The 72,089-nt window shown below is 36.7% G+C and overlaps 5 protein-coding genes and 2 pseudogenes across 11 annotated transcripts; 3 read left to right on the plus strand and 4 right to left on the minus strand.

The window, feature by feature from the left end:
* The first annotated feature begins 3,256 nt into the window (after positions 1 to 3,256).
* On the plus strand, positions 3,257 to 20,204 carry LOC135683145 (uncharacterized). The gene is made up of 2 exons (XM_065198321.2): positions 3,257 to 3,752; positions 4,220 to 20,204. Exons 1-2 carry the CDS (start codon positions 3,520 to 3,522, stop codon positions 4,875 to 4,877), a joined length of 891 nt encoding a protein of 296 aa, XP_065054393.2. The 5' UTR covers positions 3,257 to 3,519; the 3' UTR covers positions 4,878 to 20,204.
* Positions 18,592 to 19,026, plus strand: LOC148957803 (uncharacterized). The gene has a single exon (XM_089114284.1). The coding sequence runs from the start codon at positions 18,592 to 18,594 to the stop codon at positions 19,024 to 19,026; it is 435 nt and encodes a 144-aa protein (XP_088970410.1).
* On the minus strand, positions 19,607 to 37,537 carry LOC135687136 (uncharacterized). Of its 7 annotated transcripts, none has more exons than XM_089114464.1 (6): positions 36,911 to 37,048; positions 36,552 to 36,680; positions 34,116 to 34,816; positions 33,203 to 33,330; positions 32,993 to 33,076; positions 19,607 to 32,668 (listed from the first exon to the last, which is right to left on the minus strand). In XM_089114464.1, exons 3-6 carry the CDS (start codon positions 34,134 to 34,136, stop codon positions 32,566 to 32,568), a joined length of 336 nt encoding a protein of 111 aa, XP_088970590.1. In that variant the 5' UTR covers positions 34,137 to 34,816; positions 36,552 to 36,680; positions 36,911 to 37,048; the 3' UTR covers positions 19,607 to 32,565. The 7 variants fall into 7 exon arrangements, 2 of the variants coding, with proteins under 2 accessions (XP_088970590.1, XP_088970589.1); XM_089114463.1 differs by having other exon boundaries at positions 33,559 to 34,816; XR_016145055.1 differs by lacking the exon at positions 33,203 to 33,330 and having other exon boundaries at positions 33,559 to 34,816.
* A 1,754-nt stretch (positions 37,538 to 39,291) lies between these two features.
* Positions 39,292 to 40,551, minus strand: LOC135687671 (uncharacterized). Its single transcript, XM_065204279.2, has one exon. It carries the CDS (start codon positions 40,402 to 40,404, stop codon positions 39,292 to 39,294), a length of 1,113 nt encoding a protein of 370 aa, XP_065060351.2. The 5' UTR covers positions 40,405 to 40,551.
* Positions 40,552 to 40,687: 136 nt separating this feature from the next.
* On the minus strand, positions 40,688 to 46,978 carry LOC148957804 (uncharacterized; annotated as a pseudogene).
* Positions 46,979 to 57,087: 10,109 nt separating this feature from the next.
* Positions 57,088 to 57,843, plus strand: LOC148957805 (uncharacterized). Its single transcript, XM_089114458.1, has one exon. It carries the CDS (start codon positions 57,088 to 57,090, stop codon positions 57,841 to 57,843), a length of 756 nt encoding a protein of 251 aa, XP_088970584.1.
* A 1,250-nt stretch (positions 57,844 to 59,093) lies between these two features.
* LOC148957806 (uncharacterized) lies at positions 59,094 to 65,519 on the minus strand (annotated as a pseudogene).
* Between the last annotated feature and the right edge of the window lie 6,570 nt (positions 65,520 to 72,089).

Here is a 72,089-nt window from a genome sequence, read left to right on the forward strand (position 1 = left end):
TCCTCCCAAGTTTTGATAAAGCTGCTTCTTGCGAAGGGTTCCATGGTCTTTCCGAAATCTGTAAGTTTTGATGTAAAACCATCGTTGTACTGCATTATATTGGAAATCAAAGATTTACTGTCTTTCATGCGAGAAAATTTGTAGCATATTGATGCTGTGATCCCTCCTGCTCTGTGCATCATCCAAGCTGGATTTGGAAATTGCTTCTCTGTCAATTTTTAAGGTTATCAAAAGCCCTTTGAAAGTTATTTTCCCGATATAAATTAAATTGTTTCCTGGCATGCTGATCCAGAGTAAAATCATCCATGTTGACAGCAGTAGGATCAAAAAGAAAAGTCTCAGGGATAACACTTGGGTCATTCTCAATATCAGGATCAGTGTTAGTTCCATCCCTTTCTTGAGCAGCTGTGTTCTCTCTTTTGTTTTCTTCAACAGTTGTAAACTCATGTATGGGCAAACTTGTAAAAACAGCAGCCTTGGGAAAAATATTGTATAGTTCTGAAAATTTTTCACTAGGAATGGCCCTTTCTCCAAATGTCGGATCTTCACAACTGAAATTTGTACTGCTCCTAATTTTTGCAAGGGATTTTGGCAATGTTCTTTTCTGGCCTTGAAAAATCAATGGCAGATGCAGGGGCAGGTGTGACATGTTTTCTGGCTGCATTCTAAGAGCATAACAGACTTGTAGATGCAGTTTTCTTATTGAGGTTGTAGTGTACTGCAGCCTCGAGCTTGAACAAGAATGCAGCCAAATGGCTACATGCAGACCCTAAGCCACCCAAATTTCTTGTTTAAACACACCCATACTGTAAACAAAGTGGTCTTCTATCCTTGGCGTTGGCTTGACAGGACCTAAATGAGAAAGCAAAGTTTTAGACAATTGAGAATAATGCTTGAAGCTTTCAAATACTTAAAAAAGTATTTTCTCTCAATTATCGAAATACAAGTGATAATGGAAAGCTTTGGTTCAGCCTTTGTTGTTGCTGTCAATGAAATCTAGCTTGTCATGTTAAATATCCATGTCAAACATATCATGGTTTTAAGCTGATTACTTGAGTTTGCTTGGGTTTTTGACCACCTGATCTTTTCATACAAATGACATGTTCTGTTTGAGAAATAATTTTATATAATTTTCCTATAGATAAATGCATCCAGGACAATCAGATTGAGGTTAAAAGGCAAAATTTTCCATGTTGTCTTCATATTATTAAAGTAGCAAGGGGAAAAGAGGCTGGCTATTCCCAACCCTATTCATACAAAAAATATCATACAGATTCAACTTACAGTAGAAACCCGTGTAGAAGACGTAAGCTTCTAGAGACTTGCTCAGAGTGTCGATAAAGTACTCAGTCACATCTTTCTTAGACAAATCTGGTAATAATGCGATGTTGTTGCTCCAGCCACTAGTCATTGCAAAAGGATCTGGGAGCTGTTCACCAGTTTCAAGACGTAACTTTGATTTATAGTGATTTCTGTCCTCTGGCTCGAGGCTCATTAAATAAACAGAATCCATGTTTTGATAAAATTTGCACTAGACTGAAGCTAACGGGAAAACACAGTTCTTTATATTTTTCCATCGTGTTCTTTCGGAACCTTATTCTGACGTTTTTGCTCTGAGGAGTGTCAGACGAAAAAGCTTTTAGTATGTCGTAAAATGTTTGCTTTTTTCAAAGCCATTTTCAAATTCTGTACCGCAAAAAAATTGTTCACAGTTCTTTATATAGGCCTAACATTGACGCATTCAAAACAACATCAGCTGTAAGGATTTTGGTTCCACAGCCGCAGAAAAATATGGTAACATTTCATATACAGATGCAAGATGAAGTTTGCAGTCAACAGTGCATTCTGCCTTTAACGACATTCTTAGAATATCAATCATTCACGTGTATTGAATTCTTAGATGCGATGTTTGAAAGGACTTTCAATGAATTGGTTTCTTGGACAAGTTTTGTCTTTATGTCATCAAAGATTTTTTCATGGCAAGCCGTTTCTGTTGTGTTTTCCTTCGCAATTACACTCTCATATAAAGCCTTGTTCAAACGCTCTCGACTTTCACTCGACTACTCTCGATTTTTGTTGAGCGTTGTCGAGCAGTGTTGAGTGTAGTCGAGCGGGGGGTGTTCAAACGCGCTCGACTTTTCACTCGATTTCCGTTTGATTATAAAATCCCTCCTGCTGCAAGATGCTGTGAAAGCATACTGACAACTTGGCGCTTCGATGAGTCCATTTCTTCGTGAGTCCATTTTTCCCTTTCGACTCAGTCTTTGGTTATTTCTTCCGGATTTCGCAAGAGGCTTTCGTTTTTTGTTTTGATTTGTTCAACAGCTGGAAGAAGACTGTTTTTGCGCTCTCGTCAAGATCCTCCAGCCTGTCATCGCCATTTTCACTGTCACTTTCTCCTAAACCGAATTCTTGAGAAGGCAAAAAAAGAATGCTGCAAACTGTGAATGATTCGTCCTTTATTTCGATTGCAACAATAAGAACTTCGCTGTTTTGTGTTTTGGCGGGCAAAATCAGAAAATCAGAAGAACGCATGCGCACGCTCAACTTTGTTGAGCAACGTGTTCAAACGCTCTCGACAACGCTGAACAACACCTTGAACAATAGGAATGTTGTGTGACTCCGCTCAACTTTTTTAAACGTGTTCAAACTTCGCTCGACTGCTCTCGACTGCTCTCAACTTTGCTTGACTGCTCTCAATAAGGTGTTCAAACGCTCTCGACTTTTACTCTCGACAAAAATCTAGAGTCAAGTGAAAAGTCGAGAGCGTTTGAGCGGGGCTTAAGTTAACAAATTCCTTTGAATCCAGGGAAAACTTGTCGAGGTCGGTTTTCTTTGTAGATATTTCCTTATATGGGTAGATTTCTGATGATGCACTGGAGGTCCCTACTACCTGCATTTCATCTGAACCGCAATTTAGATCCTTGATTGTTTCAGCTTCAACTTGCTTGTTCTGTTCTTCTGAAATGAATGGGCTAATGCCAAATATTTTGAAATGATGACTGCATACAGTGCTCAATCCATAAAGAAATGCCTTCCTACTGCTCTTGAATAAGCTTTACGTGTGGCTGAGCGTGTTTGCACTGTAAACAACTTCTAAAGCTTCTTGTAATCCTGGACCTCCTATCAACTATTTGATATAACCAAGGAAGCTCATTTGCACATGAAATGCACCCAGTGGAAGAATCATGTGTTTTAAAGCACTTAGACCTAGGTTAAACGTCGCTCTTCTCATGCGCCGAACCTATTACTTGAATAAGGCGCATGAGAAGAGCGACGTTTAACTCGATTGAATTCGACTGATTTGATTAAGTGCAGCAGAATTGAGTTGGAGCGGCTGATCCTGTCGCATTATGCGGCTCTGGAGCGACTTCAAATTTAACGCTGCTCTTTTCATGCGCCGAACCCAATGCATAAATTACAAATATTGTAAAATAATTTATTTTCCGCTTAAACGAGGCAGTGCATGCACAGGAATGATTTTTTGTCACTTGGCGCCAATTACAAGGCAGGAATAAAATGGCATCGTGTATTCCCAAAACCGACTTCTGTTCCAAGTGTACGAAAGAGACCAAATATGTTTGCATGAATTGCAGAATTCCTATTTGTAACGTGTGCAGTTATGCAGAAGAGAATGAAGAGACTCCAGGATGGTCGTCCGGGAGAAGCGTTGGATATTGCGGCGAATGTTCCAAAGAAGAAGGTGCAGAGAACGAAATACCGGACAAAAGGGCCACGAAAACATCACCCAGGTTTGTGGTTTATGTGTAAATAATACACACTTGCTGACAATTTTGAATAAAGCAGTGTTAAAAAACATTTTGAAGAAAGCCAGAGACGTATCCAAGAATAATTTCCAGTAAAATTATTTTAAAAGGAAATGTGGCTTCAGTTCTTTGGAGTAATAAGAATATTCAAGCTCAGGATCATCCAATTTTTGAGAAAATCGTAAGGATATTGCTTGGATTTAGCTGACAAATCCATTTAAGAGTGTCATTCCTGTCTGAAACCATACCAGGTTTGAAATAACAAGCAATAATTTAAGAATATAATAAGACCTAACAAGGATATTTCTTAAGAATATCAAGCCTGAACAAATTGAAGGTATTCTTATACCAATAAATGAGTTTATATCAGTGCCACGAAAAATAAAATTAGACTAACAGTATATACTGGCATCAAGAATTTTTTAATGATAATTTATCTTCTTTCACTTCAGGATAAATACCGCAACCCTTCAATATGAAAGTGATAATGAGAGTCTGGCAAGTGGAGATGAAGATGAAATGCTTAATATCTTCAAAGGCAAAAAAAGCAAAAGGAAGAAGAAGCCAGGTAGAAAAGCACAATGGCCAGAAAGTCTATTGAATGATCTGATAGACATTATTGCAAATGATGATTACTTTAAGAAAAAACTCATTTTTACAAACACAAGAAATCAAAAGAATGGGGAAATACACCAAAAAGTTCTAACAGAGTTAAAGAGCCGGTCATCGATACGAAATGAAGAATGCCCTTACACAGCTATACAACTAAGGACAAAATTCAAGAAGTCTGTGGCTGAATGCAAAAAGGCAGCTTTGTTGATAAAGATTGGAAGTCGAATTAAACGCTTCCAGGATGATCATGGGTATGGCACGTGGTTCAACCAATTGTTTGCTTTAGTAAAGACAAGAGAATCTTGTCAACCAGAGCAAGCAATTGAACCCTCTGCCATTGCTCAATCTGATGCACAATCACCTATACCTTGTGGTGCATCACCAGCTACATCATCAGACTCACAAGAGTTATTTGTGCCGGTGCCAGCCAAAAGAAGAAAAACAAGAAAAGAAGGCCAATTCCATGATCTGATGGAAATGATGAATAAACTTGTTTAAAAAGATCCAATGAGTGATTTTTTGGCCTTTGCTAGAGAAGAAGCAAAGAAATCCAGACAGCACGAACTGAAACTTGTCCAACTTTTGATGAAGGCACAAAACCCACCACAGCAAGCTAACTATGCTAACATTCAGGGTCAACAACTTATGGACAACTTTTCTTCCTATTATCAATTTTAAAGTTAACATAGTAAAATCATTAGACATATACAAATAATGATCATTTCTGAACATTAACAAGAATAACATAATTAGAAATATTTAAAAGCCTTTAGTGATTATATATCATAATAAAGTTTCAACAAAATTTATAAAAGTTTGGAATATTCAGTACAGGTTTGGCAAGACATACATTTTTGCTATAAAGCCCCTCATATACGAATTTGATCTTGTCAACAATCAGACTGCTGTACAGCTCCCTATATGCCGGACTTGTAGTTACAGTTTCTTTATTACTATATGAATGTTCTTTTTATAATTTTCCTTTTCTATTTATCAATTGGTTTGGTTTTGACATGCAGCGTCTTAATACTGTTTTACTAAGATATTTATATTTCGGGATTGCCTAAACAGTGAGTTTTGCTGGGGTTAGCATAATGAATAATAGGTTTAATGCTTCTGATCAAATTATTGGCACAACTTTGCTTCAATAAAAATGATTCAGATAAAACAGTTTAGAAGTAGAAACATGGGAAAAAAGATATCAATAATTTCTAGCATCCATCTGGCATAATAATTTGGTTAGTCTATTGCATAGGTGTAGTAGTTTTGTTTGTTAAAAAAGTTGTTTGTTGTTTGGTTTATCAATAAAGTGTTAATTAGCACTTAATGTTTCGTTGAAATTAAGGGTCTGTAGTTCTTTCTGCAGTTTTCTAGTGATTGTTGTTCTGATTTTATCTGCTTCATTCCTTCTTGGGTCAACAGTCTTGTGAGAAGCTTTCATTAGCAAAACATTGCGTAGTGTTGCTCTGTCTCGCTTTTGTTGTGTTGAAGGATCAACAGACAAATCAAGCTTTGATGGAATAGTATCATTCTTTTCAATACAGAGGTTGTGGAGTACCATGCAAGAAAGTGTTGCCATTTTTGTCTGATAGAGATTTCCCTCTGATTTTTTCAACAACAATCACCAACGCCCCTTCAACTGCCCATATGCTCCTTCAACCAACATTCTGGCACGACTCGGTTGGTAGTTGAAATATCTCTGTTCTTTGCTCAGGACAGCATTGGTGTAAGGCTTCATTAAGAATGTTTCAAATGGAAAAGCTGAATCGCCAAGTATTATTGGTGGAATGTGAACATCTTCTTCACACTGGGCAAAATTTTGCAGAACTTTTCCTTCTTTAATTGAAGACCACAGAGAAGTTGACTGTAAAATTATTGAATCATGTGAATTTCCTGGAAATCTACAGCTTCCCCAAACAAATCGATACCTGGCATCTACCATAGACATAAGAACAATTGAATAAAAGTTTTTGAAATTATGATACTCTTTGGAAGATTCTTGTCCACCAGGGGGGCATTTAATGGGAATATGGCAGCAATCTACTGCACACCAACTGAAGGGAAACTGCCAGATTTCCTCCATGTCCAACATTTTGTTATTAAAATCTTCTTCAGATACTGGCATGTGCGCACTGACACATTTCTTCCATAAACAGGAAACAATGGCTTCATTTACATCATGAACGATGGTTGACACTGTGCAAGGAGCAAGCCCGGCCATTTCTGCAATTGTATAAAAGTAATCGCCTCTCCCAAGGCGATATAAACATAGGCCAAGACGAAGCTCAGGTGGAATTGGTTCTTCGCACAATGTATCTCTTTCAAGCTTGTGGCGGATGCTTTCAAGGACGAAGTTAAAAGTTTCCCTTGATACTCTAAAAATTTCTTGAAGCGGTCGTCGTCATAATTATCCCATAACAATTCCCACCATCCTTCGTTTCTCTTGAGCCTCCTGCATGATCGGGTAACTATCCTTCTTTGGTTGTGTTGGGCAAACGCGAGTGTGGCTGCGAGGCAATAAGCAATTATCATCGATTGATGTTTAAGTAATAATGCTACGCCATATTGAAGCATTTTACGACGTCTTCGATTTGCAGAAATCGTTTTTTTCAACACCAGAGCTCTGCTTATATTCCTGCCTGCCATTATTACCCGCCAAAAACCGAAACTAGACACAGTTGCTGTTGTTGTGCTTCATTGGTCACTCGTTGCTAAGATGTTTGGAGCGACGTTTAACTCCGTGCCGCTCCACAGTCGCTCTTCAGTCGCATCCACCTGTATTGGGTTCAGCATATGAGAAGAGTGACGTTTAACCTAGGCCTTACTTCTGGCAAAACATCTATTATCAAATTATTAAACTTTTTGAACAGCACAACGATCTGACGTCACATTCTTGATACTTTTTATAATTTTGTTGACTCAATCAATAATCCCTTTAGCAACAAGAGCAGAATTTTCAAACATTAAACAAAAATCACCAACAACATCTTGCAAAACTTTTATCTGTGTAGCAGAATCTCCATTTGCAATTGCCTTCAGGCCATTTATTAAACATACTCCATCATCTTTGAAAATATCATACGTTACAAATGATCTGCCTTTCTTTGAAGTTCCATCAGAATGCAAAGACCTGTTTTATGTGCTCCAGTTTTCTTTCAATTCGTCAAAAACATGAAGCTGTGCCAGTGCCCTTGCCCCATGAGCACTTACTTAGAAAATGTGGACTTTGGGAAATTATGGACATTGACTCCAACATTTTTCAAACATTTCCTAATAAAATCTTCAACGTTATTCGTGCTAACACCTAAACAAAGCAGATCTTCATACAGCATACGAATCTCATCAACATATTTTCCATTTTCAAATAAACAAATCTCTTCACCTTTCAAAAAAACATTTAATCTTTTCTCGATTTCCAACTTCTCATTCTCTAATTCAGTTATTCTTTCTTTCAAATCATCAATTTTGAATTAAATATATTGGTGCTATTCTCAACAGATTTCTTTTCTTAATTCTGTTTTGTAATGAGATTTCCTTTGTGCACACAATTGTTCATGGAAGGCTTTGTCTAGGTTTTCTATCTCCTGGTTTTTCTCTGCTAGCTCTCCATTTCTCTCAAGTAACTCTGAGGATAAATCTGCAATCACCTCTTCTTTCTCCTCTTTTTATTTATTCTCCTCTGTTTAGGATTTATCCTTTAAGATGGATAAATCCTAAACAATAATTCACTTCTGGCGAATTCTTTTTATCTTTCGATTAACATTTTTTGCATTTAATGCACCAACAAGATCTTTTAACTCCTCCTCCCTAGCCTTCAAATCCTTCCTAGGCTTGACAGCATCATTGAAATCCATCTTAAATTTCACAGCATTGCCTTCTGCAAGTATTCTTCCATCTTTCTCCTCGTTAAATCTATCAATTAACAAACCTATTCTAACCTCACTTTCATCTGACCTGTCTAACAAAATTGTAATCATATTTGTTTTCTCTTTAACATGAATGTGCTGAGAATCTGATACATCTGAAACTAACTCATGCTTTCTTTTCTCATATCTATTAGCTGGGTTAATAAAAAAATCATTAAGAAAAATTTATACATCTGGCATTTGTTTGTGCTTCTTTAGGTCAGTAACTCTTTCCTTGACTTTTAAAACTGTTGTGCGAAGACTTTCCTGAAAAAAATATTTCATTGTCATCACAACAAAATAAAGAAACCCAGTCTTTAAAGTTAATCCAAGAGGCATTCAGTTTAACCTTGGCGTCAAGTAACAATAAAATTTTCTGGTTGGGTATTGGAGATTTTTTTAAATCATTCGGCAAAGCAACATTTCCCTTGCAAAAAGAGTCTAAAAAATTCAAGCTGATCCCCCTGCTTTTCAAAACATAGCAATCAGAGGTTTTGCCTGCATCTGCAATCTTAGAAAGGGTCTCATATATTTTGGAAAAATTATTCATATCTTTCGCAAAAAAACTGAAAATAGACCTTTTAAGATCACTTGGTTTTTTTATTACCTTATCATCCATCTCAACATTAACATTAAAAAGGGTAGAGCAGACTTCAAGAATGTCTGACTGCAGCCTACCGAAGGATTCCAAAGACAAGAAAATTTGGCTCAGTAAACCATAGCTTATTCCAGACTTCATCAGATTCCATCTAGAGGGGACTTTCCTTCGCTAATAAATAAATTCAGCTATTCATTGGTCATGGATATCAGCTGATAGTCAGCCATCTTGCTGTTTGCCATTAGGAATTTTTTTGATCCTGCAAAAAGAGAGAGGCGTGGGTCAGGATTGTGTGGCGTAACTTGAGCCTAAAAAAGCTTTGTACGAAAATTGAAATTTGACAAATGAGAGTCAAGATAACAAGGCAAGATAAAAGTTCAATAATCAACAGAAATAGGATAAGGTTTAACTGGTTACCTACTTTTTTCGTAAATCAACTTTATCAACGAATTATGAAATGACATCTGAAATTTGTCAAATTGCATATTGCTTGAATGCCAAATTCAGGATTTTGCATTTGCCGGATTTTTGAAATGCAATTCATAAATTCCAGATTTCGATAACTGATTTTTGTCATAGATATCATCCTATATATTAGTGGGGCGTGTTTTTCAATAACTAATGAGAGTAGATATGACCACTTGTTGACTGCCTCATTAAAGCTTTACTTGAAATGACGATACTGTCCCAATCAGTCTGACCTAGATCTGACAGGATATTGTCACTGTTGAGACTTTTCATTTTTCTAGTGGATATGGTTTTATGCTGACGTTTTGTTAAGCCCATAAATTTTCTAGTTAAATAAACAAGATAGTGATCGCTTAAAGTAGTACTGAAGACGGCAGATGCAATCACGTTTCAGGCTTGTTGTGGCCTTAAGGGTGATAAGTGTGATGAAGTTAGCGTCACTCTTGTAGGCTCACCCATCATTTGCATAAGACTGAACAAATCATAGATCTCAGCGAAAGGTGCAGTATTATTGAGCACGCTACCATATTCATCAGCTACCTTCGACAAGAAGTCACAGTTGGTATCACCCATGATAATCATTTCTTTGTTTTCCCAATCGAAATGTTCTAAATTTCCTTCCAATTCTCAATAAGGCCAAATGGAGGTTGGTACCAGGCGAATATAAGAAAGGGCCTGGCTCTTATAGGTTCAAATTTCTATGCAAACCAATTCGAGAGACTTGTTGGGTATGACCTTTCGTCTATTGTGTTTTAACAAATTGCTCACATACACAGCAACTCCACCCCCACTCCTGTTTCTGTTCTCTCTGTGTAGTGTAGCCCTAAATCACGAGCAAATTATCAGTGATTTCATTGTCAAGCTTAGTTCGCTCACTGCTAGGATGTGGATTCCTTTATCATTAACTAAGCACTTTATTTTATCTAGATGTAATTGTAAACTATTAACATTTAAAGAAGCAAGCACTATTCCTTTGTTGCAACCAAGACGCTGCACCTCAACAAGGATTATCCTAGTATCTTTAGGTGAGGAGCTCCTTGAGTCATCTTCTTGTTTTTGTCAATGTTTAAAAGATCTAAGTTTCTCTATAATATTTAATGCCAGCTGCTTGTTACTGTTAGATCTTCTGCTATGGCAATTATAGACTTTGTTGCAGAAACAAAGCCAAGGATGAAGGACGGTTTTCAGCAAGTATCTTGTTGTCGCTTGCTTTTAGTGACAAAAGTTACTCACAGACCTTCCTGACCTGATTCTGCACAGTGCCGAGGTTTGATTTACTGATGGGGGACTTACACCCTTTCATCATTGGATGCCTGGAGTTCAGCAAATCAAATAGCCTATCAATGTTTCTTATGAACTGGACTGTAGCACCACACTTTTTGAAATCCACAGCCATCATATCATCCTTCAAAAACTCTGATACATCTGCTACTGAAGAACGTAATGTTTGGGCTGCCAACTTGACTCTCTTTTCATTCTTTTGCCAGTTAGTACGCACTGTTGTGAGCTTGTTTGCAATTGAAAATCCCTGGTCATCTTGTAGCTTGCACAATTTTTCAATATATGCCCAAGAGATTGTTTCCCCCCTGAGCATTGTAGAGGTTTCCCATATCCCCAAGAGCATTTCTAGCCAGCTTTATCATGTGACATGCATCCAGTGTGACATACACAAAATAATCTCTTGTGGGGTGTTTAAACCTGACTACCATTTCATCATACTTTGTGGAAAACTTGTACCAAAGGCCTTTTAAAGAAGCAAAATTGGTATAAGTGCCATCACATGTAATTGACCATATTCTTAGTTCATGATCAGCAGCTAGAGACCAGCAAGTTTTTATCATTGAAACCTGTGTTTCTGCATTGCATTTATCTATTAAAAAGTAGCCAACAGGGCATTTCCAATGATTCTTATGACCAGTCAGCATAAAAACCAATGCTTCAGATGCTGCCAATTCTGTATTTCCATGGTCCCCCACCTTTTCGCGGAGCAAATAGTTTCAAAGCTGCAGTGAATGAGGAAAAAGTCTTGGCCCCCTACTTTTGCTAGCCTTAGCCCCTTTTTCAAATTTGTGGCATAGGCCCTGCTAACCCCTTCAAATTAATTCATTGTTTCCGAGAAAAGGATTGCAATAGTTTAATTTATTTTTCAGAAATATTTTGTTTTATTAACATGGGTGAAGAAAATTTACGAAAATGCAATAAGAGAGTTGTAACCTAATAATTACCTTTATATATCATCTTGTAGTAGCCTTACTTTCATGTAACACGCTTCCTGATCTTAGCAAGACGCTGGATTCTGCCATGTTGTTGTTTTAGTTAGTACACATTACCCACACAGCTTTTTTCATCTCCCGTGTCTACCTACTTTATCAGATGTTTTACAAAGAAGACTGGAAAAGTCCAGACTGTACCTGCGATGGGTTATTGCCAATTACAAATGCTGTCTCACTTAACTATTCAAGAGATGCTCGTCAGGTTGGGGAAAACTATAAAAATCACTTTAACTCAGAAGCGGGCACTGTTGATTGGCAGAGAGACAGAATAACTAGAACAGCAGATCCATTTGACATTTTATTAAAGCTATTTCTTTTAATACAACGATTGTAAAATTTATTTTATCCTCAAATTCATACTTAAGCAACAATTGCTGAATTTCTATTTTGGTTTGTCTGATTTTCTTGGAGGGAGGTTCCTTAAAATTGGAACAATACTGTTTGCGAAACTCTGGTCAGCTTCAACTTCAACTCTATTTTCTCCTTTTAGTGCTTTGTATAGAAGTTTATCGGGATGCTCATCATCTGAAATTAATAATTTTCTTTGAGGTAGTGTTCTGGCTTTCCTTTTTCGTTTCCCTGGTTTAGTGCTCAGGGATTCCAGGCTTGATGCAGGACATTGGGCCAAAGGGATAGGACTAACAGGCGCTGCCAAGCCTTTTCCCCGAATTTCCTGCGTAGGGGCACTTTCCTGAGGCAAGTTGCTGATTGTGGGCCGATTGGATACTTTATCTCTAAGAAATTGTAACTGGTGAAAAAGCTTACATTCAGGCAGTGAGCTAGCGGCAGCACCAGATCGTGTCATCAAGTCTCTCTTTTTCAAGCATTTGGAAAGGTTTTGTCTTCTCCAAATCTTCAACTAGAAAGAAAAAACAGGGTAAGATAAAAAGTATATGCATTTTTACTTTTAGACCATACATGCCAACTGATAAAGATTTTCAAAACCTATCAGACCCTGGAATCTCATAATAGCTTATTTGTCTAAAGATCATTTGTATGTTCTTGTAATTTTTTCCCAATTAAGCGAAAAACAGAATGTTAATGAAAAACGAATCAAGAATGAATCTATTTTTTGTGCTCTTATGAATTCAAAACGATTCAAGGGCGAGGGGGGCTTAAACTGAAAGTTAACACCCAACATTCCTCCCATACATTTTGGCAATTTCCTCCTAAGCTTTCTGTCTCATCTTGGTATCTTTGAAACCCCTGCAGCCAATGTCCCATATGCATTTGTACGACCATACATCTTCAACAAACATTTCATCAAAACTTCTGTCAGCATCTTCAATTTCCTCAGTAACATTAGCTAACATCTGAATTTTCATCATCGACCAATGTCAAGGCCTCTGTTTCGGCAGAAGCTGCCCTTGGTCGCCAGTTAACCTGCTTTGACTTAGCATGTTGGTAAGGAATGCCATTAGATCTTCGCTAGAATAAGAAATGTTGGAAGCCATACTAGAAAATTTTGTTGTTTACAAATAAGATCATACGGCTGTAGCACCATTTTTCTAGTTGCTCTTAATTGTTTGGATTGACTCATTCTGACATTTAATCCTGATTTCCAAATGATCGTTATAGATCGCTGAGGATCTCAGAAAAAACAAATGTGATTCTCTAAAGAGAAAAAAGACGATGGATTTTTGTTTGATGATGATGAAAATGAGGAGGATATTATGAAGCAAGACAAGAAAGCTGGCAAGAAAATAATGAAGAAGTATTGGGCCAATTCTAAAGGCAAGGTTCAAATGACTGACATGAACAATACACTGATAAATACAGCAAAGTCTCTTTCAGATAAGTTACAGAGGAGAACAACTAGAAATTCAAAAGATATGCTGGAGGATGATGGTGAAGAGAGCCTATTTTGCAAGAGCCTCATTCCCAGAAGATAAAGATTAAAATTGGATGGTAGAGGGGAAAGAACTATCTGTCACACTGCACGGTTGTATTTTGTGACACTAAATACAGGTGAGTTTGGCAGGTAGAAATTCAAAAATTCGTAGTGAACAAATTATAAGAAGGGTTTTACAAAAATATCAAATGAAAAATTACCCTAGAAAGAGAAAACCATTTGTTTCATTAAAAAGCAGGAAGGCACGTATCTGCTGATCTCAAGCTCTCTGAGACTTGAGTGTGATGGAATGGGAGGATATTGTTTTCTCCAATGAATGCAAATTCGGACTTGAACATGATTGTAAAATGTTAAGAGTCTGAGGTACAATAGAAGAGGCGCACAACCCAAAGTGCATTCGACAATGCAATCTCTGTAATGTTCTGGGGATGCCGAGGCCTAAGGGTGTTGGGAAACTTGTCATTTGTGACCAACGACTTGACTCTGAAAATATTTCTCCTTGCTTCAAGCAAAGATAATAGAAGTGTGACTGGATAGGAAACTCCGCTAGAACAATGGATCATGTTATGGTTCATTGATATTCTTGGTGGGGAGACGAGTTAGAGTAAGTCCGTAAGGTATAGGTGGCCCCCCGTGAAAGGGGTAGGTGCACATGCGTACTTTGCATTTCACAACAGATAGGCAAAGGAGGGAACTTATGGAAAAAATAAACAACATAGACAGCATTGTTCTAGCAGGTTTAATGCGCGTGCGTACCTACTCCTCGTAGCTAATTGGTTCTGACAAACCACTTACGCTTTTGTTCTAAACAATGGAGCCGCGATCTCGTCTCCCCAACAAATTCAGTGAAAGACAAGAGTGATACATTTGCCTAGGCATAACTGACAAAATAATCAATGAACATGCCTAAAGGCAAGGTGGCCAAAAAAATTCTGAGCAGCTTATCTTTGTCAAAACCAAGGTTAGTGGCAAAATATTTGATAAAGTATACAGCAAACATTGCAACACGCTGGTCAAGTCTTCTGAATCTTGCACTGAATTCAGAAAAATAGCCTTAAAGATACAAAGACAATTGGATTTTGAAAAACGATCTGTTAGAAAACCCAAAAGCCTTAAGTCTTCATTAACAAGGGTTGTTAAAAAGCGACTAGTTGTGGCAGTTCAGATTTTACCTCAAAAAGTAAAAAAACCACCACACAGTATTGTGCTCCTGCACATTAAAAGCCATGCATATTCGACCCTTAAAAAACAAAAACTTGTTTGGAATCATGACCAAGAGATGCTCAAGGAAAGAAAATTATTTTTATTTTTACCCTCCCCCAGTCATTACTTTGGCAGAGATTCTTCAAACAAACTGCAAAAAAAGAGCTATTTTGTTTGTTGGAATTTTTATTCAATATATATGAAATACAACATTGCATAGTAAATTACACATAGTATAACAGCTTTTCAAAAACTTGATAATTAACCAATTTATAATGAAACTTCATTATAACCAATTTATGTATATGTATTATGTGCTTTGCAATGGCAATTGTTAATGTTTTGTTTATGCTGTTTTGTGAATGATATCACAAAAAAATCACTGCTTCTTTTGTTCATTTGTGATTTAAAGTTGTTTTCGTAATGCCTTTTCTTTCTTGTCAATCTTTTTGCTCAACCTGTGCTCTTCAATCATATGTTTGGCATATGAATTAACCCTGATTTCTATATACATTAGGATGCAGTCCTTCAGTGTTGCCTCTTTTACAGGTTCTGAGGCCAAACAATTTTGGCATACTCTACTCAAATTATTCAAAATTGCATCTTGTAGACAGTTACCCAGAATTTCTTGCACATTAATCCTTGTTTTCTGGGTGGAGATGTGGTCTCGGAAAACAATCTCTGTTTTTTCTAGTATCTTTGCAAAAGATTCCTTTGTATATGTTAAACCTCCCCTAGGAAAGTCTGATTGAGCCTTCTTGCTTCGCTTTTAAGACTTCCAATCGTTCTTTTAACAAAACAGATGCGGTTTTATTTTCCTCAACGTTACGCATGTTGATGAACCACAAATATATGTCACTACCTCTCTTTCATTTCCAGATAAATTTTGTTTCACTAACACCTTGTCTTCTGTTATTGCATAGTCTAAATTTGGAGAAGGTGCATCAAAAAGGCGTTTGATTGTGGCACTATATAATTGTCAGACATTGCCTTCAATGCCTCTTTATAAACTAAACTGAAGTTGATATTTGGAAGATGACCTGCATTTGGTTTGGGGGTTGTCTGTCTTTTTCCTTTCCTTTTCATTCAACATTTTCCAAGAATCAATTGCGTGTTTTTGTCACTGCCAAATGCCACAGTCACTTGCTGTAATCAAAGCAAATAATCATAGTGTCTACTAATGTAACATTAACTAGATGATACAAGAGACAAGTGCAAGAGACAGGTTCAAGACAATTTTTGTAGCCTTTCCTATTGATGTCTTCCAGTGCAGAAAGAACTCCTCCAACATGATTACAATTGCCAAGGCCAGATATACCAGCACCATCAGGGCATTAGCAGACAGCACAGTAAACATTGCCAGAATCATAAAGAACGACCAGCACTTTGTATAAAGTAGACTTCATTAATGCCTTCATACACATATCAAAGAAAGGAAAATTGGAATCCTTTGCCATATCAATTCTCTTGAAATATCCTTCACAAAAAAAACTGGAAAGATTTGAGCTTTTTGTATCTGGTACTCTTTAACATTATTGTCTTGAATTTCCTGGTGCGGAGATACAGCTGAATGAAACTGAACGCTGCAAGATGGAAGATTCCATTTTGCATGATAGAAGACATCAAACTTGTGGGTCTTATGGGCATGCTTTTCTCACATATATTTCTTAATTCCACTGTGCCTGTTTGTGATAAGTGTATACCAATCTACATTTTGTTCAAGAATATCTTCAAATTCTCGTTTTAGACCAGCAAGCTCCATTCTATTTGATCCCCCAACTTCATTGCTCTAGAAAATATTGGTTGTTGGTTGATCTGTTGTTATCATGACACAGTATGGATTTAAACATATATATTATATTTAGATAAAACTCTAGACTATCTCAAAAACTATAAAATCTTGATGGAAACACATCATTGCATGTATTATTTGAAATATTCAAGTGAATGACAGCTGATAAAAGTGTTATTTGTAAAAAATGCCATTATTTCATTCAATACTATTTGGTGTCGCGACATTGTTAAAAGCTCATCTGTAATATCTGGACTGATATCATCTTTTTAGTATCCAGATCCATTAGAGAATAGCTCCCATATTTGGCTGTGTACCCAGGGGAATCCTTTCTGGCATCACCACCAATTGTTTTGTATCTCCTTCCGATACTTGTCAATGATGTTTTTTTGTAAAAGAGACCACTCAACATTTACAGATGGTATCAAATGCAGTGTCTGGATTCTGTTATATGTGCCTTCTGAGATACATGTTGACCACATGATCCTAAAGAACAACAATGTTTTTGCTGGCTGGCATCCAGAAAACAGGGTACTGCCAGATATTACAAAATTACCCATAGGCAAATCACCAAGCTTTGGTTGGCTGTACCAGATCTTCTCATATCCTTGAACGCAGATTGTTTTTATTTTCACAAGTGAGCCTACAAGTTTCTTTGATTTCTCCAGGAAAGGTCTAAAGCACACTGTACATAATGTGAATAACTGTAGGAGACAAGATTCAAAGACAAAATATTTCCTTTCTTTGAACTGATGCTGTGCGTTACAATTGTCTAAGGATCCACTGGACACAGACCGCCCATCTGATTAAGAGGGCCCCAAAGCAGATGAAACATCACTGTCTGAAGCGTCACTCCTGTCATCCAATATGTTATCTTGGGCAGCATACAATTGCATTTTCTCAATATCTGCAAATTTCAGGTCGGTTTGGATCTGTTTTTCAGTGCATGATGGTAGAAGATGGAAACCAACATCTTTGTCTTTTGTGTTAACAGTTACTTGTACATCTGAAAAGTCAAAAAGCAACATTAAGACATTTTATGCAAAAAAATATTTTTCCAAGCAACATTAAGACATTTTAGATATTTTCTCCACTACAGATATCTAGCTGAGGCTGAACCTATTATTAAAATGATTTTCATAGGTTTTTGAAAAAATTACAGATCAGGATTAAAATTGATAATTTGAGTAATTTTGTCAATGTTTGCATGTCGTAACTTTAAAATTGTGCTCTTGACAGGCTTTAAAATTTAAAATCTAGAAATTTGAAATTGTTTTGATTGAAATATGAGGTACATTGTAATAGTATGTGTTCATTATAATAGAGTATTTGGATGGGAGAAAATAATGGTTGAGGATGGGGGGTTGATTGCCCCTCTCCCCATTGTGTTAAAAACACTTGGGAAATGTATGTTTCGATTGACACTGAAAATACAAATGCACTGGCATCACCCGCACCTCACCTCCACCTCTCTCCCTGTTGAGATTTCTAAACAGAGTAAAGAACTGATTTTGAGACCAGTATTTTTTAACAACAATTCCTTACACATATAGATAGAAATATTGTTCTCACCTCCAACCTTCTCCGTGTATGGTAGGCGCTGCCACTGTGAATACCTCCTGTGAGACTACACTTTGTTGGACTCAGCGGGCACATTCTGTGTGGAAGAAGAAGTAATCTAACCAAGAAAGGCCACCCCACTGCACCATCTAAAAACCAGAAAAACCAAAAGATGTCTCCAAAGAGGGAGATAATTGAAAAATTTTACCTCAATTTAGATGTGGAATTTCCTTCGTCTTGGCAACCTTCGATCCTTTCTGCGTAGCGATGTACGATATATTGACAAAATTGAACTGAATGTATGGGAGACTCTGCACATTACAAATCCAGTCACTGTTTATGTTCCAAGGGAAAAGTCGAATATATGTTATGAAGTTCGTAGGTTAAAAGCAGATGACCTATTTCAGTTTCAATTTTTCATTGATGCATTAAATTGTCAGAAACAAAATGCACAAATGAAATGCACCAATCGTGTACTGTCGCAACGTGAAACAAATGGCTGTTTTTTTAACTATATGTTAGGATCAAATCAATATTTAAATGGTTGGGCCATGTTAAATAATGCAGAAGTTTGCAGAAGTCAATAAGAATTTTGTTCTTCAAGAATTCAAGAAACGGGATTCTGTTATATGCATAGTGTTTGCCAGAACAAGCTTAGAAATGGGCTTAGACTTTGAGGATGTAGAGATTGTTGTTAATTTTGGAGTTCTGCAAGGCATAGAATCGTTTGCACAACAATGTGACAGAGGTGGTCGGCTGTCTGCCCAGGCTTTTTCTTTGGTTCTGTACCATGGAGGATCAGGGCTTAATTCAACAACAAAAGAAATGAAAGAATTTTCTTTAAGTACAAAGAAATGTAGAAGATCAATCATTAATCACCATTTTAAGATTAAGTTAGACAAAGAGGATGTGTCATATAAGTCTGTCAATCCAATACCTACCAGCTGTCGATGTTGTGATGTCTGTGTGAGTGCAAGTGTAGGTGTGAATGCTTAGAATGCCTATTAGGCCCTTGGGCTAAGGAAAAGATCACAAAATCAGATGATATAGAAATTGATGATGTTTCTAAGAGCTTGAATAAGTGGTCGCCAGAAAAACTTAGTTTGCTAGAGAAGAGTCTCCAAGAATATTACATTGAAGTTTTTCAATTAGATAGTGCCTTTTCAGATATAATGGATTTTGGTCGATTATTACCGATCAAATTCTGCTGTCTTGTTCAGTTATAAACACCATTGATAATTTGCTAACAGAAAGCCATTTTCAAATTCTGTACAGACTTAGCTTTGACAGATCAGCAAAAAAATTGTTCAGACTTGGCTTTAGCAGATCTTTTTATGTTAATAGAGGAAATAAAAACTCAAACTAAGACAATTTGCGACCTTTCCTTGTTTAGATCCTGTTTGACAAGTGTTGTTGATGCTTAGAGTATTTGATGTTTCGTCAGAGTTGTTCACAATGTATAAATGGTCGTTGTAAGTTTCCTGAAATTTATACAAATTTCTTATGAAAAGGGTTTTGAAAAAAGGGTGTAGATGGTTCGATTGTAAATATTGTCTAGTAGTACAAAAATTTTGAAATATGTGTAATATAGGTACTTATTTCATTTTAGGTCAGTCTTGCGTTTATGCTTATATTTGTTCATGCTTCTCTTTGTTTAGGATATATTAGCGTGTCGCGCTTTAGTTTTTCATGTTTTCCAGTATAGTAATATTTTACATGCCCTTTTGCTCTACAAAGTTCCCCCGCGTATCCTAATATATCTAACACCTCCTACTAGTTCATTTACGTATTGCACGATAGATACCGACAATAACACCGGCAATTATTGATATTAGTTTGCATATTGTAATGCTGTTATATAAAGTAGAGTACGGAGAAACAGAGTTAGTTAGTTAGAGAGAAGCGTGGTGCTTGCGAAAGGCCACTGCTATCAAACATGTAGACACTAACTCACACACACACAAAGAACTGTCATGGATGGAAAGGCTAAGAGAGGGCTGATGGCATTCAACCCGAGTGGCTTGTGAAAGCACTCGAGGTTTCGTTTCATATATATATAATTTAATGGCGTAACAGTGCTTGTGAAAGGCTGTTTAGTACCTAAGTTTCGATATTGTGTAAAAGTACGTCTTAGCTTTGGATGGAACAAAAGGAATTGATTTTGTGTGTCAAAACGTGTCGTTTATTCGCTCGGTCAATCGCTCAAACAACGAATGGTGTCAGAAGTTTTACAAATATATATACCAGCAGCAAATTTTACATATGCCTCTAGATTTTTCAGATATGATTCTATGAAATTTTTCTCACCTGGTGGCAAAAAATACCTAAATTTCAACATTATCTGAATTTGTGTCAGGATAGTGTCCCTCAGTCATCAACATATGGTGCAAGTCAATAGAAAATTGGTAAAACACCTGGCCTCAATATTCAGCCAGGGATGGATGGCTTCTGTCTTATACATACAAGTTTTATTGAAGAATTGCTTGACTTTGTTGTCTGCTCAAAATGTAAGGCTGGCAAGCTAGTAATGAAGAAGATACTTCAAAAAAGATAGGACTAGCATTCTTCTTCACCTTCAAGTGTAGAACATGTGCCACTGGCTGCGAAATGCTCACCTCTCCACACTGTGAAGGTTCAAGAGCCTATGAGATCAACTACAGAATGCTACTTGGGCTCCTTGAAATTGGTGCAGAGAAATCTGCCTTAGAGAGTCTTTGCTCAGTTTTGAACATGCCAAAAGCAATGTCTGATGATGCTTTCAGTCATAGTGTAACTAAAATAAAAGTGCACTAGAACTGGAAGCATCATTTAGCATGAAAAAAGCAGCCAAGGAAGAGCATGATGCAATTGGAATCCCAGAGGATCAAGTTGCAGAATGCAAGACCATGTTCGATGGAACATGGCGCAAACGAGGATACGCCTCCCTGCAAGGAGCAGTAGCAGTAATTTCTGCTGTCACTGGAAAGTGCCTGGATTATGAGCCCCTAAACAAGGTTTGTTTCAGCTGTTCAACATGGCAAAGAAAGTCAGTTGATCCTGAAAAAGGGCAATTGGAAGGCCAATCATCAATGCCAAATAAATTTTGGTGGCTCTGCTCCTACAATGGAATCTGAGGGGGTGAGCCGTATATTTGCCTGCTCAGTAAGAACAAGGAAGCTCCAGTATACTGGCTATATAGGGGATGGAGATTCGAAGTCATTTTCCTCTATAAAAGCCAGTAAGCCCTATGGTGAAAAAGACATTGTAAATATTGAATGTGGGCACGTTCAAAAGCTGATGGGAACTGCCCTCAGTAAGCTGAAATTGCAGAGAGGCAAAGCAAAATTAGCAGACTGCAAATCAATTGCAGGAGTTGCCAGACTTACAGCTGCAAGGATAGATAAGCTGCAGACATACAATGGGCTTGCCATACGCCACCATAAAAACAATATTGAAGCCATGAAGATTGAGCTATGGGCAGGCTTATATCACTTGGTGCCAATACAACAAGGTCATGTTACAGAAGAAACAATTCAACCACAAGAACCTGTTGCCAAGTGCCATTTTAGATGAGCTCAAACCTATCTAAAAGAAGCTGATGAAAGATGACATCATGAGTGGTTGCCTTGGCGGCTACACACAAAATAACTGTGAGGCAATAAACCACTTGATTTGGTCAAGATGTCCACAAATTTCACACTCAGGGAGAGATCATTTGGATGCTGCTGTAGCTGCTGCTGTAGTGGCATTCAATGATGGCCTTGCACGTGTTTTGTCTCATGTTGGAATCAACCCTGAGAGCCACATGCTTTTGGGACTCTCAGCAAGGGACCGTAAGCGGAAAAAGAGAGAGTGATATCAATGCTAGTATGGTGGCCAAAAAGATTAGACAATCCAGGAGGAAAAAGTATTGAGGACAGTATGTTAGATAAGGAGGGGGTTTTGTATAAGTCAGGGGCTTTTAAGGACAATTTTAAACATATTGTATGCTTCCGTTTCTTTTCACCAATTTTTAAAGCTGTTTTTCTAGGAACGACAAATCCTATGTTTTAACGATTTTGTGACACCTTTAAAAATCCAATTTTTAAAGATATCTAAGATATCTATGCCAAATTTTCACCACTTATAAACAGCACTGTGAAGATTGCAACTAACTAAGGGATTTCAGCTGTGACCTGGTGAATTGCCACAGGCGATGATCAAATTTTTACTAAATTGTCTCAACTGGACCCACTCAAATAAAATTGGCAATTATTAAAGAATAAAAAAAGGTAGCTTCATAATGGTAGTCCATTGCATAGAGTAACTATCACTTATCACTTTTTCATAATCTAAAGGAATAACAACTCATCTACTGTCCCCAGGTGCCGTCACAAAATATTCATGTATTTGTGATGTTAGACAGTAAGTATCTGATTAATTTGTCATTTTTTGTGTGTAAATCCTCATTTTATGATAAAACATGTTATATTAGCAAAATATATCATTCTGACCTTCTTTTGGTAGCTAGATATCACATAACCCTGAGAGTGACCATGACTTCAAAAGGGAGGGAAGTTGGCCCCTTTATACAGCTTTTTTGGTCATGTTTTTTGGACAGTCAGGTCATGTTTTTGATAAACAAACTGGTCACCGGATTGGATCTGTTGACCTTGGTGATCCTAATGTTAATTTCTCAGCTCTTGAAAAAACAGAGTTAGCCTCTCATGTGCTAGTTTTCTTTGTGCGTGGGCTTGCAAGAGATTAATATTAGCCTTAGCAAATTTTGCAACTAATAACAATATTTTGGAAAGCAGTTGCAATTTTAGAGTTCAGAACATGTTAAGCTAACATCATACTCAACAATGAAAGTTAGATTGGCTGCCCAGGTTCTTAGTGAAACTGTCAGCAAGGTGCTTACAGCATATTCTGAAAGTCATACTGCAGGAACAGCAAAGTTTTGTCTCCTGATAGACAAATTCTTTGACTGCACCAAGATAAAACGCACAACTGAAGGATTTTTTAAGCAGAAAAGTTTTCGAGAGCCATTTTGTTCTATTGATGCTGCAGGATTTCTGTAGCTTGAAAAGGATTTTTAGGCGACTTTGCTGAATGGAAGAGGAGCATTGATGAGAGAGATGACAATCAGTTCTCGAAAGAGGACAAATCAAAAATGTTTCTGTCTCACCAGACATACTAGGGTATCCAAATGAAAGTCTACTCCTTGATTGACGCTACAAAATTTTTGCGAAATGAAGACTTTCAGTTTTTATTGACCAAATGATTCTCATAGGATGTGCTTGAAGGGTATTTTGGACAACAAAGATCACTTGGTCATCAGAATGATAATACCATCAGGATTCAAACAGCTAACAATTCTGTTATGATAACACAAAAGGTTTGAAAAATCATAAAAGAACCTGGCATGCTGTTTCTTGTACAAAATTGAAGAAGCACAGAAATGAAAAACATTTTTGTTTTAAAAGAAAACTTACATGTATTTTTTTAATTTGATAACTTTTCTACTAACTGTACAACTACTAGAGCTACTTGAACAAGGCAGAGACATTGTTAACTTTTCCGAGAATACCCATTATCCAAATGTTTTTCCAGATGAGTCATTTTCGAAAAACAATTCAATATGGCTTAGCTTTTCTCATTTCAATACAAGGAAAAGTCTATAAAGCAAACAAAAGAAGATCCTTTTGAACAGTGGGTTTAAATGCTAGTATCAGAAAGAAAGGTGATTTTTCCAAAAAATTGTGGTATAAAGACAGTTGTTATATTTGTTTATGACTTTAAGTGTCAGAAGTATTTTGTTCATCTGATTTGCAATGATCTACTATTTGAAGGTTATCAAACCATACCTATTCATTTGAGTGAATAAATTTTATTATTTATTGCTTAAACCACTGTCAATTCATATTGTGGTTTGCAATGCTTCTGGCATTATTTCATTGACAAAATCATGTGGCTCATCAACTGATTTATCAAAATACTTTTCAACCATGTTTTTAACAAACAGTTTTAACTAGAAAACAGTATATCAATAGAACATGAAACTTTAATCTTAATTATCTAAAAGCTTTGAAATATCAGTCTAAAACATACAGAATATAAAGGTATTAAAGTCAACAATTTGTTATCTTAACTGTTCTGTTCTTTACTCTGTGACCTCTTTACTTCAGTTCTGAGTGTCTCTTTATTTCTTGTGGCTGCCTTCTTCTTGAAAACCTCTACAACTGATTTGGCAAATGAGAATGCCCTTACTTTGAAGTACAAACTAACAACTTGACAAAGTATAACTTTGGCAACATTTTGCGCCGAAAACAACTTCACATTGCTCCAGAATCAAATGAAAATTGGATAAAACAAGTTTTTCGACCTTATTTCGACCTTTTTCAATATTCAACCTTATCTCGCCTAAAACAATAGAACAATAGGCAAATTTTTTATCTTTGCCGCCTTTCCAGACCAGGGTGTTTTCAATTGACTGTGTTCAAAGAAGACTGATTTGAGGCAGTCTTACCAGAAGAACTTCATCAGCTTCATCTATTTGATCAGCATACATACATACATATATACATACATTATTTATTTTATATAGCAGGTCAGAAGTAGTCAGCATAAAGCTGATGTAGACCTGCTTGAACTAAACCTAGGATAAAAATTTAAAAGTATAATCAACCTCTTCTTTCCAGATTTTGACTTCTTTGTCAAAATTTCTGCTAATCTGGTGTGTTATTTTGAGGATAGCAGGGTAAATTGTCGACGGTCCAAAGAATGCAAAACAGTTAAATACCTATAAAGAATGGTAATATCAGTCATCCAATTTGAATACGTTCCAATTTTATAAGCTACCTTGTAATCAATCATTTGGCACTTAAGAGTACGAAACTTTGATATGTTATTTCCAATTCTTAATGACAAACAATACTTAACGCGGCTTTATATAGAAGTATGCATAACAGTTTCTGTATGGTATTCAAACGTGTATTTCTATTGTTTATCTGGATTCCGTCCATATAAAAGTTTTATTCTTCTCTTCATTGACTTTGCGTTTTCCAGAAATTCCACACAGTGTATGGTATACAAGCTGCTGTTAGTTTTGATTCTTGCAATTTGTTAACGACTTTGCATCTGAAATTAGATTGTGCTTTGGGTTTTGTGAATTTTGGCATTTCTTCCAGAACTACTCCTTGAATGTGTGTAAGAAGGGATAACTTCACCTATGGCTCCTTTATTAAAACTATTGCAGCTTTAATGTTGTCATCTCTACCTCAAAAATTGTCGGAAAACTGTTCCTAGGGAACAAATTTACTTCTGTGGTAACCTTTCAACTTAATGTGTAGAATTATAGGCAAAATATCTGTTAAACCTCGTAGAAACGTTATGTAAGACCACAACAGAGAACCTCATTATGACTTTAATAGCTATTAAAATCTTTAGCTCTATTATGACATCAAATAGGGTCAGAATGCTGTTGCTTTTCCATCAACGAAGTACCATAGCAAAGACGACTCAATTAAACCTTATGCAAATTTAGCCTTAACTAAACCTCAGAATAGACCTTATCTCTGTGTTTTCAATGAACATCGAAAAACAGAAGATTAAAAAGGAATCACTCCAAGAACACATCTTTCTCTTAAAAAAATCTGAGGCTCAGAAATATTCAGTTGAGTTGTAATCTGGAAGTTAAATAATTAGTCACAATAACAAAAAGCATACCTTTGTTTCTTTTGATATCTTTTTGGCTATATGTCTAGGCCTCAACTCTTTCTGCATAGACAACTCAGAAATCACGTTATCTTGCTGATCTGGAAACAACATTCAATTAATATCAAAAACGTTTGAATTAGATTCTGCTGAGATCCTTTGCTATCCCCGATTTAACTTTCAATAACTGAATAAGCTCTCAATCTGAGGCATGTCTTGCAAATAGAAAGTTCTTTTCCTTTGTTTACTTTATCAATTTGGCTAAGAACATCCTGAAGTGGACATTAATATAACTTTGACAAAAGTTTTAAATTTTCATTGGTTTGTTTATTGCCAGACTCAAGAGTGACACAACAGTTCATGCAAAGTAGATAAGGCAAATGCATTTTGAATTATTGTACATCATGTCTTCTTTGAAAGTGTCACAGAAAAAGACAAGAAAAATAATAACTTACTGTTGCAAAGCTAACTATAGCAACCATACGACATAGCAATCCCTAGAGAAGAACATCAATTTGGGCAAAATAGCTAGCATCGGATGGATGAGAAAGTTGTGCAAATCAGGGGGATGGATTTGAAAATTTTCGGGAAGAAAACGAGAACGAGACAAAATTGAAGTTGACAGTATGAGTCTCTGTTGTAGCGTCCGTCAAGTGAGGCAGTAGCGAAACAGAGGCTCATTGGGTGAGTCTAGAAGAAAACAAGACCCTCAAAGAAAAAGCCTTTGGTTTTAAAGCAATCCTAGGTTCAAATGACTATGTCAGGTTCTTCACTGGCATTGCAACAGTATCTGTTTTTATGGCTATTTTTATCGGTATCTTTTTAAAGGGAAAGTAAAGGGATGTTACTCTGCTTTTTCAGATGAAGATCATGTTCTCATTGTCTTCATGAAGCTGCGTCTTGGTTTGCTGAATTGAGATATAAGCCATAGATGTGTTTGTCCAGTGGCCACAGTGTCTAAAATCGTGCGCTCTTGGCTTCCTGAGTTGTCAGCAAAACTAAGGAAGTTAATAATTTGGCCAAACAAACCTGAAATTGGTCTCAATTTACCAAAATGCTTCAGATAGAAATATAGGGACTGCATCTGCATCATTGATTGCAGTGAGATATTTATTGAGAGGCCAAAAAATTTGACAGCCAGGGCACAGACATGGTCAAATTACTTATAGTAATATTAAACTTAAATATCTCATTGGAATCAGTTCTGTAGGTTAAGCTATGTTTCTGTCTGGGGCCGTAGAGTAATGGACAAAAAAATTACTGCTGATTCCGGGCTGATAGAGAATTTTTTATCTAGGCTGCAAAGGTGCATACGTCAAAATTCTAAGGTTCACAAAAGGGAATAAACAACTTCTAGCTAGCGATGTTCATCATTCTCGGCATCTTTCCAATCGAAGAATTCATGTGGAGCAGATAACTGGGCAATTAAAAAGTTTCAGATCCTGCAACAGTGAAGCTCTCAAAGATAATTATACTGAAGTTCAATGATGACATGACTCAATTTAACTCATTTTGGGGAAGTTTTGAATGCGCAGTGCACAGTAATCCTGGTTTATCATACATCAACAAGCTAAATTACCTATTCAGTCTGTTAGAGGGACCAGCATATCGAGCAGTACAGGGTTTGTCCTCACAAAAAGAAAACTACGAACACACTATCAAAATACTTAAATTGCGTTCCAAGAAGAAACATCAGATAATCAATGTGCACATGGAAAAACTACTAAAGCTCTAACACCATCCAAATGAAGGACTGGAAAATTTCAGAAAGATTTATGGCAATATCGCTGTTCACGTTCACCGATTACAGTCACTAGGAATACCTTCAGGAAATTGTGGGAACCTTTTGATTCCAATCATCATGTCTCACCTCCCACAGGAGATTATGATGCAAATCGCAAGAATGAGGGCAGAAGACTGTTGGAATATCACAGAAATTCTAGATATTGTGGAAAGAGAAATTAAAGAGAGAGAGGTCGCAAATAACATAGCTCAGTTGACTAGACGGCATGAAAAGTATGCTCCACAATCAAAGTGGCAATCCTCTACTGTGTCAGGTGGAGTTAAATGCTACTATTGTCAAGGAGACTACTTTTCCTACAAATGCGGCAATGTGACCAGTGTAAAAGAAAGGAAAAGTAGTCTTATGAAGGCAAGGATATGCTTTAATTGCTTGAATTTAGGGCATTTGCTAAAAGACTGACTTTATACCTACCCATTTAAAAGACCTCCCCAGAACCTTTACCTAAAACTTTGATTGACTTTATAAATGCCAAACCACTTGTTAGCTCCTTAGCGTGTGATTATTGTGCAGCTCAATGCATTACACTAATCAAAAATTTTATCAAATTTTGTTAATAGTTGTGCCATCCCCAAAGCTTCTCTACAAAGGGCTTGAAGACTTACATATATATTTAAGGCAGCAGCTACAGTGTGGCTTATTACTTGTGTTGCCAATTTGACTCTCATTTTAGAAAATCCATTTAGCAAAATTCCTCTTACCATCAAAATAAATGCTGAATTAGCAATGGCACCTCTTGTCTTCCCATTGCCCAAATCTTCCAAGCCTATAATGGAGTCACTCTCGCAACCATAGAATAGATTTGACTTGAGTGAAACCTTGTCCATTAAAAGAGTACAAACCTTCACTTCTTGTGATAATCTTTGCACTCTTTGCCTTAGCACATACAAAGACTTGTTGGAAAAACCCAACCCTGAAGCATAATTTGAACAAGATTAGTAAAAGTCTTCTTTGATGGCAAATTTAGCAATTGGCAAGAAACCTATAGGATTTCCCATTGATGTGATATAGACTTATAGCAAAGGACTTGAGAGAGTTGTCAAACCTTCTACCTTTCCATTTAACATAAGACAGTTCTACCTGTTTTTTCAGGAAACTCAAAAGATCTGATAAACTAATACCCTCCAAAAGTTCAGAAGCCTTTTTCTGCTTCTGTTTTTTAATTTGCTTTTTAGGCAATCTTGTTAAGCTATGCCTCATAGTCTGCAATTTACTTTGCAGCTTATTTACTTTTTCCCTCTTTGTTTTTAGTGAGGAACGAGGCTTTTTTGCGAGGTTATCTCTAGATAGGGAAGCGCCAGTTTGAATTGGCTGGGATAGCAAAGTTGACACTTGTTCATTTGCTGCCACGTCCATATCTTCATGACTGAATATATCTAAAAGGTTGAAGATAAGTTAAATTATTATCTTGGAAATAATAAATTTCATCAAAATACTTCAAAACGCATATAAAAGCCAATTAATACCATTTTGTCTATTAGTAAATCCTGTGTTTAAAGCACCAAAGTACAGGGAATAAACTAAGAACCTTTTCATTTTTTATAAATAATATTTTGTAAAGGCCTTGCAAATACTTTGTATACCATATCATTGTATAAATCTTTTATGACATGTTCAAAAGTTGCTTTAAGAATACATGTAAATACTTCAAAGGCACCACCAAAGCTCTTACCGCTTGCAGAATTTCCTTTTTATTTTACAGTTGTTTTTGCAAGTTTTTGGGTTTAACTGTAATTAGAAGCAATGTGATCATATTTATTCTGATAAAAGGATAACTTTTTCATGACAAGATACTAACAGTGAAGAAAATAGCTCAAGTTTATGTGGGTAGGTGGCAATCATACACTTCACTCCTTTTGCACATTGAAAAGAACCAAACTAAGATGATCTAGCACTCTTTTGGATCCGAAGACATTGCTAGGAAAAAGCTTCAAATGTAAAGATATGAAAATAACAACAAAATCTCAACAAGTTAGCCTTTGATATGCAACAAAATAAGATTATCTGCTCTGTTTCTAGAAAACCAAGGATTGAATCCTGGGATGAGATCTTCCCAAACAGACCTTAGGCTTGCAAGCTTTCCTTCAAAATCATGCAGACCCTCTGAGTCTGCAATACCAAGTTGCTCAACAGGTCCAGTTCTTCTTCAATATATGTCAGCCAAAATTCTTTGAATGCTTGACTGATTTGCACCTTGGGACTTCAGCTTCCTTTTATCAGACTTCTGCATTTTTACATAGAAAAGAAACCTACTAAAATACATATATTATATTTGTAATAGCTCCCCTACGAAGTGGCCCTACGGTTGAATATTAAGATAAGCCTTGGAAAGACAAGAGTGGCCCTACGGTTGAATATTGAAATTAGCCTTGGAACTAGCTGGGAGCCTCAACCCCATCTTTCTTTTTAGGCTCCCCCCTTCCTAGCGATAGTCACAAAAGTGCGAATTTAATTCGCACAGGAGTGCAAGCAATTTTTTTATCACGTGACCTGTCCTCATTTTGAAATCGAGGTTTATGGTACTCATGTCTTTCCAAGGCTAATCTTAATATTAAACCGTAGGGCCACTGGCAAGCCCGCGTAACCGGCTTCGTAGGGGAGCTAGTCTTCCTTTCATTGAAAAGTAAATTTTGCAAGCCCTTGGGTTTGCAAATAAATTTTCCTGTATACTATGACTTAAATCTTAAGATCCTACCGTAGGGCCACTGGCTTTCCATTATATCTGATTTTAATGTTTCAGTTTTCCACCAACATATTTTTCGTTTTTCTGAGGCTAACATCACTACCCCGTTAACGTGTTAAAGAGGGCCCGCACAGCGGGCTTAACTTGGGGCTATTTCAAACTGAATTGAATAAATTATTGTTGCAATGTCGAGACAAAAGTTGCTGTAAAACATTTTTCAAGCCTTTTTCTATTCGTGGTCCGGGTTATTTTCACGGCTTACCCCCTTGGTCTTATCTGTTTATTCTTATTCCAATGCTTAAGCCTTCTATAGATTTATGTATTTTATCCTCCATTAATATTTTGCAGGCTAATCTTTATTCTGAATTTTACGTTAAAGGCAGTGTGCTCAAAATATGAGAAGCGTGACAAATTAGTACAATTGATCTATAGCAAGTAAGAGATCTCCTTTTGTTACGAAATGAGAAGTCAATGAAATATAAATTTTTTTTGTTTCTGTAATCGAATGAACGTCGGCGCAATGTAATGCCTTTAAAGTTTGGCAAAAATTTACTTCTGCCTATTCTCTGTTGACACATTTTTCACGGGTTTCTCCTAGAAGTTCTTTTATTTATTCATAATTCAGTTATTCGTCATTTTAACCATGTTTTTGTAGCCCACATAGAGTCGTGGGGCTCTATATACTTTGCGTCCTCCTTGTTGCTATTAATCTGTTTAATGAAAATCTTTAACCGCAAAAAACTTTAATTATCAAAGAAATTTTTTTCAACATTCTCTCATTACTATTCAGTAATACTCGATGTAATGTCCATGCGGCAAACTTTAACCTTGCAATTCTTTTGTTGAAGAGGTTTAGCAACTCGCTAAAAGTAGAAGGTCTTTATGTGTAATGTCTTTAATAGGTAGAGATAAAACACAAAAAAAGATATCTTTTGCGATTGTTAGTTCCTGTTTTGAGAAAAATTGACATCCAATTCTAAAATAGAATTGTCTATGGATTCGTCCTGCAAGCTATTGTTCATTGTTGCATCTTGCAATATTGAGGCAATACCTCCCTCTATGATATGGAGCCTCTGGACCAGCATCTCGTTCGTTCGGTCCACGAACCTTTTCAACGATTCTAACCTCTCCTTAATGAAGGATCCATATTGTTCTAGATGAGAGAACAAATGAACAGAACAAATCAAGCTTCAGTAAAATAAGTCAAATCAATCTCCTGTTTATAAGAAATTAGCAATAAGATTAGCAATAAGATTAGCAATAAGAAATGAGTTCTTCACTGGACATTCAGGAAAACTTACATTTTATATCAATGCTATCAGCTGGTTGGCATAAAACTGAAGATGCAAAGAAAAATTTTTGAAAATTGGAAGCAACTTCAACAAAAGTCCACAATCTTTTGCAGAATGAACAAGCAAAAAGTTTCAAAATAATTTGCCACAGCATCATGAAACTGGTGTACAAAGTGTCAACCCTGTTTTATTATAAAAGGGTGCATTATAATTGAAAAGTTTATGAGCTATTGTTTGCAAGATAATGATTGTATAAATTTACCTTAATGTTAAATGAAGATGCATTTCTAAACCTTGATGTTAAATAAAGGTGTATTTGTGCACAGTACCATCGCATTACTCTACATTCCCCCCCCCCCCCACACCAAGCTCCAATTACACAGTTTCTCTCAAACGATTTAAAAATAAAGAACAAAGCAAACGATGAAGTACCTTCTTTCTTATTCGACTTTTCACTTCGCAATTTCTGGTGCTCTTTCAACCTATACACGGATTATGTGATCTGAGGGTGTTACTTTTGGATATAAATATATATAAGCAAGCAATTGAAAGAGCTTCCTGTGATTCTTCGTTCAATTTATGCAAATCAATGGCCTGCACGGGAACCGTGTTGTGTTATAAAGTACCCCACAATCGGGGTATTAGAATAACCAGGGGGTGAAGATGTTCTCCATTTTTTGTGATAGTTCGTTGAATCCGACAAAACTGTATCCAGGGAAACTCACACAGTATGTCTGACAGAATTTCAATTCCCATTGGATATTCTAACCTTATACAAGTCAAACATCGTACCAGAGTTAGACCATATTCTTACCCCCTTGAAGCTGAACTGTTACTGAAATAAATGTTTCATATTTATCGAAGGCTTAATACTCATTGGTAGATTTATTCATACAACTTTATGATATTTGGATTATTTGGAATTGGTTCTGAAAATGTTTGGAAGTGACTTATAGTAACAGTGACTTACATTACGGCCTTCTTGGCCCTGAGTAACGATAGTGAAGAGACACAAGACATAAAAAGAAACACGTTTTTTGGTTATAACTTTTTTCCTCAATTATTAAAAATAAAAACATTTTTGATCACCCCTCCTCTATTATTTTTTTATCTTTAAATTTTTGTTTTTTGTTCGCAACGGTTCCGATCCGGGTTCTGGGAGCCTTGATCCGGGCTCTGTGATCAGTGCTGAAAAATTTATAGAAATAGTTAGTTCACTGCAATGATTGATGAATAAACAATAAGAGAAAACTGTCATGAAAAATATGTCTCTATTTCCATCATAGAATTATGATAAACGTGAAAACAGCACAGGATAATGACAGGGACTATGGAAGCGCTGGGACCCTTGGGCTTGTTAAGCCCCAAAGTGTACAGTGCTCTTGATATAAAGCGTGTTGAGCCCCCAAAGTTTTCAGTGTCCATCCAAAATCAGTAATATACTTTGTCAAGATGTAAAAAGGGTTTCATTGACAAGGCGAAATCAGTCTAATATCATGTAGTATTAGTCACCTTGCCCGCGTTTTGTTTTTATTCTCCCTGGCGTTCTCCTGCCGTTTGCCCGTGACTTGGACGTGCAGTGTGGTCCTATCTGCCCTAAAAAGAAGAATAATTTATTCATATAAACTATAACTAATTTTTTTTTGAGAAATGCTTATAGTTGGAGAAAATTATCAAATGCAAAACAGAATATAACCGAGTAGAGAAGGTAACGTAAGTTACCTGATGCGTTGAATTTTGCGGTTTTGATCATCAGTGAAAATGAACACCGTATTCTTGTTAATCTGAAATCGGCGGGCTACCCTTGACTTAAATGAAGGAGCCCCTTCTTCTTTTCTCCAAATTATCATCTGAAAAATTAGAGCCAAAATGAGTTTGGCATGTTATACAGTTGACTACATTTATTCGTTAACCACATTCTAGACTACATCATATGTGCATAAAATAAACTCATTTATAAGCAGCGAAATCTTTAAGTTGTCAAGAAGAGCAAGAAGCAAATAAAATGTGATTTACAAAATATTTGTAAACAAGAATTTATTTATACATTTTATTTATACATTTATCTGTAAACATACCTTGGTGTGACCCCGATGTGTAACTTTCACAAATTTCATTATTTAATTTTTGTCTTTTTTCAAAGCAGCGTACTTCTGTTGCAGGTGCCAACTAATACTTATGTGTAGATAAACCCCCATTTTATAGGCAATTATATCTATTGAAAACACTACTCGCATTTCTTCTACTAAATAGAAAAGATAAATCCATTTTAGAATAGAAAAACATACTAAACCAGACTTCAACACAAATATTTGAAGACATCTTTTCTAAATGCTAGGAAAAATAATTTGTTTGGAAATAATGGCTGGCATTGTGACTACGACGAAAGGAGGTGACCCCCTGTAGAGGACGCTTACATAGGAATGTTATTGTGTGAAAAACAACTGTCTTGTTATCACCCTTTGCAAAGACTTTGTAAGGTAGACTCATTAAGTAATTGCCGTTTTTGGTAGGTGTAGCTATTAATTAAAAAGAGTGTGCAAAGTAATTCCCATTTGAAAATGCGAAGTAATTCACCTTTGAAACAGATAAACGTGGTTACACAATATATAAGAATACATTTTCAATAGAATACCGTAGTGCTTTTGATTACCATTAGTAGCAGGCATAGCTACTAATTAAACAGAGCATGCAAAGTGGTTCCAATCTAAAACAGCCAAACGAGATTACACAACATCTTAGAATAAATGTTCAATAGTATACGATAGTGCTATTTATTGCCATTTGTAGAAGGCGTAGCTACTAATTAAATAGAGCATGCAAAGTAATTCCAATCTAAAACAGGCAAATGAGATTACACAACATCTTAGAATAAATGTTCAATAGTATATGATATTAGTATAGTAGATAGTGCTATTTATTGAATTTCGTAGAAGGCGTAGCTACTAATTAGATATAGTAGGGGAAGTAATGCCCTATTCAAAACAAATCGTGCAGCTCTAAACGTATTGCTAGTCATTTTGTGGGCTCATTGTTGTTATTATTATTTACAGTAGACTAAGTCGAAATGAATTTCACATTTGCCCTCGTACAATAAATCCCTGTCCCTGTTCAAATATTTGCCAGAGTTACCCTTGATGTTAGTATTAGCAAGAAACGTATCATTAACGAAAATGTAATCATTTTCGTTGGGAAGGCCCTGCATCTCTGTGCCCCTTTAGTGGTGACGTGATAAAAAAACTCCACTTCTTTGGGTATTAAGTTGCCAGTCTTGCGACTGTTCTACCAGATGTGAAAGTAGCACAGTAAAGAATCTGCGAGGTAAAAAGATGATACCTGAAAAAGAATAAAAAAGATGCTTACCAGGGCAAGATCTAAATCTGAGTTGTTGAAATATTGCCGGATGCATCAGTTTAAAGCTCAAACACCACGTCAAGGGGCATCCTTTGTTTGAGTTTTCCTTTTTTGGGTGAAAACTGCAGGGTTTTATAACAGTTACAATAATGAACATTAATTGAAATTACCATTTTCAAAGTTGACTGGCTATTCAAATACAGTTTTCGTTATTTGAAACAAAGGAAACGTTTCTTACTGCAGTCATCACTGAGAAGGAAATACATGTTCCCCTAGGCAACATTGAGGAACATGTCAAAGCATATCTCTTGTACATATTTCAAGGATAATATATCAAAATTGAGTATCGACATAGAGATTAACAGGTATAAATATAAATGTAATAGAAAATGCTAACAACTAAGATATATAAAAAGATCGGAGTGGAATATTAACATCAATTATTTGCAATGAAGTTCTTAATTATTTACAGATAGAGCTAAATATAGGTAGAGTAGTTTATTCATTCAGTGATTTGTTAACGGTAGTTCAATTTCCATTTAAGTTGGCCAATGATAAATGTGGTTCAAGAAGAGATGTATTAGTTGAACATTTTATAGATCACTTGCTGTTTTTCTGAACAAAGATATATAACTAATAGGCTGATATGGTGCACCTTGATAAACAAAGCATTTCAAGCTAAAATTTGAGCTCATTTTTGGCACCATAGTGCTGCATGAGAACTGACAGTATCAACATGCAAGGTCCATGAGCTCACTGAACACCATAAGGTGCAAGATACAGTGTATCCCCTTATAACAATGTGTGTGAGCTGTTGAGGCACAGAAATGCAAACAAGACACAAACAGTAGAATTGTATGTGTACATGTAGGACCTTTGAGCTCACCAGGTGCACCAATGTACAAGAGGAATCCAGTAAAACCGTCTTGTTATCATCATCAAAAAATCAAAGAGAGCCTGGCACTTTTATTGATCAATAGGTTGATATGGTGCACCATTACAAATGAAGCATTTTAAGCTAAAAACTTGAGCTCATTTTGGGCACCAAAGTGCTGTATGAGAACTGACATTATCAACACGCAAGGTCCATGAGCTCACTGAACACCATGAGGTGCAAGTGTATCTTCCAATAACAAAATGTGAGCTGTTGTGGCACGGAAATGCAAACAAGACACAAAAAGGAGGACTGAATGTGTACATGTAGGACCTTTGAGCTCACCAGGTGCACCACTGGATAAATGGTGTGCAGCCTCAAAGAATCTAGGTATTTAAAAATGCTCCAGTTGTTATCTGGATATGACATTCTATTAAGAACCAGGTTGGATGTTGTATTCTCATATTCATTAATTTTGAATGTCACCATAATTTTATGACAAATAGCTAGTTTCCATCTATACATAAAATATAAACAATAATCTGATGACATCTGTTTAGGCCAGAACTTCACGGTAAACAATGTTACTGGTTAAGCGACCATTTGTTGTGAAAACTTTAAGCCCTGCAAATGACTGTGCTCTTGACATAGCAACATATAATTGGCCATGACTAAACACAGGTTCAGGAAGGAAAACACCAACATACCTAAGTGACTGTCCCTGTGCTTTATTTATTGTCAGACAGTATGCCAATCCGACTGGAAACTGCACTCTTGTAATGTTAATTGGAAGAGAAGAATCTTGTGATGACAAAGAAATTCTAGGGATCATAACATACTGACCTCTGTATCCAGGGGAAATGATTTCTGCACAAATGAGATGTTGTTGTAAATCACGCACTATGAGGCGGGTGCCATTGCAGAGTCCTTTTTTGGATTTAGATTTCTCAATAAGATGACAGTGGCACCAATCTAAGGAAATGATATGCTCACTTCTGACTGTGTTAATTTTATACGATTTTATATGCACATGTAACAAGATTATAAAGTTGTGAATTAAGATTAAGGAGTTAATATGAAAATGTTTTAAAGAATTAAGATATCTAGGGAAAAGATTGCCTACCAATTACAAAAACATTATTTTGTGTTGATTAATGAAACAAAAAAGAAGTGGGGTTTCAAATAAAAAAAATTCAAATTACCTTCAGTTCCAATTTGTGAAGTGGCATGCCACCTGGTGTCTGAGCATTCAAGAATTCTACTGGGTATGCTGCAGCTTCCTCTGGATCATCAGTAACAACTCGGTCTGTACTCAGATAAATTCGTGTTGGTGTTGGCAGCCTTTGAAGGACCAGCTCATTAATTTGATGTGAGAGGTCGTTCTTTGGTGTCAAACAGCAACGCTCAGACATTGTTCCTGGGTCCACCATAAGGTTAGGTTGGTCTGGCTGTAGTGGTGGGTACACAAAATCTATCAAGTCATTAAGTGAAGGGGCAATAATTTGCTGTGGTAGAGCTACTTGCTCAAGGGCATCATGTGGCTCTTGCCCATTGCCAAGCCGCAAGAGCCAATCAGCAAACTCCCTGTATGTTTCATCTTTAACTGCACGCATGTTGATTATCAGTTGAAACTGATGGAAGTGGTGCCATAATAAGGACGTCTTCAAGCTCTCCTGCACAATTCTCTCTCGACCTGCTCTGAGAACAACTGGGGGAACTTGTCTGAAATCACCACCAAGAAACATAAATTTCCCACCAAATGGCCTGTTTACTTGTGTAATATCTCTAAGGAGAATGTCTACTACTTTCAAAGAGTTAGCTGGTATCATTGATGCTTCATTCCAAATAAAAACACTAGTTTCTAAAAGCTTCTGAGCCCTTGCACTTTGACGTTTAATATTGCATGTGGAATCAGGTAATAAGGGAATAGGAATTTGAAATGTAGAATGTGCTGTGGCTCCATTGATGAGCAAAGTGCTAGCTATTCCTGAGTAAGCTACACATTTAACTTGCAAGCCTAATCCTTGAAGATTGTGAACTAAAGTATTGTAAAGAAATGTCTTACCTGTTCCAGCTGGTCCATCTACAAAGTAGCAGTTTTGTTCAGATCCTGTTTTTGTATAGCTTCCATAATTGTGTTGTGAATATGAAGCTGGTCATTGTTGAGGAGTTGTAACATTTGCTCTCCTTGTTCTCTCTCAGTGTCAATATCAATATAGCCAGCTCTGTTGCCTGGTTGGACGAAGTTTTCTGGAAGCTGTGGGAGGTCTGAAAATTCAACATCTTTGATTAATTTACCATGAACCCTCAGGTTATTATCAATATCCCACAGACAAATATACATGTGCCTGTCTTGGAATACAATGGCTAGATCATTAAGTTGATCATGTCTCACATAGTCTTCAGACATAGCTTCCTTGAATTCATTAAAGAGGTCCCTGATGTCACATGGAATTTGAAATACCATCAGTGTAGCAAACAGCTGTCTCATCTGTGAAAGCATATTCGTGATTGTGGCCTCTTCTAAGCAACGTCTGTGTTCAGCATCATCTTCTAGTAGACCCATTGCTCTTGCTGCATCCTTGAATGTGTCATACAGCTGTCCATCAATGGTTCTTATGTCTTCAAAGGATGTGACCCCTCTGCTGTGAAGCAATAGTAGTCGAAGGGCATACCTTTGTGGATCTGTAGGTTGAACTTGATAAAGCCTCCCAATAATGGACCTTGCAGTACGTTGTCTTTTTTTCCATTTCTTTGTCCTCAGATGAAAAGTGTAATGCTCTGGAACTTCAGTATAAAGATACTGTTGAGCATCTTCGTCATCTTGATTAAGTTGAAACCATGCAGTTAATGTTGTGTTTGGGTTCACATTAAGAATCCTTTCCTCGTTTCCTTCTTGGAAATAAACATTATGTTGTAGAGGAAGATGCACTGCAAGCCATATGATGATGTGACTTTTGTCATGCATTTTGTACTGCATGACCCTGAACACTGCCTGGTGTGGTCCAACATATCTTGCATTAAGATACTGGAGATTCTCATCATGGTGCAAAATGTTCTCTCTAATTTCAACATGTGCACAATCATTACCTTTGTGAATGTATTTAAAGATGTACTTGACACTTTTGACTGTGCTGCAAACTTCTACATTCATGTGGCAATTAAATTTCATGAGAAGGTGAGGATTGTAAGGAACCACCCAGGAGTCATTTACCAAATGACGACGTAGCTGTGCATGATACTGCCCTTGTCGTCAGTACTCAGGGTACCCACGAACCTCAAACATTGTTTCCTGTGCTAATGCTTTTGGAAAGTTCTTCTTGCATTCCCCATTTTGCATGCAAACACAGTGTGGATCCAGTTCACCACAAGGTCCATGGATCATGTGGTTCTTAACCACTTCATGGAAATCTGGGAATTGTTCTGGATCTGGAATCTCTGCAGATACTAACCTATCAACATCTTCTGCTGCATGTGGTTTATCAGCATCTGAGAGAAAGAGAACCATCTGTACATGTGGCAAGCCTCTTTTCTGAAACTCAATTGTATAATCATATGAAACCATGTTTCCCAAAACATTCCTTCAAAGAAGATCACATAAAAGTTCCTTGAGTTTCAGGTGAAAGACACGACTGATAACATCTGGCCTGTCATTGCCTGTTTGGTGTGGAAGGAGATTTTCTCTCACCTCAGGCCAGTTTGGATTTGCAGTCATGGTTAGGAAGATGTCAGGTTTACCATATTTTGTTACAATAGTCATTGCATTTTGGTAGTTTTGATACATATTTCGCTGACCTCCTTGGAAACTTGAAGGAAGAATGACGATTCGGCCAACATTTGCATTTTCAGCTTGAGCTCGCCTGTGTACATGATCCATGAGACCTTGATATGATTCTACCCTCATTTGTCTTTGATGGGTTCTGATGTAGTTCAGTTCATTTCCTTCAATTTTTGTGTATGCATCAACCAGATATTGCTGAAAAAGCAACTTGGAGTGGTGAATGGCTGAAAAACTATCTCGAACAGCAATCCTGTAAGCATAGAATTCATTGAGAGTGATTCGTACTCTTGGATTACGACCAGGAGCTGCTGGCTGCTGCTGATTACGTCGAAGATCAACATTCCACCCTAATTCTCCATGAAAGAACAAAAGAGGATGTGTCAGGGGATCTGCATTTGGAGATGTTGCTTTGATTTTTGTTGTATTGTAGTTGGCAGCATTGTATACTACTATATCTCTGTTAGCTGGGTCAGAGGCTGCTCCATCATCTCCAACATAAACTGCAGCTATTTCTGTTGCTGTAGGATTATGATAACGTCGATCTTGAAACGGTCGCTGTGCTATGATCATCCTCACTGGGGGTAGTGGTTGATTGTTTGCAGTTGCATTGTTGCGTTCTCTTTCAAGAACTCGTCCCATATTTTGAAACTGCCTTGCAAATGGATTAACAGCCTTGAGCTCATCCTGTAGCAGCTGCAGAACCTCAGGTTGCAGGTTTGCATTTCTTGGATCATTAATTCTTTCCTGCAATGCTTGATTTGTATCCAGTATGTATGATTGAGAATACTGTGGACGTTCACCATCAGCTGCATCTGTTGCACATGTCAAGTGGTAGGTTTGCCCATGAATGGTGACAACACGGGGTCCTCTACCAGGAAGTTGGTTGACAGTGGCATTCCAGGAAGCCATTGCCATAGCTGCATTGTATTGACGAATGTTTTCTAAAAAATGCCGTGACTATGGTGTTTCTGCACTGAACAAGTCAACAATGTTTGCTGAAGGTAGTGCAATTGGTGGCAGAGTGACTTTACCTTGAAAGCAACACTTGGTGGATACATTATGTGAATTCTGCTCACCAATGAAAAATTTGCCACGACAATGATGACATGAATTTTCCATCATACCAAGGTAATGTGGTTGTGGCAGATTGAACAAGAGCTGTGGCTGCAAATCTGGATTCTGGTGTACAACTGGTTGCTGTTGATCATGTTGTGGCTGCTGCACAATTTCAGCTTGCTCATTACCCTGTTGTGGTGGCACCTCATTTTGTGCAATTTGAAGCTGCAGTGCAGCTAATTCATTTACAGCAGCTGCAGGTAGGTTGCTGTTCATCTGGAACTTCATCAGCAGCTGGATTTGGAGGTGCATTGGGGTCACTGCACAAACTGCACAAAAAGCAGCAAGAAACAAAGCAGGATCCTTTGAAATTACGTAGCGAACAACTTACCAAACTTCATCCATTACGATAAAACTATAATTCCTTTTTCGCAGATCACTTTTCGCTCCTCATCCACGCTAGCGAAAAATGCTCATTTGAAAACTGCACAAAAAGCAGCAAGAAACAAAGCAGGATCCTTTGAAATTAATTTCTGATTTTTGAAGAAACACCGATGCATCGAACGCGAGTTCTATCCGTTTCACTATTGGCTAATCTCGTCACGTGCCCTTTGTTCCATCGTGAAATCCAGGGAATCTTCAGACCGTAAGAATAGAGAGAGAAAGAACCTTTAGAAACACGGAACAAAGACCAGGGAGAGCAATGGTGATCGAGACGATGCCTCAGAAAACGCCAAATATCTCGAGAAACAAGGCAGGAAAAAAAACATTATACCTTTATGATAGCAAATCAATTATCTAGCTTCGATTTGAGACCTTGCCGGGGAAGATCCGCTCTGCCCTTCGGGGAGAAAAAGGGGTTGAACCGCCGTGTGGTGTGGATCTTTTGTTCGGGGCTCATTTGCATATCCGCATATTAATATTAGTAGAAATGCAAGCCAAAGTAGTCCTCGCTTTTAAGCCCATGTGCTAGGGGCCTATTTAGCTATAGGCCTATCCTCGTTAGTATGGCACAATTTATCTTGGTTTGCAAAGGTCAAAAATGTAAAAATTAGGTACTGACTGTTCCCTGATATCCTGAAGAATTGTTTTCACTCTATTATTTTTGTTGGTCGCCATTTTGCGCTTTCTCCCATGTTCACTCCTGAATGCTACTAGTTCTGCTAGTTCTGTTGTTGTTTTCCTAAATATCACCGCAGCGATTGTGGCGATATTCTAAAACTACTGAACTATAATATTATCACGAAAAACCGTTACAAGATTATCACAAATTAACCAATCAAAATGCGAGATCTTGCAAAAATGGGCGTAGTGCGTTTACTCCTTTACAATTGTGACAATAGATGTGCGTTAAAAGGTTAAAACGTAAAAATATTAATTAGTCTAGTGCGAATACATCTCTTAGCAACTTAAAGAATAATAAACCAAAACATGACATCAAAATAATGTGCGCCTGCCAAGTTCCCAGACAGTTGTTCCAACTGCTCTCAAAAGGTCTTCCTGTTGAGATCAGTGGGTTGTTCTGCGGTCATTCTCTGGTCGTTCCACTAATTCTCTACTAATTCCGTGGTTGTGCTGCTAGTTCCACGGTCAGTTCCTCATACATTTGGCTAGTTCCTCGTTTCAGCAATGACGGTTTGTAATACTGAAAAAATCGTTTATCATCAGGTATGAACGTACCTGATGAATGAACGAGTTTTTGAAATGCTTATATTTTATACCAGCGTAAATAGTCCATACACATGTTAAGGGTCATGTTAAGGGATCCACGATTAGCTTTTATTTCATTAAACATACTTTTTATGGCACGGATTGGGTCCTCTGTTATTTTAATGTTTTTGGCATCCTTTTTCTTTTTCATAATATTTTCCTTTGAATTGTGACAGAAACTTGACCAAAATTGCATGCTGGTACTTTCCAAAGGGTCATCCTACGCTGTGGCTTATATCAATTCCAGAAGCTGTAATCTCCACATTTAGTTCCTTTTTTAAATGAGAGATGACAACTTCTTCGACATATTCCCTGACAGATTCGACAACATTGTGAATCCTCGCCAAGCTTTTCCTTGAATATTGTTCCAGGCAATCAAGATCAAAGCAGCATCCTTCACACGGGAATTTATTTCATTTATATGAGAGTTTAAACAATCAAGGTCTATCTCAAAATTGACTTGCCTTGATTCCAGTACCCCAAGAGAATTTTTAAGTTTTCTTATTTTCGTTTCATCAGATCAACATGATAAATTATTGCCTTTTGATTTTCTAGAATTGATTCTTGGCCCACCTTTAAGCATTGTAGAACTTCATGAATGGCAGAAAGCTCAGATGCGAAATTGGATGATGAAGAGCCTTTCTTTCCCACTTTTGAGGTATCGATTGATACAGGCATAGGAATTGAAGCATCGGTTGACTTGAACGAACTGCTGCTTTTGTTGTGGGACCAGGATTGTGTTCAACATTCACCAGATAAAATGAAGCACTAAACCAAGAAAGAAGCGGAAGAAGGCACAGATTTGCACTTCGCCAAAATCTTGCTGCGCAATTTGGACGCTTTAAATTTGACCGATTGCTTTTTCCCTTCACACAGTGACTTGACGACAGCATAAGAACAACGAGCATTCTAATCAATACCCAGGAACTAATATGTGACAGAAAAACGATAAAGAAAAGGTACGCAAGCCAAAAACATCAGAGTTCCTTTAAACACGACCATCTTGTGTGTTTGGCAGAAATAACAGCTGAATTAATTCGTAGACACACAAGTATATTAGCTCAAGTTACATTTATCAAAATATCATTGTCATGTTTTTTTTATCTTTTTGTAGTTACTGATTAGAACTCATTTGTATAATCGTATATACATCATAAATACATATACATGTTTTTCTCTGTGCTACACACCTATGTTCCACCCAATTCACAACAATATTAGTCTTTAATAAGTTAAATGATATTTAGAAACAGAAACCAAATTATAACACAAAGAATAAAAAGAGAGGCATCATAAAATTCATCATATTTTGAGTACGACTAACTACAGATCTAAAAAAATTTTCTTTCATATTTAAATTTCAGTTAGAAAAGTAAAATGCATAGCAAAAAAACAAGGTTACATTTAAGGCTAACAAGGCTGAAAAGTGAAATTATCCCAAGCTTGACTTCAAGCATTCTATTTTTTATGTGCAATAGTTTGTAACAAAACAATCATGTTTTGAATGATTCAATATGGTATGGTTTGCTCTACACATCATTCAAGTTGGCGAGTTTCCCTCTCCAGTTTCCTGAGTATGACCAATAAGATAATAAACAGTAGCAAGAGGTTGAAACCAGATTATGATCAAATATAATTTGAAAGATTAACTAGGAACACGGCAATTGGAAATTTTTTTCTTTAATATGATAATCGAGACAAAATTTCAATATCAAGATTTAATAACTAATGACATAAAGCACAGAGAAAGAAGGTGTTTGGGTTTTTTATGACAGTCACTACAAAACTAGTCCCTTTTTGTTTTCCGTGTAATATTTACACAAGGATAGTGGAATTTTTTTATATTACAGAAAATGTTTCCACAGCTGATCATGTTTCCAAAGTCTGGTTCCTTACAAGTGCAGTACATTCTTCTATCATTTCCAGTACCACCCATTTTCCTTGTCAAAATTTCAGGCAGAAAGAACAGGCAGTTGAAAATAACACTTGTTACAATTTTTCTACAAAACCTTCTTTCTGTTTTACTATACTCTTCATTCCCTCCTTTTTCTTGCTACAAAAAAACATAAAGGTAGCCATAACTGATTATAGCCAATTCCATCTAAAGCCGTATTTGGTAATAGTACTTATGACCAATTTTAATATTTAGTTTATCATCCAACTGAAAATCATTGTCTTCTCTCCAGTCATCAAAACAATCTCTGTATTTCTATGGACATTTTATTTGCAAAGTTCCTTGACCGTGACAAGAACAAGATATTAATCCATCAGGGGATGCACCTAAAAATGGAACAGTAGCATCAACAATCAATCCACATTGTTTAACATGAAAGTCTGAATGCATGAGACCCAATACTTATTGGCCCTCCTTCACAACGGGTAGTAAAGTCCCCAAGCAAGCTAAAGAAAAATGCTTTTCCTTTTGTATTGTTCTCAGAAAGTTTTATCAAGAGTCTTCATAAGTTATGGCATTTTAATTTTGGAAGACAAAGATCTTGCACTTTATTAGATTACTGAAGCATGTTTACAAGAACACCTGAAAGAGTAACATTTGATAAATACTTAATGAAGAGCTTTCAAAATAGTGTTGAAGTCCTTCTTTTGCAAATGGTAGACTCTGGCAGTGGTTGTAATTGGTACATCTACAAGACGAAAGGTACATCTACAAGATTCACCCTCCAAAGAATACTGCCCTTCAAAACCAGGACCGATACTTGTGCACTTATACAAAACTGCTCTCCCCTCAGTTGGTTTAAAGTAATGGAAGCTACGAGTGCCAGGAATAGTTTTCATTAGCTTGTATTGACTCTTTAAACTATCAGGCAAGGTTGACATATCTTTCGATAAGATATCAATAAATCTTACTGCTTTAAAGTTTCTGCGCACAAAATTTTAAAAAGACTCAAAAGTAATTATTTGGTCATTGAAGGCTTGCATGAGCCACAACACTTTTCACAGTGCCCCCCAACAACATCACAAAGAGATTTGCCACGACACAATGACCAGTCTGCATCCAAACCAAAATCCTCTTTGTGGAAAATGAGATCAGCAAAATTTTTATAGTTTTTATATTGGTAAGCACAGCAAATCTGGAAAGTAACATATTGCAATACTTGACAACATTGTAAGTAAATTTTCCCTTAAGTATTTTGTCACCAAAATTTGAATGGCATAAACCAAAAGGGTATCATGTCCAACCTGATCTGATATCACACAAATGGTTAGTATGTTGAGGCTCTCATTTTTAAAATAGTATAAAACAAATGGATTAAGTGTGCACTGCTCGTTATTTCAGTGGAAAGGTTGAATCTCATCTTGAATAATGTATTTATAGTTCTCGGCAAAATCAATCGATGCAATGCAAGTGTCATCTGTTAAATTTTCTTTACATTGCTGAAGATAAGCTGATTGATATTTTGCTATGAAGAGTGTGCTGTTAAACGATCAATATATTGGCTAGCTTGTATAATATACTCGCTGGAAGGGTAATTCCATGTCAACTCATCCAGGCAGTGAAACCATGATATCTTGGATTGTTTTGATTTTCACACCATAGTGAAATATGATCAAGTTACACTACTTCCCCAAATTTCAAAAGCATAACTTGAATACTATTCAAGCTATCATAGTTTAAAGATTTTGCTTATCTCAGCAATTTTCAAATTAAAAAAGGCGTCACTGTTCAAGCCGTCACTCTCTAAATGCGTATATCTCCTGTATTATAGACGACCTGTAGCTTAAATGAGTAACTAACCATTTCTGAGGCTGTCGATTACATAAATCAAGTCAATTTTATCAGTAGGGGTAGAGGAAAGATGTTAGAAAGGTGTTTATTAATTTGCATGGTAAAGCTCACCCCCTGTTTTTGATTGCAAGTTTGGTGATATCTGAAGAAATGGTGATATCTGAAGAAAAGACAGAATCCAGAAATGAAAACCTCTCCAAACATAATATCCAGACCCTGCTTCAACAGAGAAAGAGGATTTTGAACTGTCATCTACAGAAAGATTAGCTTTTTTGCAACTTGAAAGAAAACATTATTTGCTCTGGATACAGAGAGAAAATCCAATTCTTGACTTTAGCCCCTAAATCATGGCGAAGAGCAAAGGTTGCAGAGTTTTTTGGAGTTTCTGAGTACCTTGTTAGAACTGCAAGATCTGTAAAAAAGGAGAAAGGAATACTTGCCATTCCCGCATCAAAGAACAATTTCCTGACGAAACAGAGGAACTTGAAAGGTCATTCTTTGAAGATGATGAATACTCACGATTGCTTCCAGGAAAGAAGGATTATGTAAGCATTGCCAAAAATGAACAAAAGCAAAAAAGACTCTTGCTATCCAATCTGAATGAATTGTATGTGGCTTTCAAAGAAAGAACCCAGCAATCCCAGCAATCAAAATTGGGCTTTCTAAATTTTGCAGTTTGAGACCTAAGTGGTGTGTCACAGTTGGATCATCAGGTGCACACTCGGTTTGTGTTTGCACTTATCATCAGAATGCTATGCTTTTAGTTGCTGCTATTGGAGGGGAATTAACTTACAAGGATCTGATGAAAATTGTGGTCTGTAATGTTGACAGCAAAGAATGCATGGTAAATAGTTGCAAGGACTGCCCTGGAGTTTTAGCACTACAAACCCTTGTTGAAGAAAAGTTGGCAGAACTTGAAGTTTATGAAGTGAAACTTAGTCAATGGCAAAGCACTGACAGACCAACCATAATAAAATAGTCAACAGATTCTGCTTTTTACACAGAGATGCTAGTCAACACAGGATGCTATTGATATCCTCTTATGTCATTCATTTATTGCAAAGAGCCAAGAGCAAGCTCTTAAAAAGAAAAAAATAGAGCTGGCTGACAATGAGTGTATAGTATTGATTGACTTTGCAGAGAAGTATCAATTTATTGTGCAGAAAGAGGTGCAAAGCTTTCAACGGAAGAACCTACAATGTACTTCTCACCCTGTTGCAATCTACTTTATGGGTGGTGACGGCACACAAAAGGAATCCTCTCTCTGCATACTCTCAGATGACATGAAACATGATACATGTTTTGTTCATGAGGTGCAGCGATTGACTACAGAGTTTATTAAGGAGAACCATCCATTGGTCACTTTTGTCCACTATTATTCGGATAGATGTGCAAAGCAGTACAAGAACTTGTGCTTTCACCATGATGACTTTCTGTTATCAGCTGACAGGACTTTTCTCGCTACTAGTCACGGAAAGCCTCCATGCGATGGTATTGGAGGGACAGTCAAGCGCCTTACTGCAAGAGCCAGTTTGCAAAGGCCTATTCCTGACTAAATCTAAAGCCTAGATTCAATGTCCAGCTTCTGCTCTTCCAACACCAAGTCCATTTCCTTTCATAAAGTGACAAAAATGCAAATGGTACCCATCAGAGAGCAGCTTGAGAAGATATATAAGGAGGGCTCCACCATACCTGGCACTCGTAGCTACCATTTTTATGAGCCAGTGCCAAATAGAGATATGGCTGTCAGGTATGAGCGTGTCAGTGAAGATAATGAGTACTGTGGGGAGTATGCATTCAAAGACATGCCAGTTCTAGAGGTTTTCCAACCAATGCAATTCGTTGCTTGCACATATGATAGGTTCTAGTGTATTGACCTAATAGAGGACATTGACGAATAGCTGAAAGATGCTAGAATAAGGTTCATGCATCCACATGGACCTACAACAACAGTGCATTGGCCAACTAAAGATGATGTCTGTTGGGTTCCTTTTTCAGAGATTTTATGTAGTTTACAAGCACCAACTACATATTCTGGTCGTATGTACATTCTAAATGCAACAGATACTGAAAGAATAAATAAATTACCAGGACAACAGCCAAATAAAAATATTGAGTAAAATTTTCAACTTGCAACAAATTTACGCATATATTTCGTATTCATCAATGCGGCCATCTATCTTGTAAACAAGCTTAATACCTAAAATGGCTTCAGACTTCAATGGGACATAACTTTGTCTCATCTATACATCAAAATAAAGGATAACCTTTACACTTTGCAAAAAAATTGAAACTTAACCTTCATAGTGACCTGGCTACACGCCAAAACTTGCAATCAAAAACAGGGCGTGAGCTTTACCGTGCCAATTAGTAAACACTTTTGTAACATCTTTCCCTACCCCCACTGATAAAATTGACTTGATTTATGGAATCAACAGCCTCAGAAATGGTTAGATACTCATTTTAAGCTACAGGTCGTCTTTAATACAGGAGATATACGCATTTAGAGAGTGGCGGCTTAAACGGCCACGCCTTTTTTAATTCGAAAATTGCTGAGATAAGCAAAATCTTCATACTATGATAACTTGAAAAGTATTCAAATTATGCATTTGATATTTGTGGAAGTAGTGTAACTTGATCATATTTAACTATGGTGTGAAAATCAAAGCAATCTAAGATAACATGGTTTCAAATTGTAAAATCTCTAGATGATTTGACATAGAATAACCCGGGAGTATTGGTACATGTCAGGCGTTGGTCGATCCATGCTTTGCCCCTGTTGAAAGGAAAAGGTATCTTTCTCAATATTTGTTCACATCTGCACAGCTTACATTTACCGCTTGTTTCGTTGAATACTATTTATAAGGTTACTTTCCAATGAAGTGCTTGAGCAAGAAGAATGGCATTTTGATGCCGAGCACACAACTTGGGACGCAAAGCACACAACTTTGAAAATCCACTCTTGATATCTGGAAAAAGAAATTTAGACTCTGTATAAAAATATGCCAAATTGCACAAGAGAATACGTATTTGGGCATGTTGTTTGTTGCCTAAGCTAACAAAATCTTCCTTTTTTGGCATCATCCTCGAAACTTCATTATTCTCATAAAATTATTTTACTTATTCCACTTTTGTTTCTGGCTGTGGTTTGCAGTGATTTCTTTCCGATTCTCTAAGAATTCCCTTTTTTCAATTAAGGGGCTTTAGTAACACCGAAAAAGTCAGCAACTTGTTTCTGTGACCAAGAATCTGGTGGTAATGTTAAGATCTTCACCTTTTCATGTTTACTTGACACAGAAAGTCTTTTATCAAGACATGGAGGTGATCTAATTCTGCTGACTTTGCTCTGCTTGAACGACAGTGGGAGCAGTCTTATCTGAAATCTTGTGTAGCTCCACACTGATGACTTTAGCAGCATGATCCACATTGATGCCCTTTGCCCTTTCTAATTTCTCTTTAGCTTTAGCAATTTGTCGTTGTTAATAATAAGGACAATAATTTTCACTGAAAGCTATAAAATTTGTACAAAATGACACATCAATTACAACTGGAAGAGACCTTGACAAAACAGCAGCAGATATTTTACTGGAAAACTAAGCATTCCTACTCTTGTTTTCTTGCATTTTTTCCTTTGCCATTTCTCTGGAATTGCCAATCGTTCAGGAAGACCATTTTCGGACTTTTTTACTGCCATGAAAGCTTCTTTTTCCAGTCTTTTCAGTGATGTATTCACTTTTTGGAGCACAGCATAGTCACTCACATCATAGAGAATTGATGCGATGTTTTTGCATGACTCTCAAACACTCTTCTGCAAGAGAGCATAATTTTTTTGTTGATACCACTAAAATTTGTTCATTCTCGCGTTTGTCTTCACGTATCTTTGTAACATTCTCATCAAAAGATTAATCATCGTTGTTTTCCATCTGTTCATGGTTGTGACAGGCACTACTGGTTTCATCTTTGCTCGTTGTACCAACGTTGCTGGCTTTAGTCTTTTCCTTCTTGTCTCCTACAAGGCTTGCACCCAATCTATCATCACCTAATTTGTCATTTGGGATGTCAAGAACCTTGTTAAGCTGGAGAATGGTTGTGTTAACAATCACTGCTGAAAACTGTTCCAAGAGTTTCTCTTATTCTCCACAGTTTTATTGTTAAATAAGAAGGCAGGTGATTCTCTTGTGGAACATCATCAAGTGACTGCAACTGGAGAATTTCCATTGCAGAAGCTATTATTCTGCATTCCACTTCCACGAGGAAGAACTGTTTGCATGCAGCATACCTTGACCTGACATTTGATCCTACATTTCTCCTGTTTACCAAAACAGAGAGTATGCAGTGATCTTATGCAGCAGATCCACTATAAGAAAAGTCCAAGCATTGAAAAATAAAATGACTATGATTAGAAAACTTATGCTATTAAAATTAAAAAATTGAACATTCAATTTTCATTTTTTAACAATAAACAAAACCTGTTTTTAAAAAAATCATTTAGTCATCTACAGGAAAGAAATTTATTTTTTTTAAAAAAACATTTAATAAAAAACAAAAGCTGTTTCTATTGGCTAGGAAATATACCTTGTTTGGGATCAAATATGCCAATTAAATTACACAAAACACATGACCAATTATCCAAAAAAAACATTTTATTTTTGTTCACATAAAAACATCACTGAGAAAAATTATGATATAGTTTCATCAAAACGACATGAGTCAAGATTTTCTCTAGAGAAAAGGCAGAACTGTAACCAAATTTTAAAATATGTTAACACAAATTAAGATGATAATTTTTAAAATGTAAATTATTTTAACCTGAAATTTCATTGCTGCACGCAGATCTCCTATCTCAAATGGAGACCTTCTAAATGTTCTTCCTTGGTGAAACCATTAGAAAGCTCCAGTAGGCAATTCACTCCCCTCTCAACAGACAGTTGGTCTCCAACTACTCCTTGCTCTGCAAATAATTTTTCGTTTTCCATTTCATTTTTAGGCACAAATTCGTGTAACATATGCAACACTTTCTGGATCCCATCTGAATCATTTTCGTTTTCATAGATGCAACCATGAAAAGTCCAAATGTGAAGTTAGAGTCAAATCAATACTTGTTTTTAAAGATGTGTCTACAAATGTATAATAAAAAATCGTTACAAAAAGACTTTTCATAGACCATAAGAAGTTGAATCAAAAACAGACAATGTGAATCTTAATTCATATTGTTTATCTGGATATGCATATGAGTATAACTGAGACATTTGTGTCCTAACCTCAGCATAAGAAGGGCAATATGTGCACATAACATATCTTTTTATAGGAATTAATTCATTGTGACATTGCAAATTCTGTTGAGTATCCATTCCTATCATAGGAATGGTATCTCATGAAGGGCTTGTGTCCATAATTAAGACTTTCCTCATTCTACATTTATTCCGTATCCTGACACATTTCAAAGCTTTGCCCTTGGTGAATAGCTCTGTACAGTGATCAACAATTTTATCTTTTATTAACAGAATGTGTTTCTCTTTAACATCCAAACAAATTGGTATGCATAACAGAAAGGCTGCTTATTTGACAGTATACATCACCGTTTGTGTAGGCTTGTTTGTAAGATCTGTGTATCTATGTTGTATGTGTTTCTTCGATGTTGATGGAAGAAATTGGAGACATGGAATGTTTTTTGAGCAAAGCCGTGCCACAAGATAGACATAATCGTCTTGTTGGGCATTATCCTCTATCTTGTCTGGTAGGAATTTCCCATATTCCAGTTCATTGAGGTTTCCCGATGGTTTTTCATTTATTAAATCATTGCCTGAAACTCTATTTTGGGTTGTCATACAGGTCAACCAATGGAACATTAAATTTTGATGTTGCTCACTCATATGGTGTACATTTTGCTTGTAGTCTATGTTGTCGAAGACTATCTTCCAACCTTTATTTGCTACAGCAAAATTGGGTAAACCCTTTCTTCCTGTTCTTTTCCAATAGTTTCTCCCTGCAATTCTGTTCTTCTTCTTAATATTTCTCCTGCTTTAGAAACTTGTTCCAAAATTGACGAATCTTGTAGCCTACAAAATTCATCCAATTTTTTGTGTAAGCATGGGTCAGTTTCACTTCTCGAAGTCTGGCAAAAGCTGCCTAAAAAAATCATTATGACTTTATATTTAATAATAATCAAGATCTCAAAATGAAAAACAAAACTACTCATAAGGAGGCAGTACTCAGAAAATGCAAAATAACTACCTGTAGAAAGTAAAAATTGTGAAAAAATAACTACAAGAGATATTTTGATGAAACTTTGAATAAACCATGATATAACAAAGCAAAGTTGACAGATGTGGGTTTTTTATTTTTAGAGGGGTTTGTTTCCATGGCAACATGCGTGTTTGAATTAGAAAGGTACACATAACTAGAAGGTAGTTGTAATTTTGAACTTATAATCTATGTCAGAGGAACCAAAATACAGAGATCTATATTTTGAATCATGGAATCTTTGTAAAGTCATGCTAAGTTGGGGTAGCCCCAAAAACCCTGTTTCCATAGCAACTCGGGGAACATTATTCAGAGCAAAATTTCAGTAATTCAAATCAACACTTAACTCAAAATATGTTGTGTGTAAAAGTTCTACTAAGTTTGGCCCTATCGTTATGGAGATTTGTCTACCTAAACTATACTACCCCTTAATTTTGATATTCTCAGAAATCCCGATTTAAATAAATCGACAGGAAATTTGTACAGGAACTTCTGTATAAGAAGGAAAAGGGTGAGAGAACATGAAATTATTTAAATGTTAACGTCTTTTGGCTATAATTCTTTTTTTTACCAGTAACAAATAGATTTAGATCAGTCTCATCAATGAATATGACATTAGCATCACTGACAGATCTGGAACTTTTTGACTTTTTACAACAACACCTTCAGATTTGAATTTTTGCTTTCTCTTCCTTTTCTTTGCACCATCTTTTGCAGTTGTTATTTTCTCAGGTTCTGCATTCAATCCAAATCCACCTGGTTTCTTTGCACCATCTTTCTGTTTCTTCTTTTGAAATTTTAGCATTTTTCTCCCTTTCCTGTATTTTTCCGAAACCTTTCGGCTAGCATTATGCAATCTGGCTCTATCTTCCTGCCTTAATGCTCTTAAAGTATTCACACCTGGCTTTATACCAAATTTTTCCAAAAGCAACAGGTTGCTACCAGCACCAGTATTTGAAACACAAATAGCTTCACAAACACTTATAAAAACCCTCCTTTTACCACAAAATGTAGTCTTGGGCACCAACGACCACAGCCGGCCATTTAAGCTTTCATTTTGATTTTGTGTTAGGCCAAGTAGACATCTACCAAGAAGTTCAGAATCACTTAGCCTTTTGAAAATTGGATTCAATGCTGACATGAAAACATTTGGAAGCCTGTGAAGATGTTTGTAATCATTTGACCCTGTAGCCTTATCCCTCCAAAAGTGCCACCATGATTCCTTTCCTCTTGGACAGAACTGATGCTGAGAGGTAAGAGACTTTTCAGGCTCTTCAATTATGTGATGCTGTATGGCAGTAATTGCTTTCTTCATCCCATGTAAATTGCCTTTATTCTGCCTTATTGCTAGGCCATTATAGTTCTGGATTCTTTTGATCATGTCTTGTGTAAGGCGTTGTGCACCACCAACACCTTTGCCATCAGAGAGTTTCTGTCCTCGCATGTTCTTTTTGTAATCTAGGAGAGCTGTCCCCATCCTCTTTTGAATGTGCCCTACCCCTTCTTCTTTCTCTATTGGATAAAATTCTCCAAATTCCTCTTTAACTGCATCTGAAACACTCCCAAAGCAGCTGCTGTCACCATCACCAACAAAATGGGTGTACATCAAGTTCCTCTTTTCTATGCTTCTTTTGAAAATCATGCCTGCTCCCTTCCCTTCCATACTACCAGATGAGCCTCTGTGGTTTATGCAACAAACATCATGGTGATTTGCTGCCCATTCTCTGTATTCAAATGACTCTTTGTCAAGCTTATTGTAATGAATGCATTCATGACACACTTGAGAGAGTACTTCATAGTCTAAAACTTCTCCAGTTCTTACTAATAGAGTAAATACAACACCAATTTTTGATTTGGGTCCTCTTTTCTGCCATGTACCATCTACAGTCACAGCTATTTGACCAACTTCTTTCCCGTCTCAGCTTTTACTATGTTCACCAATCTTGCAGCTGTCTCGTTCATTTTGTTTTCTGCTTGTACAACAAGAGATGCCTCGATGTCTTTCAAGTGCTTGTTGTATGATGCCTTCATTAATGGTGGTGGCAAATTCAGTCGTGCACAGAATCTTTTCAATTTTTCTCTGCTAGATGATGCAAGAACGGCTCGTCTGTTCACTTCAAAACCACCTCCTTGACCAGACATCTTTTTGCTTGATAAAAACTCCTTTTTAGCCCCACAGTGGCTGCATTTCATGAAAAAGTATTCTCCAAGTCCCTTTCTTTTCTTATTGTCTTGAAAGATCTTCAAATTGGACTTTGAGCTTTTGCATTCAGAGCAAACTGCAAACGTTTCAAGGCATTGCTGAAAAAGTGAAAAATCTTGGATCTTAACTCCGCTAGCTTCTTTGATATGTGCTTTTGGTTTTGATAAGCCAATTCTTTTACTGAAAGCTCTTGTAATTATTCTTTTTTCGACCTTTTCAAAATCGGTATTTGACAGCTTCTCTGCAGACAAGTTTCTTATAGCTGTTGGATGCTTTAGTTTTGAAGGAGTTTCACAATGTTCAGCTCTACTTGTGCTTGGCCTAGGCCCATCGTCATTTTCACCAATAGAGGTATCTGAAGCTGTTTCCTGGCGAACAATTTCCCAATTCTTTTTACCAAAAAATCCTTTCCGTTTTTTCGTTGAAAAGCGTGGCATTCTACGTCAAAAAGTGAATAAATGCAATATCCAAAAACTGCATAGCAACCATTAACGAACTTTTTGAGCGTTAACAGTTCCATCGGCCCCTACAAAACTTAGAACTGCATTGTGGGTTAATGGCGGTAGAGTTTGTCCTCATTTATCCGAAGGAGCATTTTAAAACATAAGGCAGGAGTAAATCGAGAATTTGTGGGCCAAAATACGATAATAAGGTAGAAAAAGTCCTCTTTTGCAAAAATGAAAAAGTCAAACAAGCACACCTTTTTGACCATCAACAAAATAGGCCTGAAGGAGTATTTGTTTTTAAATAAAAAAAATTGAACAAAATTTTTCTTTTAACGTGATTTTCTGTGTACTGCCTCCTGAAGAATGCTATGTTTTACTAGCAGCATTGAAAATTGGAGATTTAAAAAAATTCAGACAATATCTTTGTGACTTTTTCATATATCGAGGGGGTAGTAATCAAATGATAAACCTCCACCTTAACAAGCCAGAACATGCGTTGTTGAACAAATCAATTACTGGGCAATCTCAACTCTGCTCTGGAATCTTTTTCTCTGTAATCACTAATGTCCTCAATTTTTTTGTCAACGTCTTAGTTGTCGCTATTTTTGACAACATCATCTAATATTGTCTTATCTGCTTCCTTCAGTTTGCTTCGTTTTTCACTCAGTTCAGTCTGGAGGTATTTTAGCTTTCCAATGTTCAATCCTTTCACTCCATCCTTCAACAAATTGTTGTCTCATCTAACCAATTTTGTGAAACTCTTTTCATATGAACCCCGCGATTTCTTGATTTTATCTTTGATTTTATCTCTTCTGCCATTCTTAGTCAAAGACAAACTCCACCTGTGGCTTGCAGTAGACCAGATGTTGGGAAAATCATTTCCCATACTCGCTAGCTCAAGAGGTCGAAAGATTATCTAAGATTCAACTCAAAAAAACCAGTATTTCGTCATGTTCATATCATTCCAATACACGCTTAATTCGGTTCTCTAAGACTGTGTACCACGATGTTAAGGCCTGGTTCAAACGTCGCGCTTCTCATGTGCCGAACCTAACTCGAGAATTAAGTACATGAGGGGCGCGACGTTCGAATCAATTTGGTACGGCAGATTCAGTTAGGAGCGGCAGAGCTTGCCGAGCTGCACGGCTCCAGCACGGCACGGTTTCAAGCATCGAACTTGTCATGTGCCGAACTCAATGCATAATTATATTTAATTTATTTTCCTTCCCAGAATTCATTTCTTTCTATGAGGGCGCAAGCGTTTCAAACAACTTTTTGGTGCGATCATGGACATCAAACTCAATCATGGAGTCGACATACGTGAAGGTTTGCTGTATTTGTTCGTGCAGCACAAAATATCGCTGTATTTCTTGTAAAGTTTTTTGTGCAATAGATGCTCTATTGCAGAACTCAATGAAACAAACACCAGTTGGATTCCTGGACAGCGAGTCGGGTATTGTACTGATCGTCATGCCATCAATGACTATGAACAACAAAGAGGAGAGCAGTACTCCTAGTACTAGGCCTGCTGGTGAACAAACAACTATGAGAAAGATGTCATTGTCATCTCCATGTGGGTCAGCAAGTGCAAGGTATGGCTACATATTATTTTGAATTTGATATTTCAACATTTTGTCATTGAATTGATGATGTTATGAAAATGAAACCATAATGTTGCCCAACAATACAGAGCCACTGAGGAGTCAAGTTTATCTCTCTCCCTGCCATCCTCAACCCCCTCTTCAATGTTGACAAAAATTTCCCAGTTCATTTTAAACAATTTATGCATTTCAACTACCAACCATTTCAGTGACCTGAGATATTCAAACTGCAAATCATGATTGTTGGGTTTGGTTGTATACATTGTGGTCTGGTAGAATAATTTTGTCAAAATTGAGCCTAGTGTTTCATTGCAATGAGGTTTCTTTCAAATAGATGGGTTTAGTCTTCAGATACCTAGGCACTTTTCTCAAAGTTTTGCCTTGCCTTTTTTCAGCAGACATTCTACACCATCTCCATCATCATCTGCTGCAAACTTTCACAAAAGCGAAAGCCAACATGATGACTTTGAAGATGATGAAGGCTCTGAGGAGGATAAATATATAGATGATTAACTGAACAAATTCACACACAAAAATGGAAAGAAGAACAATAGTGGAAGGAAAGCTCAGTGGGCTGATAGCCTTTTGTCTGATATGATAGACATTGTTGTAAGTAGTGCATATTACAAAAAGAAACTTATATTTGCTGTCACAAAGAATAGAAAATATGGTGCCACCTATGGTAATGTGCTGGAGGAGTTCAAAACACGTGCAAGTGCAAGAAACGAGACAGTTCCTTTCACAGCAGTGCAGCTACGCAATAAATTCAAAAAGGCTGTTTCAGAGTGTAAAAAAGCTGCATTGACTATCAAGTCTGCAACTGGAATCAAAAGATTCCAGGATGAAAAGAATTATGGCCCTTGGTTCAACCAATTGTTTGGGCTTGTCAAGACACCGGATTCTTGCCAGCCAGAACAGGCCATTGAGCCATCTGCTGATACTCCATCACCACAAGATGACAGTCCTGAGAGCTCAGCATTAGTGCATTCAAATGAGAATATGTGTGTGCCAATAAATCGATCAGGCAAGAAAAGAAAGAATGATGAGGTCTTACATGAGATTCTTGGAGTTGTGAAGAATATGCTGGAAAATGATCCAATGAAAGATTATATACAGTTTGCAAGAGAAGAAGCAGCAGCTGCAAGACAGCATGAGATGCGAATGATGCAAATGTTCGTGGCTATGCAGCAGCCTCAACAATTACAGCAATCACAGCAACAGCAACAACAACTGTACAACATGCATGCCACTAATGCAGCAAGGTTGAACAGTAGTTTTTCACAGACTATTTTGAGAAAGAAGCACAAGAAGATAATCATGCATACTTTTGAAGTTAAAGCTGTATTTTAGCAATTAACAGAAACAAAACAGAACGTAGCATACAAATTGAATAAAAGAAATGTGAAGTATTTGGTGGGCTGCAATATTGCGTTAACCTAGATCATCATGAACCAAATTTTTCCATGCAGCCAAAAGTCTACCTTAGATCATAAACCTTTCCCCATTGAAATTTTTCACTTGATGCATTAGCTAAAAAAGAATTTTCTCTGTAAGAGCTTGTATGGGAGTCTTGCAAAAGTGACAAAATCCTTAATCAAGCCGCTTCAGTATTTTAGCCTTCCCAAAGTTACAGGAACATGTGGTATTATCAGGGGATCGGGGGAGAATGACATAGGAAGTAACACCACATGTACCTGTAATTTTAGTGAGGCTATGATGCCAAAGGGGTTTGGTTGAAGGTTGACTCCAATACAAAATCTGACAGAGAAAATCTTTTTTAACTTACATATCAGGCCTATGAACTAAGTTAGTCTTCTGGCTGCTGCTAGACAAATATATTTCACAATGATGGAATGGCTAAATCTGATGTTACATTCTACTATTTTTTTACTCACCCAGTATGTTTACAGATGATTTAAGAAACTAAATGAAACTAAAACAGAGTGTAATACAGGCTTTTCATAAGCAATTCAAAAGAAATGTGTGGAAAGAAAGTAAAATATGATACTTCCTTCTTATAAGTGAAGAATAGAAGCTATAGAAAGAAAAAAGTACAGCAGATCCAAAGAGGTCTGACTGTATGTTTTTGATAACAAACTTTTGGTTAGTGCAAAGTTTGCAAAGATAATTTATTTGCGCAAAAGTTGATTAAGCAATTCACTTTAGTGCAAGAATTATAATGCATTCTCTACTGATTTTGTGTCAAAAATGTTTGAATTTTTGGCAGTTTTGATCCTGGTCTTTTTACTTGAGTTTCTTATGAAAACAACCTGGCACTTTGCATATTAAGGGACCATCCATAAAATTCGGAGGGGGGTGAAAGCAAAAGCGTAAGGTGCATACAGGGAGAGAGGGGATTTGACAAGTGCGTACGTACACACTTTGACTGTTTGTAATACAATATGTTATACAATTAAAATTTTCAAAATTGCCTCTATTGATTTCATTCAATTAATTCCATTGAACAAGATCACTCGTGAAAAATAGAGGGCTAAAATTTGGTAATTAACTGTATATGTACTTAATGGATGGCCCCTAACTGGTCAACTCAACCACTATTAATAAAGAATTTTTGTCTTCTGTATTTTAAAACTTGTCTTTTACTTGTCAGTGTCTCTTTCCTTCTCTGCCCAAAATTTGGCTGTGTTTGTTGTTATGATTTTATTGGCTTGCGAACATCCTTTAGGTTCAAATGATTGTTTTTGCGAAAAGCCAATGTGGAGGATGTCCCGAATTTGTTGACGATCTCTAGTCTCATTTGTGTTGTGGTCAATGCTTAAATCCAACTTTCTTGGGATAGTGTCGCCCATCTCAAGACAAATGTATGCAGTACCATGCAAGCAAGTGTGAAGTTCTTTACTTCTGTATGGGCACTCTCGGATTCTCTCATAAAGATGCGCCACCTTCCCCTTCAGTTGTCCATATGCACCTTCGACCACCATTCTGGCACGACTAAGCCTGTAATTGAAATATCTTTGTGAAGGTGTCAAAACAGCATTTGTGTATGGCTTCATCAGCCATTTTTCAAATGGAAAGGCAGAGTCCCCGATTATTAGTGGGGGTATCTGTACACCGTCCAATCTGTTGGCAAAATCAGGCAGAAAGGAACCCTCCTTTATTCTTATCCAAAGACAGGTTGACTGCAGAATAATTGAATCATGAGAGTTGCCAGGAAAGCCGCAGCTGCCTCACAAAAATCTGTATTTGGCATCGACCATAGCCATGAGCACCACAGAATAAACATTTTTGAAGTTATGGTACTCTTTACACGACTCTAGTCCCCCAGGGGGACATTTTATCGGAATATGGCAGCCTAAGTTACAGCACGTTTGAACCAGGCCTAAGTTACACCCTTTTGTTGTTCTAACACTATTCAACTAAGCTTCTTACAAATCCGACCAATCAAGTTAAGCTAACAGAACAAGGCATTTTTGTATAAAAAAGAGAGAATATAATCAGTAATGTAATCACGGAAACATTATTAAAACAACACATAAAGAAGTTATCACTGGAAACGAGTTTATTGTTTGTGCCTGTACGCAAAAAACGCGCCTTCGTAGTTTCCGTACATCTGGAAAGGGGTGTAAAGTGTCACGTGACCTGAAAAATTCTTGGTGACAATTTCAAAACAGTTTTATTTGTTCAGCAACATTGATGAAAAAGGTCAGAAGCAACTAGAGAAAGAACGTGGAAGAGACGATAATGGTGTATTGATAGGCCCTGAAGAAGATGAAACATCACCCGATGACTTTACAGGGTGAACAGGGTAACATGCAGTTAGTAGTGAGTAGTGGAGGGGGGGGGGGATAAATACTATTATTATAGTATATGGGTAGCTAGATCATAAATGTGCTAAGTTGTTAAAGCTCACTGCCAATAAGTTACTTCCAATTGACAATGTCAGTAAAACGAATCGTTTCAATAGCAAGATTTGTGACCAATATTAATTCAAATTCAAATTTCTTTATGTTTATTTACCTTGTAAGAATGTTGTTTAATGACATGAAATTTGACTTTGAATTTGAATTTTAACACTGTCCATATCCCACCAATATAAACATGTAATGAATTTCTTGGCAGTGGAGATTCAGGCTTTCATTGGAGAGGAGGGGGGTCTCAGGCATACTATTTTCAGACAAGATATCATCTTGCACGGACAAGATATCGTCTGACGAGGATGTTGATTAGGTTGGTCTGAGCCATCCCCCCTTATTCCATGATCCCCATAATTTTTGCCTCTATCTCTAGGATAAGGAAGTCAATCAGGCATCCTCTCTTTAAGCATTTAAAAGTGCTCTATAGCGTTTATTATTTATTTACTAATAATGGTTTGAATTGGGTTTTAGCTATCGCTAATATCTTCATTATTTTTCTAAGATTGTATGCACAGCCCCCTAAAAATCAGCCTCTCTTGTCTGACATTTAAGACAAAAATAAGGGATCAAAAAGGGAGAGTTATTCTACTGAATGATGTATTCATAAAGAAAAAAAATTGATAAAGAAAGATGCTTATTTTTAATTTTAATTTAATTTATTCATTGAAGGTCAACCTCAAACCATGAATATCGAGGAAATTACAGAACTCAGCAAGAACAGATCAATAAACATGTAACGATAAGGTTCTTGTCATGACGGTGAAGTATCAGGTCGTTGGCTGAGCGATGGGCTAGGCCAACGGGCCTAGCCCCAAGTAGATAGCACACAAGAGATACTCGTTCTTTGATGTTATGTTTATCGTTAAAACAGTAAGACTAAATTATTTTAAGTAGGATTACATTATATTAAAGCACAACAAAGGAACACTATGAAACATCACACAACACGATGACAGTGAGGCACATTTCCTGGATAGGGAGTTACTTACACAACAGCGCGACAAACGAACATGTGACATTAACACGCAACATAATCAAAGATCTAGCTAAACATAATAATAATAATTACTGAAGAATACAAGTCCTAAAACGTTACACCATCCCCTCCCTTTTAAAATACACGATACAACCTTGAAAAGTCACTGAGTTCTACTACGTCATAAATAAAAGTGTTTGAAGTGTCATTACGGCCCGGAGGCATAAACTGGCAAGCGAAGGTAGTGCCTACAACATCACTTTATTTGCCCAATTTCATGATCATATCTCCAAAAAGAAATGTTTAAAAAGTCCTATTACATGCGAAGGCTCCCTATAGCTCTTCTCAGCTGCAACCTCTCTCCGGCCAGCTCCCAAACAATCGGCTAATTAACGGTGACATAGTTTCTCACGAAATCTTGACTGTATCTTGTTATAATCTGGAAAACGAATGCCTTTTCCGTTGGTGGAATGTCTTCTTTCAAAAAAACAATAATCAAGCGAAATGAGCAGCAGTTTGAACCCAAATCCATCGCAAAAAGTTTCTGTTTTGAAAATCAAATTAAAGCTGTGAATCAGCAGCACTCAGTGAATCCAAATCATTCTCGATAAAAATTCCATTAAAAAGTGTAAAGACCAACGCATTCCGCCGCCATCCCCCTCTGTCACCAAATGTGTAGCGAGGAAGACAAATACAAGTTCATATGTTCATATGTTCATATTCAATCCAACGACTGATCTTTACAATCTAGATCTAATCATTCTATACAACATCACAGTTTGTTAATCAACACATCAAGACAGAACAACAGACATACTGTACAAACAACAGAGTACAAAGATTCAGATAGAGACGATGACATCATTAAATTACATACAATAACAATCAGTTCCGGGAAGCACAAGCTACAAACAGTGGACATCACTCAGGGAAGAGTTGTTGCTTGCGGCAATTGGAAATGCTGGCATGCCCAGTAATCAAATGTGCATGATTTGTGAGAAAGAATATGCTAACCTTAGATGTGTTGACTGTGGTCCAAACCAATTTTTTTGCAAAGAATGTCCCCTACTGTTCAATTGCCATAACTAAATTACAATTGAATCATTGATCAAGTTACCTCATTAGTATATTCCATGAAAGTCTTTCGACCTGTATTTCGAACGGAATTTTTAGAAAGGCAAATCGTTCTAATGGGGCTCTAATGAGTCGGGGTCTTTTCGAAAGTAATAGCTTGCCCCTTCATTAAAAACCGTGTTTGATGAAAAGAAATTTATCCAAAATCTTTCCAATTCGACATGGTTGTAAAATTTCAATTCAGTCTTGCATGTCCCACTTATTAAAAGAAGAGACATTTTATGGTGCGCATTTTTTCCCTTCACTTAGGAAATTTTGAGGTTAATGAAATGAAAAACAAAAGTGCACTATTTTTGGATTTGGTATTCATTGGAACTATCATCAAAGGCTTGGTTTATCATGTCATATCTCAAACTGTTGGTTACTCCTCCACAGCGCTGTTGGAATGGGTGCACATTTTTTCTCCCAAAATCGCCGCGCGCATTTTTCCCTAGACTGGCCTTATTTGATGAATTTTTTTATTTGTAAAGCAAACTCTTACTTGTAAATAAAGCAAACTCTTTCAGTATGCCTCTATTTTTCAATAAAAATGCTTCTTCACCAATTGTTGATGACATGACCAACTTGCACATCAACTTGTTTACGTTATATATATTTTGCTTACTCATAGCACTTTTAAATATCTGTACCTCCTGGTCTATTCTGTTGAGGGTAGCATCAATCAGTTTTTTCCTTTGGCAGTCTGTCAAATCTTCTAATGCTGGCCTATCATGTTGCTTTGCTTTTTCTCTCCATGATAACTTCTCAGCTTCACCCAGTTCTTGCCACCTTTTGCTTACAGCAACATTCTTTTCGGAATTTGACATCCCTTTTAACTGTAATAGTAAGATCAGCTACTTTTCATATCTTAGGGATCTATAAGTTAGGACAAAAATTTATAATTAGGGGGCAAACAGGGGTTGTACTCCTTGTTGTAAGTCTTGATGTCAAGTGTGAAATGTTATGTTTTACTTCTGATATAAGAAGTTAGAAAATTAGAAACACTTTATGCTCTGGGGTTGGTTAACATACAGATTTCCAACCACTACATTTCCATTCTAATATATTTCACTACTCCTATTCATTTTGGTTTTATTTAGCATTTTTATTTTGATCTTATATTGGATATCTATGTTGTTGTGCCTTTTGGATTTCTATCCAGGTCACACATTACATCCATTTGCATCTACCATTGTTCCCTATCCTATGTCCAATCTGCAGAGTGTGGCATGTGCACACACAAGATTTTCTAATGCACACAAAAACATAGGGCTGCAAACACATTTTTCTGGGTACCGGAAAATTTTCAAGGACCACCCTTTTTGAAATGTTACTTTCCTTTCTTGGTCTAAACAACATTTTCTTTTAAATTGTGAAATGTTGACGAATTGGGACTTTAGTATCCATAGAACAACTTTAACTTGTGTCGGTCAGCATCAAAACCATCTGATTGTCACAAGTTGAAAAAGTTGCTGTCTATAACTAAATTAGAAAACATGTACCGCTTTTGCTATGTGAATTTTGTGAGCAGCTGATACTCTCCTCCTGATTTGAAAAGCTCTAAAATGCGAGTACATTGAATAAGATACGAGGCACAGCTTTTCAGGGTTGCTCAATGAAATTTGCAAGCTTTGTGAAGTTAGAAGAAGGGGGTGTGGAGGTACTCCCCCAGAAAAGATTTTAAGGACCACACCCTATCGATTACCTCAGAATCATCTCATATCTCAGTATTTTGATTTGATATTTTGAAATGACCTATGCTTGCTCCAAACCCATTGATGCCCAGAATTAAAAATCTACTGACTAGCACATTCCAGTTCTCTGAGAAACTACAGTCTTAGGTTTATTCTCAATTTCCTGAGCAAGGGCTGGTAAGAAGAGGCCTTGCCGGTTACTGAAAATGTTAATAAAAAGGACTTAATCAAAGAAAGTAAGATTATTCGGGAAACTACAGTAGCTGGCTTGTGCTCAAGCATGATTATAGGGTTACATTTCAATCCCACACCCCCACTTGGAAGTTGACTAACAACAAGGAAGGGGGGTCAAAATAATTGAAATTTTCTCATACAAAATATATGATTGACCCAATTTTGTGGAATGCTTGAAAGTTCTTTTGCAAAAATAATTTCTGTGCACACATAGTGAGACAAATTGATGAATACTTTGCCCATTGGAAACTTCCTGCACACATTGGATCAAAACTGAACAGTGTGCACACGTATTGCACACTTTGTCAGCACTCTTGCACACATGCACACATTTATATTTGCACTTGCACACACAAGCATTTTGTCCAGAACTGCCACGCTCTACAGACTGGACACTATGTATTGTGTCTATTAACCTCCTCGCCCCTCCAGCTGGACCTAAGCTAATTGTGGCTAGTGAGGGTTAGCAAAAAGAAGAATGAAAAGAAAATTTATTTTAAAAAAATTAAACCTTCGAAAGACACTTTCCTTGCATTCACAGAGAAAGGACAATGCTGGGTTCTAATTATCCACTTCTTAAATTGCATTTAAAATTATTGGAGAAATTAACTCCAGAATCTGTGATATCTATTCACCAGATGTTTATGCCAAAACCAGGCTTTATATGCTAAAAAGCCTTAAATCAGATTATGTCAGAAAGAGTCCTAATTTCAGCTGAACAAAAGTTTGACGGAACAAAAGTAGAACCTAATTTTTAAACGTAGGCCTAGCCCGAAAGCCTAACACAACAAAGAATCAGCTGCTACTAGATCAACACCTACTTACCATTAAAAAAAAATTCTCCAGCGAAAAAAAATTGTAGCCGGATGGCTGTCGGAAAACGGGTGGAGCCTTCAAAACCTTTTTAGCTTCACTTGGGGAATTATTTTGGCTAGCTGAGGGGAAACAAGTGGGAGGCGGTTTTCTCTTTCTGTTGTGAATCCACGTCTTCACGACTGCTTCTTCAAAACCCGATTTCTCTGCAAGGCGTTGGATTCGATCCCCAAACTTTTTCATCGAAACAGAATTCAATCTTTCATTATAATCCTGCTCCAGCAACGCCACTTGGGCTTCTGTGAACTTACGGGCAGCCATTACCAACCAGTGCAACGAACCAAAAAAGAACACCGCCTTGTCATATAAAAAACATATGCCTCATGTGGCTTTCTTCCGGATTAATCAAATGTTGCAGATCTTAGCATGTAAAAACAACATGCTCTGCATGGACAGCGCGCGGATTAATCAGTAGATAAATATGGAATAGGTCCCAGGATTAAATTGGACACGGGTGCAAAATTAAGAATCACTTCACTGACATGCAACAGGAAAAACTATTGTTTAACATTGCTTCCTCCTTCCAAGACAAGCCTCCTGGCTTGAATTTTCCAAAGAGAGCAAAACAAATCAACAAGAAATTATAGAACAACATAATACAACACATGGCAAAATAAACAGGGAACAATGTAGATGAATATGACTATAGCTTTACGTTATACTTTCAAACAAAGTGTTTCTATCAATGAAATAGAAAACATTGTCTTGTCTTGACGACCAATCTTTGACAAAGCTACTTCCCTGCGAGGATGCACCTACTGGGTCCAGGACGTCAACATAAACACTCCCTGTTTGAACTTCTGCTCTTCGTTTTGCTCGGAGCGTTCGGCTTGTTTGAGCTATCTTCCGCATAGCTTGGAGTAATGCATTTTGGTAGAGCGTCTCCTGAAGTTCATCAAAACCTTCTTCAAAGAAACGAGAATCCGATGAAGTGTTTGTGATTTCCTCTGCCAATGATCTTAGTTTAAGCAACAGCTTTCCTATATCCGGGCAGGAATGTTCCTCTTTCGTCGGCTCGACATCCACTTTCCGAACAGCGTTTTCCATTTTTTGTGACTGTCCCAGTTCGGTTGGCCAATTTTGGTTTAAATTCAGAAACCTACAATATTTCTTTACATGGCCAACGCGCTTTTACTAGAAACAAATTGGTGTCCTAAAGTGGGCGTAATCGCTCTAGAGAGGGTAGCTTAGGCCATTTGTCGTGTTAATTTCCAATGAGAGCAGCATCGTCTTTTTTCGATTCTTCCAACGGATTGTAACAGTATCCCGGGTCACGGGACCAATTTAAAACAACACTGTTTTACAGTTGCTCTGATTCAGAAAAACACAATAGAAAACCACACCTTATCGACAACTTAAAAACCAGGATATGTGTTCATAAGAACATTTTAACGAAACGACTTCAAACTCAGCAATTATATGAACAAAACGGTATCGGCGACGATTATATATGTTTTCCTGTCACAAAAGCTGTAAACAAAAAAGGGGCCTATAATCAATTTTGGAAGCTTTCAAACTGCAATTATGTTCCATTACTAGAACCCAAACTTCTTTTTGTATTTTTACGAGCAACGCACAGCGTTCAACAATAGGCATACGGGGTGAGTTCAGGAAGGATGGGGGTGGGGCTGAATTTTTTTTGCCTGAAAAATAATAATGCCTAAATGTTTAAATAATAAACTTTATAACACATGTGAGCTTCTAAAATTAGTCAAGAAATTATTAAAATGCAAAGTAATTTGAAAAAATGTTAACTAATAAGCAAATTTAAAACTAAACACATTTTCATTAAAATAAGCAAATCTCGTCAAAGACAGGGAACAAGTATATCGATTATTTTATTGACATTTTTAGTGAACATGATTTGCATCATTATCGGCAATTCACACACTTTTTGCCTATTCTTGTGATTATTGAACAGTTTGTGTTCCATTTCTAGGAGGTTAGAAGCTCATAAAGTAGAAGGAGCAAGCAATTTTGTCGAAGGGTGAGCATTCATGCTTGCATTCTCTAATTACGAGCCTGTGGCGTAACACAGTTTTGGGCACCTTGATTCAGCAATTTTCAACCTTTTTTGTCCACGGTACACTATTTGCAGTTAGTTTTTTTTGATTTTATAGACTAATTAAGTGAAATTAGAGAATTTTACGTTGCAAACTAGGCAATACCCTGAGGCACGCTAGTGTGTCATGACACAGTGGTTAAACACATCCAAGGGCCCCCGACCAAGAAAGGGTCCAAGGTGCTTTTCCGTCTAGGTCTTTAAAGCTTTGCTCAAATGCAATAAATTTTGAAAACTTTGAAAGTTCTTCAACTGAAGCTCAAAAACTCAGTACTCCCTAGCTAACGAGAAAATAATTCTCATTGTTATCTTTCTCTATTGTGTTTGAAATGCTCAATATAAAATTCTTGCTGTCTGTGAATAGAAATCTCGTAGCGGTTTTTTGCTAAGGGCCTCAGATGCCTCCGTTACGCCAAAGCACATAAAATAAGAAAGACACTAAATCGCGCAAAGATTTCTTCCAAAACTTTATCCATTACATTGTAGAAACAATTGAACAGACCTTTGCTTTCTAGATGGGTTTCGGGGTCTTCATCCTTGAAAAGAAAATAAGTGTCCTGTCCATTGCCTGCCCTCTCTGGTAAGCCCAGTGCGTTGAGCTTTGTCCCATATTTCCTATATGACGGTTCATGCTTAACCTTTCTTTTGAAATTGCATGCCTTTTGGTGTTGGCCTTAGTGAAATTGTAGAGACCTTGAACAACACCAGACCATTTCTCATTGATTCAACACCAGATCACTTTCTGCAAGATTCAACATGGCCAAGGCAGTGAAAATAGATGCTCAGTAGAGAGCAGTCCTCCATTCGCTTTGCCAAGCCCACCTTTTACAATTGCTGAAAACTGAGTTTTGTAAAATTTAGCAAAAACTTCCTTTTGGAAACCTTTCAGTGCAATAATGACACAAACTGACATTTATTCGTGCTGAGGAAAGTCAGATGTTTCATCAATTATGACAGCATTACACCCGTTTTTGTTACTTCTTTTAAAATGTGTAAGAAGTAAGAACCGCAGGATAGGCTGCCCGCCGAATTCTGTTAATCTTGCAAGTACGAAGTACGAAGATAAGTCTGGAAAAAAGCAAAACGGAGACGAGAAACCAATTTTATGAGAGAAATTTTAAAATTGATTAGATGAAACTCGCTTAATCTTTTCAAACACTAATTGGGCTGTTCCTGTTTTTGTCGCTATTTTGTGTTTTTTCACCCAACAGATTTTCACTATATTCCATTACTTCTGAAAGCGCTCACGATTACGACCACTTGATCAAGATGTAGTTGTTCTTATACTTTTTTATTTGGGAGGAGGCTCCTGCCCGAATTTTGCCCGAAAACATCTAACCGAATTCAAGGAGGGCTGAATATTTACACTTATTATAATTTGTTGTTTTGTTATAATTTATTAATTTGTTGATAACCAGAATAATTAAGATGCTTCCAGTGACCTTCGACCTTTGACTCCACACGTGCAAGGGTCAGGAGGCAAAGTTGATGCTGGATCTTTTTCGAATAATTGAATGTACGAAGACATTTAAACAAATTGACTGGACTTTTTAAAGAGTTCGTCAACTATTATATAAGCAGGGATAAAGAATGGAGCTCTTTCTTCACAGTTGTAAGAATTGACAAGCATTCACCAACTCACTGCAAAAAGCCTTCTGTTTCTCACGCCAAATGTTATTTGAAGGTTTTTTTCCGTTGAAAATAAGGATGTTAGATCATCCAAACGTTCAAAGCAAGTGGATATTGACACGTTATTTCATGTGCCTTCCACAGTAAATTCTGAGGCATCTGTCACAGCTTAAATATGAAAGAAGAAGTCTTTGACTGTCTTGATAAAGAACTGTCTGAGGCAGTTTTAGACAAGGAGGGCAAGAATCTTGCGACTGATAAGCTGGACTTAAAAATTAGAAACAATGGAACAGCCCTAGCAGAAAGACAGTTGCTCAGCAAGGGCACCCTGTTAACCTTGAGAGAATTTCTGTTCAAGCAATGCCAAAATCGATAAAGAAAATGCCTCCATTTAAGAATTCTGTTTTGGCAAGGAAGATAAAATTATATGATGTTCATCATTCTGTTGCTAAATCTTCCCACATCATTCCAACATGGGCCGATAATTTACTTCTGGCAACTTTGGTATGCTTTTATTAGTGAACTTGAAACATTGCAAATTAAAGCTGGTCTACAGCTTCAATTCTCACTGCATCCCAATATTGAGACAAATTATGATGTGCCTTTTTTGCTGAAGAATGAGTTTATTCTAGCGGAAATTAAAACGCTACAGGATACACATGTTACAATAGAAAGTGATTACGAGAGAGATGATTTTATCTCCCCAATTTTCCTTGTCCCAAAAGATGGTGATTCTGTTAGACGTATTCTTGAGTTGCGAAAATTGAACGAGTCTATACCAAATATGTATTATAAAATGGACACTTTTCATAAGGTCATCAAATTAGTTAGACAACAGTGCAGATATAAAGAATGCTAATTATTCAATAGCCATATCTGAATCTGGCTCTGAGGTGGTTCTGGGGGCTCATCTCTATTAGCCCCTTAGTTTTATCTATGACCATGACAACAAACCAAACTCAGATTTTGGGATAGTTGTAGGGTCATGGTAGCCAACCTTCTGATAGAAGATGGTACCTGATGATGATATCTGAATCATGTCAAAGAATCTGAATAATGTCAAAAGTATCTTAAGACAAACTGTTTAAGTTCTTAGCTTTACCAAATGGATTATGCTGTGGTCCGAGGAAGTTTACAAAGTTACTGAAATCTGCCTTATCATTCTTGAGAAAACAAGATTTCATTGTCTCAGCGTATATTGATGACATCATAATAATTGATGAATCATGTGATGCTTGTATTAGAGCTACTGTAGAAAAAATCAAATAATTGGATTATTTATGTTATGTTATTCATCCTAAAGAATCTACTTTTGTTCCTTCTAAGTGTGGTTCTAGGTATAGAAAATAATCTACGTCAAACTATTACAAGGTTTATTTAATTTTTCAACTCATCCTTAAGTCAACGATTTGCATAAATGGTTCCCATCATCGCTTCTCTGCGTGACGTCATGTGATCAGATCGTTTGGCGGGAAAAAACCTCAAACGATAATGACTGAGGATAGAAACGAGATAATGAAAAAAACTTATTGTTAAAAATTTCGATGAACTTTTTCTTTCGAAATTGATTAAAAAGTCCGAAATTTTAAATCTTGCAACTTGCACTTTAAACAAAATTGTTGCTACTACGTCACTAAGCAAAATCGCGTCAGCCAATCAACCTCGGCTTCCGGTTTAACAGCCTATATTCACCCTAGACCCAACACTCCCTGATTTAGAATACCATTTAAAACTAAATGTGCAGATTTAAGAGTTTTTTTTGTCCGTCAACATTTTATTGCAGTTAATTAAAGTTTAAAAAGTTATGTTTGTTAGAATTATTTATGTATTTTTTTTCTACAATCCTATTAATGTATAATGTGATAAAAAGAAAAAGGACCTAATGAAATATTAATAGGTACTATCAATTGTGTATAAGTAGTTGATGAGCTTGAATTGAAATAGTTTCTAACCTCAATGTTCTCCCTTAGGTTTGCAGGAAGTTCATTAAAAATTATGGCTTCTTTGTAGTAGGTAGATTTTCTTGCTGCTTCCAATTTCATTTTTAGAAATTCAATTTTCGCCCCGTTGGATCATTAAATTAACTCAGTAAATTTGTCTTCATTATAGTGGTACTTCAATTAAGCATTAGCCAATGAACCATTTATAGTTAAAAATACAACTTTCAGCTTGAGTGCCAGTTTGATTCCATCACTTCTTCAGGATGCTGTTGCAGAACCGAGGATTTCTCCAGGGGCAAAATGTTGTTTTGGTCGGATACTTTTAACTTTTGGGTAGCGGATTTAACAATATACACTTATGGGTTCAACTAACACGTAATAGTATCCAAAACGGGAATAAAAGAAGAGTTGTATTTGAACCAATTAATTCAGGAAACAGTCTAAATTACTATGACTATCGGTCTTTTACGTGTTCAACAACAAAATTTTGTATTTTGATAGTTTTTGGTCTTATCGAACTTTTTAGCTGTTAATTTTGGGTCAGTTAAATTTGTTTTGGATAGTTTTAGGGGAATGTTGAAAACTGCTGATAGAAATCCCCCTGTGACTCCTTGTAAAAACATAAAGGTTTGAGTGACTCCCTTGAGAAAAATAGCATCACTTTGCGGCAGGTAAATCAACGAAATTGTCTTTTATTTACAACGCTAATGTTTCCTCTAATTTCAAAGAAAGCATGTGAAGAGGCAAAAAAGGGAATGGCGAGTTAGATTTTAAGTCTCACAATTTCAAGCAAATTTCGAAGCAAATTTCAATGTACTTACAGGGCCTCAAATTTTGGATATATGTTTAAGAAAGGAAAAAAATGACCGGACTACGAGGTATTTTTCTCAAACTCGTAGTTTAATTAATTATGCAAGACGAAGAAAGTCGTTCTACTAAGAAACTTTAAGCATCTGGGTGTGCTATATGATTCATTTTCCCATTATAAGAATTATATTTACTTTTATTCATAAGTATAAGGAAACGTGACTTATGCAAATGTGGATTTGATTGAAATGACAAAGGCCTATATTTTGTAAGCGACAAATTGACTTTGACAGGAATGATTACGGAGATCAATAATCTGAAAATAAGCAAATCATTTCGTTTGTTGTTATGTTTGAAATTCCCAATGTTTTACATCTTAACTCGGCAAAAGAT

The sequence above is a fragment of the Rhopilema esculentum genome, chromosome 20 (assembly GCF_057945365.1).
Source record: "Rhopilema esculentum isolate cy_ngs chromosome 20, ASM5794536v1, whole genome shotgun sequence".
Taxonomy (NCBI): domain Eukaryota; kingdom Metazoa; phylum Cnidaria; class Scyphozoa; order Rhizostomeae; family Rhizostomatidae; genus Rhopilema; species Rhopilema esculentum.

Bases quoted from the DNA above. Each gene is read 5' to 3' on its own strand.
- LOC135683145 (XM_065198321.2), top strand. From the start codon at position 3,520: ATGGCATCGTGTATTCCCAAAACCGACTTCTGTTCCAAGTGTACGAAA. The intron at 3,753-4,219 runs GTTTGTGGTTTA...CTTTCACTTCAG, and splicing joins GCCACGAAAACATCACCCAG to GATAAATACCGCAACCCTTC.
- LOC148957803 (XM_089114284.1), top strand. From the start codon at position 18,592: ATGCAGAAGTTTGCAGAAGTCAATAAGAATTTTGTTCTTCAAGAATTC.
- LOC135687136 (XM_089114463.1), bottom strand. From the start codon at position 33,597: ATGAAATTTGTGAAAGTTACACATCGGGGTCACACCAAG. The intron at 33,077-33,202 runs GTAACTTACGTT...TCTTCTTTTTAG, and splicing joins CGCAAAATTCAACGCATCAG to GGCAGATAGGACCACACTGC. The intron at 32,669-32,992 runs GTGACTAATACT...TAAATTTTTCAG, and splicing joins AAAAACAAAACGCGGGCAAG to CACTGATCACAGAGCCCGGA.
- LOC135687671 (XM_065204279.2), bottom strand. From the start codon at position 40,404: ATGGCAATGGCTTCCTGGAATGCCACTGTCAACCAACTTCCTGGTAGA.
- LOC148957805 (XM_089114458.1), top strand. From the start codon at position 57,088: ATGATAGACATTGTTGTAAGTAGTGCATATTACAAAAAGAAACTTATA.